At 45.5% G+C, this 72,089-nt stretch overlaps 1 protein-coding gene across 1 annotated transcript; it reads left to right on the forward strand.

Moving 5' to 3' along the window:
* The first annotated feature begins 27,503 nt into the window (after positions 1-27,503).
* Positions 27,504-28,935, forward strand: LOC123431215. The gene has a single exon (XM_045115042.1). It carries the CDS (start codon positions 27,642-27,644, stop codon positions 28,617-28,619), a length of 978 nt encoding a protein of 325 aa, XP_044970977.1. The 5' UTR covers positions 27,504-27,641; the 3' UTR covers positions 28,620-28,935.
* Positions 28,936-72,089: the final 43,154 nt, after the last annotated feature.

Genomic DNA, 72,089 nt, shown 5'->3' on the forward strand with positions numbered 1-72,089 from the left:
TTTAACTATGTTCATGATAATGAGTTTAATTAATCATATTACTTAAGAACTCTCACTCAAATTGACATCCCTCTAGTCATTCGAGTGTCGCATGATCCAAATTCACTAACTCAAGTCCGATCATCACGTGAGTTGAGTTTAGCTTCAGTGGTGAACATCTCCATGTTGATCATATCAACTATATGATTCATGCTCGACCTTTTGGTCTCCTGTGTTCCAAGGCCATGTTTGTACATGCTAGGCTCGTCAAGTTTAACCCGAGTGTTCCGCGTGTGCAACTATTTTGCACCCGTTGTATGTGAATGTTGAGTCTATCACATACGGTCATCATGTGGTGTCTCGAAACGACAAACTGTCGCAACGGTGCACAGTCGGGGAGAACACAATTTTATCTTGAAATTTTAGCGAGGGATCACCTTATAATGCTACCGTCATCCTAAGCAAAACAAGGTGCATAAAAGGATTAACATCATATGCAAATCATAATTGACATGATATGGCCATGAACTTGTGATTCTTGATCTCCATCATCAAAGCACCGGCATGATCTACATCGTCACCGGCGCGACACCATGATCTCATCATTGTGCTGCCATCGAGGTTTTCACGCTAACTATGTTGTTACTACCAAAGCTACTAACTAGCGGTAAAGCAAACAATCTCCAAGCGCAAAATAATTAAAGACAACCTTATGGCTCCTGTCGGTTGCCGTAGCATCGACGTGCAAGTTGATATTTAACTATTACCACATGATCATCTCATACATCCAATATATCATATCATGTCTTTGGTCATATCATATCACAAGCATACCCTACAAAAACAAGTTAGACGTCCTGTAATTTGTTGTTGCAAATTTTACGTGGCTGCTATGGGTATCTAGTATGATCGCATCTTACTTACGCAAAGCCACAAAGGTTATATGAAAATTGCTATTTAACCTTCTCCAAGGACCGCCTCGGTCAAATCCGATTCAACTAAAGTTGAAGAAATAGACACCCGCCAGTCATCTTTATGCAACAAGTTGCATGTTAGTCGATGAAACCGGTCTCTCGTAAGCGTACGAGTAAAGTTAGTCTGGGTCTCTTCAATCCAAGAATATCGCCGAATCAAGAAAAGACTAAGGAGGGTAGCAAATTGAACATCAACGCCTACAAACTCTTTCGTGTTCTACTCAAGATATCATGTACGCATGAACCTAGCTCGTGATGCCACTGTTGGAGAACATCGCATGGGAAACAAAAAAATTCCTATGCACACGCAATACCTATCCATGGTGATGATCATCTATGAGAGGGGAGAGTGAATCTACATACCCTTGTAGATCGCAAAGCGGAAGCGTATATAATGCGGTTGATGTAGTGGAACATCTTCGCGATCCAAATCACAGCCCGTCCCGCGATCTCATCACGATACGTCCTGCGATCCCATCACGATCCATCCCGATCTAGTGCCGAACGGACGATGCCTCCGTGTTCAGCACACCTACAGCTCGATGACGATCTCCATCTTCTTGATCCAGCAAGAGGGGCGGAGAGGTAGATGAGTTCTCCAGCACGGCGGCGTGGTGGTAGTGGCGACCTAATCTAGCAGGGCTTCGCCTAAGCACCGCCGAACTAGACTAGAGGGGAAACAGATCTTGAGAGAAGTAGAGGGAGCACGTGGCCATTAGGGTTAGCTCTCCCTCTAAATCCTCTAGTATATATAGGAGGGAGGGAGGGTAGGAGTGATACGTCTCCATCGTATCTACTTTTCCAAACTCTTTTGCCCTTGTTTTGGACTCTAATTTGCATGATTTGAATGGAACTAACCTGGACTGACGCTGTTTTCAGCAGAATTGCCTTGGTGTTATTTTTGTGCTGAAATCAAAGTTCTCCAAACGTCCTGAAAATTTACGGGGAGCAGTTTTCAAAAATATCAAAAAATATATGTGCCAAGTTCCACCTCAGGGGGTGGGCCAGTGGGCCACAATCCCCTGCTCCGCCACCACCCCCCCTGGTGGCGGTGGGCAGGCTTGTGGTGCCCACAGGCACCTACCGCCCCCAACTCCAGCTCTATAAGTTGCCTTTCGTCCCAGAAAATATAAAAAGAGAAGTTTTCGTCGCGTTTTCGATACGGAGGCGCCGCCACCACCTGTTCTTCATCTGGAGGGCAGATCTGGAGTCCGTCTTGGGCTCCGGAGAGGGGAAATCGTTGCCATTGTCATCATCAACCTTCTTCCCTCTCCAATTCCATGAAGCTCTTCGTCGTTCGTGAGTAATCTATTCGTAGGCTCGCTGGGCGGTGATGAGTAGGATGAGATCTATCATGTAATCAAGTTTGTTTTGATGGGGATTGATCCCTAGTATCCACTATGTTCTGAGATTGATGTTGCTACTACTTTGCCATGCTTAATGCTTGTCACTAGGGCCCGAGTGCCATGATTTCAGATCTGAAATTATTATGTTGTCACCAATATATGTGTGTTTTAGATCCGATCTTGCAAGTTGTAGTTACCTACTATGTGTTATGATCCGGCAACCCCGGAGTGACAATAACTGGAACCACTCCCGGTGATGACCATAGTTTGAGGAGTTCATGTGTTCACCAAGTGCTAATGCGTTGGTCCGGTTCTTTATTAAAAGGAGAACCTTAATATCCCGTAGTTTCCTTTTGGACCCCGCTGCCACGGGAGGGATGGACAATAGATGTCATGCAAGTTCTTTTCCCTAAGCACGTATGACGACACACGGAATGCATGGATACATCACATTGACGAACGGCAACTAGCCACATATCTCTCCGTATTATAGATGTTGCATGATGAATATCATCCAAACAAATCACCGACCCATTGCCTACGAGTTTGTCCTACTGCGGTTACTTGTCTTGCTCTGTTGCTGCTACTACTGTTGCTACTGATGTTACCTGTCTTGCTCTGCTGCTGCTACTACTGTTGCTACGGCTGTTACTTGTTTTGCTCTGGTGCTACTTTTGCTACTACTGTCGCTTGCTACTATTGCTACTTGCTACTGCTGTCCTACTGCTGTTCCTTGCCACTGCTATTGCTCGTTACACTGCTGCTACCTGCTACACTGTTGGTTCGCTGGACGTTGACGGGAACTGACAACTTCCGTCAACGCGGCAACGGAGGCGCCATTGATACAATCGTTAGGAATAGTCTGCCGTCAACAGATCGTTTCTGACACCGTTGTTATCATATTACTTTGATGTTACTACTGTGCTTGCAGATACTAATCCTTCAGGTGTGGTTGAATCTGACAAATTCAGCTGCTAATACTCGAGAGTATTCTCTCACCTCCTGACTGGCTTATCAATAAATTGGGTCGAATACTCTACCCTCGAAAACTGCTGTGAACCCACGCGCTGGTGGGCCGTCAACAACATTCTTCTAGTTTCATTGCTGGGGAGTGCTAGCAGCATTCTTCTGGTGCCGTTGCAGGAGAAGGTTTGTTGTCATCAGCATTCGTCTAGCAAACGCCAGAGATTGCAGATCAGCATTTTTCTGGTAGCGTTGTCGGGGAGGTATTGCTATATTCTCTGAGTTACTTGGGATTTATATCTGCTGATCACTATGAAGAATCTGAAGGATCCGAAGACCAAAGTCTTGCCCTCAACTACGAGGGGAAGTAAGGAATTGCCATCTAGCTCTGCACTTGATTCACCTTACGTTATGAGTAAGTTTGCGACATCACCTCCTGCTAGAAATCTTGATATGTCGCCTGTGCTTGATGATGCTTGTGATACTACTGCTAGAGATGCTATGCTTGATACTATGCCTGATGATACTATGCCTGATACTGCTAGAGATGCTATGCTTGATACTACGCCTGATGATACTATGCTTGATACTACTAGAGATGCTATGCCTGATATTGCTTTACCTGATGATGCTAGAGATGCTATTTTGCCTGCTGATGCTATGCTTGATACTGCTAGAGATACTCCTTTGCCTGATGTTCCACTAGGAGTGTTCCTTGATGCTCATATTGCTAGAGTTACTGCCAATGCTCGTGATGCTTCTGAAACTGCCGATGCTATTGAGATAGAACCTGCTTTTGCTCCTGCTAGATCTAGCTCTCCTAGATATGAATTGCCTGATATACCTGAGGGTTATGTTATGGAGGGAGAGGTAGCTGAGGATTTTCTTGCGTGTAAGGATGCCTATGATGCTGAGAAATTACTTTTCAAGTGAAAGGAAAAATCTCGGGAAGCTAGGATGAAAAATGACCCGAAGTTTGCCACTTCGCCTATCTTTGTCACCGATAAGGATTATGAATTCTCTGTCGACCCTGAGTTAATCTCTCTAGTCAAATCTGGTCCTTTTCATGGTTATGAGTCTGAGACGGTCATAGCCCATCTTGCCAAACTATCCGAAATAGTCAACCTTTTCACTAATGAGGAGAAGATCCGCCACTACTATATCCTTAAGTTCTTTCCTTTCTCTCTAAAGGATGACGCTAAAGTCTAGTTCACCTATCTTGCTCCTGGATGTATGCGTAGTCCCCAGGAGATGGTATATTACTTCTGTGAGAAATATTTCCCTGCCCATAAGAAGCAAGCTGCCTTGCAGGAAATATACAACTTTGCTCAACTCCAAGAAGAGAGTCTTCCACAAGCTTGGGGGAGGCTCGTGCAACTACAGAATGCTTTCCCTGATCACCCTCTTAAGAAGAACGAGATACTTGATGTCCTATATAACGGACTTACCGATGCCTCTAGAGACCACCTAGATAGTTGTGTCGGTTGTGTTTTTAGGGAACGAATTGTAGAACAAGCTGAGACCCTACTGAATAATCTCTTGATCAACGATAATGCTTGGGCTATTCCCGAACCACCTCCTAAGCCAACTCCTAAGAAAAGAGGTATTCTATTCCTCAGTCCCGAAGATATGCAAGAAGCCAAGAAATCTATCCAAGAGAAAGGCATTAGAGCTGAAGATGTCAAAAATCTACCACCTATCAAAGAGATCCACGGTCTCGATAACCCGATACAGGTAGTAGAAGTGAATTCTCTGCGTAGGTTTGAGGAGAGTGATATTCCTTTTGATAAACCTGCTAGCCTATGCTTTGATGAATTTGACAACTTTGTTGCCAAACAACAGAGTTTCAATGATTATGTTAGCACACATTTGGAACAAAGTACTCGTATGCTTAGCCATTTAAGTGCTTGTGTAGACAGAAATGTCAATGCTCTGAAGCTTCTGAGTAAACATGCCTCTATGATTACTACTCAGGTAGAACAAGTACTTAAAGCTCGGAATGACCTGCTCAATGAATTAAATGACAACTCTGTCAGAGTCATTACTAGAGGAGGCAAAATGACTCAGGAAACTTTGTATCCTGAAGGTCATCCTAAGAGAATTGATCAAGATTCTCAAGGAATCAATGCTAATACACCTAGTCATCCTAAGGAGAAGAAGAAGGATGATAGAAACCTGCACGCTAGTTCACCAAATACTGTCACGCCTGAAGAACCTAATGATATTTCTGCGTCTGATGCAGAAACACAATCAGGTGATGAACATGAACCTGGTGACAACATGGCCAGTGATGTTCATAATGATGCTCAACCTAGCCATGATGAGGATATGGAGATTGAACCTATGTTTAATCCTGATAATCCACATCCTAAGAAATACGACAAGAATGACTTCACTGCTAGGAAGCATGGTAAAGAAAGGGAGCCATGGGTTCAGAGACCTATGCCCTTTCCTCCTAAGCCATCCAAGAAAAAGGATGATGAGGATTTTGAGTGCTTCGTTGAGATGATATGACCCATCTTTCTGCAGATGCGGTTAACTGATATGCTCAAGATGTCTCTGTATGCCAAGTACATGAAAGATATCGTGACTAATAAACGGAAGATACCAGATCTTGAGATCTCCACCATGCTTGCCAACTACACTTTCAAAGGTGGAACTCCTAAGAAACTTGGTGATCCGAGAGTGCCCACTATACCTTGCTCCATTAAAGGAAACTACGTAAGAACTGCCTTATGAGACCTTGGAGCCGGTGTTAGTGTTATGCCGCTCTCTCTTTATCATAGACTTGAGTTGGATAAGTTGACACCCACTAAAATTTCTCTGCAAATGGCCGACAAATCAACTGCTTTCCCTATCGGCATTTGCGAGGATGTGCCTGTTGTGGTTGCTAATACCACTATCTTAACGGACTTTGTTATCTTGGATATTCCCGAGGACGATGCCATGGCGATCATCCTCAGAAGACCCTTTTTAAACACTGCAGGGGCTGTAATAAATTGCAACAAAGACAATGTCACTTTCCACGTCAACGGTAATAAGCACACAGTGCACTTTTCGAAGAAACGATATCCAGTACATTGCATCAATGCTATCGAAAAGACTTCATCAATTCTCATTGGGAGATTTGAATGCCCTATTCCTCGTGTCAAGATGAAGTATGATTTGCTTGTTGGGGAGATTCATATCCCCATTGAGGTGACTTAGTGGCTATTTGAAAATTCTTCGTTCTCTCTTGAGATTTGAGAAGGTTTTGTCATAAGGACTTGATCAATCCCATTGACGGATTTCTTTCGATGACCATGAAACGGATGAATCAGAGAGTCACATACCTCTGTTTTGAGTTTTCCTTTTCTGTTGCATAGAAGAAAAATGATGGAATTAGTTTAGCTTTTCCTGTTTTCTGTTTTAGCGTCCCGGAGAAAAATACCTCGAAAATAAAAGTTCTCCGATGGTCCTGACAATTTAGTATGATTTTTTCTGGAATTTTTGAAAATTTATGGGCCTCAAAGCTGGCCTGGGGCCCTGACCAGTGGGCCACAAGCCCCTGCTCTGCCACCACCACGCTGGTGGCGGTGGGCAAGCTTGTGGGTCCCACAGGCACCCCCTCCACTCATTCCAGCTTCCAGCCTCTTCTTCCACCTCCAGAAAAAATTGTTTCGCAGCTCAAACCCGTGTTCTTGCTCATTTGGCTGTGATTTTCGATCTCCTTGCTCAAAGCACCATTCTCCGAACTGTTTTGGAGAAATTACACCTTGGTAAGTGACTCCTCCATTGGTCCAATTAGTTTTTGCTCTAGTGCTTTATCCTTTCGCGTATTCTTGCTACCTTGGTGACCCTGTTCTTGAGCTAGAAAAGTTGATTTTAGCTGGTCCCAAGTAGTTTTAGCGCGTGATACGGTCTCTAGGCACTATTAGGAGTAGTTGCTACAAGTTGGGTTGATCCTTGTTCACTTTTCTTTCGAAGTCTCTAAAAATATCAGAATTTTTTAGAGCTAGAAAAAGGAAAAGATGAGGAGGTTCTTGAGAGGCTCTTCAAGCTGTAACCACAAGGAGGATGAGAAGAATCACCCCAAGTACGCAGTCCCTCGAATCACAGAAGTTCGAGCGTGCGAGTGGCCAAGTGATGAATTTTTGCGCGCCACCGGACTTTATGAAGACTTTTATTACTTGGTGGAGAACGCAGGTCTTACTGCGTTCGTTGAAGATAAGTGCCCACAATATCTCCTCCTCACCAATATTTTCGTTCAAAGCTTCAACTTTTATCCGAGGAAGAATCCTCCCATGGTTGAGTTCATGATATACGATGTCCCCCAGTGCATGACACTGCAGGACTTTTGCAATGTATGCAAATTACCTTATGTTGGGGATATTCGTGACCCTCGTCCACGGGACTTGGAGGATTTCATTGGTTCTATTGTTGTTGGAGAGGAGAGAGGAGTGTCTTGTGCTAGAATTGCCAGCATACATTTTTTTGTCTTCGGTACTTCTCACTATTTGTGGGAAAATGTTTGATTGGCCGTGGGGAGGCTGGATCACTTAGTTCTCCAGACCTTGCGGTTCTGCGCGAAGGCCTTTATAACGATAAGACTTATAGCTTGGGCGCTATAGTAGCTCAACGGTTGAACCTGAACCGTTCTAAAGGTGTTGTCTATGGAGGTACCTATGCTACCCGTCTTGCCAGACACTTTGAGATACCCATTAGACTGGGAGAGGAAGGAGAGATGCTTCTCCCTGAGAGATATCTGGATTATGACAGCATGGTTCGCCATGATTTTCTGGATAGAGATGCTAGTAGACGGATGGTTTATAACCTGGTGTTTAGTCAGGGTACTCGAGAGACTATTACTTTGCCTGCTCCTTCTTTGTTCGATCTTCATGTAGGCAGGTACACTATTATGCCCGCAAACATCTACGCATATTGGGGATTGGCCCAACCACAGCCGCCCGTGCCCGAGCCGCCAGTCGAGTACCAGACGCCAGTTTATCAGTGGGAGCTAGAAGAGCTTACACAGAGTGGCATCCACAGTCTGCTCCGGAGTATCCTGGAGCTGGTTATTTCCCACCATGGGAGTAGACCAAGCTAGGGCAAAAGCCTAAGCTTGGGGGAGTACGTGTTCTCACCGACTTTACATTCATGCTTATTCTTTCACTTTGTTAGCCGGTGTTTACACTTTGCCAGTGTATAATCCATGCTAGTTTCTTTTCGTTTTCTTGTTTTCTTGTTTTGTGTCCTTTTGAGAAAACCCAAAAAGATTTTTCTTTCTTCTTTTGCTTGTTGGGAGTTTTCCCGTGTAAATAGTTTTCTTTTTCTTTGGGTCAAGGTAGAAGATATTGGATACATTGTTTACTGGTTCTTACATGCTTATCTGTTTAGCTTTTAAAGAGCCATATTATTTTGTCTTCTCCTTTGTGTTTGCCTGCAGATTCAGCTTAGTCCAATGCGCTTATTATTGTTCACATCGTTCGATCGTGCAAATGAAAGGCAACAATGATGATATATGATGAAGTGACTGAGACTGAAAAGCTGGTACGAACTCTATCTATTTTGTTTTTGTAAATATGACTAGCTTGTTGACCCAGATTTAGCTCTGTTGTGAGAGAACCATGTTTGCAATGACAACATAGAGACCATAGTTTCTGATGTCATGCTTATTTAGCTGAGAGCTTATAATGGTTTGTCTTGAATGCCAACATAGATTTTGAGATGACTATGATGTAGTATGATAGGATGGTATTCTCCTTTGAATGTTTCAAGTGGCTTGACTTGGCGCATGTTCATGCATGTAGTTGAAACAAAATCATTATAGCCTCTATGATGTTCGTATTCATGGTGATTTATATCCTGTTCATGCTTGCATTCAATGTTAATCAAACTCATTGCATCTTGATGACTGTTGTCGCTCTCTAGTTGGTCGCTCCCCAGTCTTTTGCTAGCCTTCACTTGTACTAAGCGGGAATACTGCTTGTGCATCCACCTCCATAAACCCAAAAAAATTTCCATGAGAGTCCACCATACCTACCTATTTGCGGTATCTACCTGCCGTTCCAAGTAAATTTGCATGTGCCATTCTCTAAACCTTCAAGAAATAATCTGTTTTGCATGCCCGAACCGCTCATGTGGTGACAGAGGGCTATTGGTATCTTCCATGCTAGGAGTGTTATCCTCGACATGTGTTTATTCACATTTATTCATGAGAAAGGGGTCGGTATTTGGGATGCCCAGTTCCACGCTTAAATCGAAAACATAACTGTAAAACAAGACTCCCCCCGGATTGATGTTAGTATGGACGGTACCCGAGGGTTCGGCTAGCCGTGGAGTGTGATTGATTGGTGGTGGGGGAGTTAAAACTTTACTTTTCTGTTTGGGAACCACCTATAGCATGAGTAACATGGAAGATATTGAGAACTCCTAGTCATTGCGTTGACAATGAAAGCATGCCACCCAAAATTATTATCTCTATTTTCAAAAGCTTGAGCTCTGGCACCTCTGCAAATTAATGCTTCCCCTTGCGAAGGGCATGTCTATTTATTTTTCCTGTCGAGTCATCCTCCTCTTATTTAAGCACCAATTAGAGAGCACCTCTGTCATTTTTATGCTTTGCTTTTGATTGATATTGAGTATGACTATGACTGGATCTTCGTTGCTATGAATTACAATGTTTAGTCAGCCCTTGATCTTTGAAAGTGATCTGCATTTATGTTTTGCGGTCTCAGAAAGAGCTAGAGAGATAATACCTATTCATATGGCTTCATGCTTGTTTTGATTGAAGTGTTGGTATTTGAAACTCATTATTATTTGCTCGTTAGCTGATTATGCCATTGATATTAGTTTACCGTGAGACCTTTGTGTCATTTGCTTATGTGGTTAACTTGTGATCTTGCTGAAATTCTGGTTATGAGTTAGACATAGTTGCAACAACAAGATCAAACAGAGTTTGTCAAAGTTTTTCTTTCTCTCTGAGTTTGTCAACTGAGTTGCTTGAGGACAAGCAAGGTTTTAAGCTTGGGTATCGAAAACGCGACGAAAACTTCTCTTTTTATTTTTTCTAGGACGAAAGGCAACTTATAGAGCTGGAGTTGGGGGCGGCAGGTGCCTGTGGGCCCCACAAGCCTGCCCACCGCCACCAAGGAGGCAGCCAAAAAACCCTCAAAGGATTCGGCTCAAGGAGGGGAGGTGGAAGAGTCCACCTCCAATGATACTCCTAGTAGGATTCCTCCCTTCCCCACTTGGGTTTCTTTCCTTCCCACCTCCAATCCGCCTTGGGCTTTATTGGAGGCTTCGGCCATCCCACTAAGGGCTGGTCCACATCCTCCCACAGCCTATGAGACCCTTTGGGGTGGGTGGGCGCACCTGGTGGACCCCCAGAACTCATTCGTCACTCCCGGTACGCTACCGGAAATGTCTGAAACTTTTATGGAGTTCAAAAACCACTTTCCTATATATCAATCTTTACCTCCGGACCATTTCGGAGCTCCTCGTGATGTCCGGGATCTCATCCGGGACTCTGAACAACTTTAGGTTACCAAACACACATAACTCAATAATACCGAAACGTCAGCGAACCTTAAGTATGCAGACCCTGCGGGTTCGAGAACTATGGAGACATGACCTGAGACACTCCCCGGTCAATAACCAATAGCGGGACCTACATGTCCATATTGGCTCCTACAGATTCTACGCAGATCTCTATCGGTTGAACCTCTATGTCAAGGATTCAGTTAATCATGTATGTTGTTTCCTTTGTCCATCGGTATGTTACTTGCCTGAGATTCGATCGTCTGTATCTCCATACCTAGTTCAATCTCGTTACTGGCAAGTCTCTTTACTCGTTCTGTAATACAAAATCCCGCTACTAACTCTTTAGTCACATTGCTTGCAAGGCTTACTGTGATTTTGTATTACCGAGTGGGCCCCGAGATACCTCTCCGTCACACGGAGTGAAAAATCCTAGTCTTGATCCATGCAACCCAACAGACACCTTTGGAGATACCTGTAGAGCACCTTTATAGACACCTGCAGATTTTTTACAGAACAGAAGATACGCAGGGAACTTGAGAACCAAGGCAAAGGGCACCAGGGGAGGCCACAAGCCCCCTAGCCGCGGCCTGGGGGCGCGCCTAGCAGGCTTGTGGGCCCCCCGTGGCTCCTTCGCCCTACTTCTTCCGCCTATAAATCCACGAAAAATCTGAAACCACGGGAGAGAGCCACGAAAATACTTTTCCGCAGCCGCAAGCTTCTGTCTCCGCAAGATCCCATCTGGGGCACGTTCTGCTGCTCTATCGGAGGGGGGATTCGGACACGGAGGGCTTCTTCATCAACACCATTGCCTCTCCGATGATGCGTGAGTAGTTCAGCACAGACCTTCGGGTCCATAGCTAGTAGCTAGATGGCTTCTTCTCTCTCTTGGATCTTCAATACAAAGTTCTCCATGATCTTCATGGAGATCTATTCGATGTAATCTTCTTTTGCAGTGTGTTTGTCGAGATCCGATGAATTGTGGATTTATGATCAGATTATCTATGAATCTTATTTGAGTTTCTTCTGATCTCTTATATGGATGATTTCGTATCCTTGTAATTCTCTTCGAGTTGTGGGTTTCGTTTGGCCAACTTGATCTATAATTCTTGCAATGGGAGAAGTGCTTGGTTTTGGGTTCATACCGTGCGATGACCTCACCCAGTGACAGAAGGGGTAGCGAGGCACGCATCGTGTTGTTGCCGTCAAGGGTAAAAAGATGGGGTTTATATCTATTGCATGAATTTATCCCTCTACATCATGTCATCTTGCTTAAGGCGTTACTCTGTTCTTTGTGAACTCAATACACTAGATGCATGCTGGATAGCGGTCGATGTGTGGAGTAATAGTAGTAGATGCAGAAAGTATCGGTCTACTTGTCTCGGACGTGATGCCTATATGTATGATCATTGCCTTAGATATCGTCATGACTTTGCACGGTTCTATCAATTGCTCGACAGTAATTCGTTCACCCACCGTAATATTTGCTATCATGAGAGAAGCCTCTAGTGAACACTATGGCCCCTGGTTCTAATTCACATCATATTTTCAGCTCTACACTTTTACTTTGTTGCACTTTTCATCTCCAGATCTCACCTTGCAATCAATCGTGAAGGGATTGACAACCCCTTTGTAGCTTTGGGTGCAAGTTTGTTGTTTTTGCGCAGGTACTTTGGAGACTTGGCTTGATACTCCTACTAGATTGATACCTTGGTTTTCAAACTGAGGGAAATACTTACTGCTACTGTGCTGCATCACCATTTCCTCTTCAAGGGAAAAACCAACGCAAGCTCAAGAGGCAGCAGCGGGTACCTAGAAGAGAGGCAGCAGGAGAGGTCGGCGTCTACTTGGTAGCAGGGCAAGCAAGGTATATCCATGCGTCCATGGTTTCCCACGTTTGCTGCTATTGTGTATATCCATGCCTCCATGGTTTCATATATATATTTGTTGTTGTGAACTTGACATATGACTCTTGTGCACTTTGGCTGCTTTTGGAGATTTCGTATGTAAACTTGACATATGTGACTGTCAACTAGTGGTGAACTTGACATGTATGACTATTGCACTTTGTTGCTTTTGGGAATTATGTTATATGTGTTGTCATTTATGTGTTATAAGCTTGTCAATATATATTGTTATGTTGTCTTTCTTCAAATTACAAACGAAATGCTGCCAAAATTTTGAATTATATGTGTTTCATTTTTCATTGTGTGCTTCCAATCAAACACCGAAACGGAACCGACCCGTTTTACTCTTTTACTCCTACCAAACACAGGAATGGAACGGACCCGTTCCTGTGAAATGGAACCATTTCATTCCATGACAGTTGGTCGTCCAACCAAACACACACCTACAGGACGAGCAGGTTGTGATGGGACTTTCCCATGGGCTGAATGACAACAATGGGTGATTAGGTCATCAAGAAACAATATCGAGAGGCGGGTGAGTCAATGTCCAAGAAAGTACTAAGATGGAGGAATAAAGGGGAGAGTGGGGTAGTTGTATAGTTGGTACCATGCTCACACTGTGGCCCCAATGCAAGTAAGTAAAGGAGATAAAAGATTGCATCGTTTATGAAATCATATATATTTACTTCGGTCATGATGACACGTTAGAAAAAAATTGGATGAAGAAAATAAGAAACTCGTTTAGATGGAAAAGAAAATAGTGTACATGAAAAAAAAGGCACAAGAGAAGCCTGGAGATGTGTTTTCAATAAGCAAACATCTTGCACGTTTGGACCCATGGTGCTACCGGTGTTCCCATCATCCCATGATGTGATCCATTTCCAATGGTTGCCAGCGGCCTCGCATACGGCGATGATTGCCGCTAGATCTATGATGAGTTTGGCGTGATGGACGACGGAAAGATGTGGGGGGACCGTGGGACTAATGCACACCATGTCTTGGGCTCACAAGCGGCGCGGCTAGATCACGAGGCTGGGGTGACGGGGTGGATCGGATGTTATTCCCATTGTGGGTGGTCTTATATCCATCATGGGGCTTATCGGATGGTGTGTCGATAAATGTGCCATGAATACAAGAGAGAGGAAGAGTGATGATTTGTGAAAAAATGCCTCTAATAACTAAAATTTGAGGAGAGGGGATACGTTTCGAGGTGTAAATCCTCAAGTATTTTAATTTTTTAGGGAAGGGATCTTTATGGTCCAACTCCCTAAAGCAGAAATAACTTTTATGGGAAGAGCTAGAGATGGTCTTAGGCTAGCCATAGTGAGGGTAACATAGGTAGTATCATAATCTTGGGACTATCAAACATGATGATGTGGCACATAATTAAAGAAGAGAGAGGGTTAAAGTAACATACTCCCCATGTTAAATGATATGATATTATGTATCTTGCATGTAAATAAATGAGATCATCTATGATACTAGTTTATGATATTATGCACTATAAAGGTAGTATCATATCATAGGCCCTCTTTGGATACTCCAACTCGGTTAGAGTTAGAGTTAGATTCTAACCCCTCAACTAACCCTAAACTAACTCTAACCAAAAAGGTGTTTGGATGAGAGGGTAAGATTGACAATAAATGCTTTTCTCAATCATTTGGCTACTTTGGACCCTATTTCCTGCCGGATTTGGTGTGGCCAGTCGTGGCCTCCTCATTGACCACATAAACATACAAAACAAGCATACAAAGTGCCAAGGGTGCTGATGGGTTCGTCCATCTGTCACCTGGTCCGGCACGCGGTGGCCGATATGGAGGGAGCCCGGAGGCCCTGCCTCATCCAAGGAGGAGATCGTCGTCGCTCTGGAGGAAAGCTCCGTACAGCCCAAGTCGTGGCAACCCCTCCGACGCCGAAACTTGAGAGTTGAGGTCGAGACCGGCATGGGTAGCTGGGTGATACGTCTCAAACGTATCTATAATTTTTGATGGTTTCATCCTGTTATCTTGTCAACTTTGGATGTTTTACATACCTATTATATCTTTTTTGGGACTAACTTATTAATTCAATGCCAAGTGCGAGTTCCTGTTTTTCTGTGTTTTGACTCTTCTCAGATCTGATTTTGGAACGGAGTCCAAACGGAATAAAATCCCCGAAAAGAGTTTTTCCAGAACGGAAGAAGATCGGGGGACTTGAGGGCCAAGGCAGGAGGCCCACAGGGAGCCCACAAGCCCTGTTGCCGCGGCCAGGGGGCACGCGGCAACCAGGCTTGTGGCCTCCCTGGCGCTCCCCTTCCCTAGCTCTTTGGCCTATAAATTCCCTAAAATCCCAGAAAAAATGAGGGCATCCACGAAAACACTTTTCCGCCGCCGCAAGCTTCCGTTTCCGCGAGATCTCATCTGGAGACCCTTCCCGGTGCCCTGCCGGAGCGGACTTTGGAGTTGGAGGGCTTCTACATCAACATCATCGCCTCTCCAATGACTCGTGAGTAGTCCACTTCAGACCTACGGGTCCGTAGTTAGTAGCTAGATGGCTTCTTCTCTCTCTTGGATCTTCAATACAAAGTTCTACATGATCTTCATGGAGATCTATCCGATGTAATCCTCTTTGGCGGTGTGTTTGTTAAGATCCGATGAATTGTGGATTTGTGATCAGATTATCTATGAATTATATTTGAGTCTTTGATGATTTATTATATGCATGATTTTATATCCTTATAAGTCTCTCCGAGTCTTGGGTTTTGTTTGGCCAACTAGATCTATGATTCTTGCAATGGGAGAAGTGCTTGGTTTTGGGTTCATACCGTGCGGTGACCTTTCCCAGTGACAGAAGGGGCAGCAAGGCACGCATCATGTTGTTGCCATCAAGGGTAACAAGATGGGCTTTCATCATAGATTTGAGATTGTCCATCTACATCATGTCATCTTGCTAAGGCGTTACTCTGTTCTTATGAACTTAATACACTAGATGCATGCTGGATAGCGGTCGACGTGTGGAGTAATAGTAGTAGATGCAGAAAGTATCGGTCTACTTGTTTTGGGCATGATGCCTACAGATATGATCATTGCCATAGATAACGTCATGACTTTGCGCGGTTCTATCAATTGCTCGACAGTAATTCGTTCACCCACCGTCTACTTGCTTTCATGAGAGAAGCCACTAGTGAACACTACGGCCCCTGGGTCTATTCAGAACTATTGTCTCCACTTTCACTTTTACTTTGCTTTGTTTACTTTTTGCTTTCAGTTCTCACTTTGTAAATAATCTATAAGGGATTGACAACCCCTTCATAGCGTTGGGTGCAAGCTCTTTGTGTTTGTGTAGATACTTGTGACTTGCCTCGATCCTCCTACTGGATTGATACCTTGGTTCTCAAACTGAGGGAAATACTTACCGCCGCTGTGCTACATCACCCTTTCCTCTTCAAGGAAACACCAACGCAAGGCTCCAAGGCCGAGGGAGAATCCTTTGCATATTTGCCAAGGAAGTCCCTATAGGCGTAGCCCGTAGCAGAAGGATTCCTGGCGCCGTTGCCAGGGAAGGTCTGTTGTCGCAGTAAGAGAAGGATTTCCCACGCCGTTGCCGGGGAGAGATCAAGTCAAGATCTATCCAAGTAGGTGTCACAAACTCATCTCTTGCATTTACTTTTTTTGCCAGTTGGCTCTCGTTTTCCTCTCCCGCACTTCACATTTGCCGTTTTCATTTTCCTTTTTGCCTTTCTCCTTTGCCGTTTTCTTTTCCCTTTTGCCGTTTTCCTTTGCCGGTTTTCTTGCTTGCTTGTGTTCTTGTTTGTTTGTTGAAGTCATCATGGCTGAAAACACCAAACTTTGCGACTTCTCGAGTACTAATAATAATGATTTTATCAGTATTCCAATTGCTCCCGCCACTAGTGCGGAATCTTATGAAATCAATGCTGCCTTGCTGAATCTTGTTATGAAAGAGCAATTCTCTTGCCTTCCTAGTGAAGGTGCCGCATCCCATCTCAATACCTTCATTGAGCTTTGCGATATGCAAAAAAAAGATGTGGATAATGACGTGATTAAATTGAAGCTTTTTCCTTTCTCGTTGCGAGATCGCGCAAAAACTTGGTTTTCTTCTTTGCCTAAAAATAGTATCGATTCTTGGGATAAGTGCAAAGATCCTTACATATCCAAGTATTTTTCGTCGGCTAAGATTATCTCTCTCCGTAACGATATCATGAATTTCAAGCAACTTGATCATGAACACGTTGCACAATCTTGGGAGAGGATGAAGCTAATGATTAGAAATTGTCCCGCTCATGGCTTGAGTTTGCGGATGATTATACAAATCTTTTACGCTGGTTTGAATTATTTTTTCTCGCAATATCTTGAACTCTGCCTCAGGTGGAACATTCATGGAAATCACGTTAGGAGACGCTACAAAACTCCTAGACAATATCATGACCAACTACTCTCAGTGGCACACTGAAAGGTCACCTGCTAGCAAAAAGGTACACGCCATAGAAGAAATTAACTCGCTTAGTGCTAAGATGGACGAGTTGATGAATTTGGTTGCTAGTAGAAATGCTCCTTTAGATCCTAATGACATGCCACTATCTTCCTTGATTGAGAGTAGCAACGCTAGTTTGGACGTTAATTTTGTTGGTAGGAACAATTTTGGCAACATCAATGCTTTTAGAGGAAACTATGTTCCTAGGCCTTTTCCTAGTAACTCCTCTAACAATTATGGCAATTCCTACAACAACACTTATGGAAATCATAACAAATTACCCTCTGATTTAGAGAGTAATATCAAAGAGTTCATCAACTCTCAAAAGATTTTCAATGCGTCCATAGAGGAAAAACTACTCAAAATAGACGATTTGGCAAAGAGCGTTGATAGGATGTCTTGTGATATTGATGCTTTGAAAGTTAGATGTGCTCCTACCAAGGTCAACTTGGATGAAACTTTAAAAGCTATGCGTGTCTCCATGAATGAGAGCAAAGAAAGAACCGCCCAAATTCATGCTAGGCATGAATGGTTTAAAAGGGTGCGTTCTAGTGATGCAAATCACGAAGATCTTAAAGTGCTTGGTGTGACTCCTCTTGAATCTTTGTTTTCGCGTGTCAAACCTATTGATGAAGGGGCTGGATATGAATCCACTTTGGTTGAAAAACGCCCCAATGATTTGGAGTCCACCTATCTTGATGATAAAGGTGTGGAGAGTGGAGTAAAAGAAATCAAAATATTGGGTAGTAATGAAACTCCCACTTTGGATTTCAAGGAATTCAATTATGATAGTTTCTCCTTGTTTGAATGCATTTCCTTGATGCAATCCATTGCAATTCTCCACATGCTTATAGCCAAAGCAAAGTCTTTACCGCTCATATCGTAGATGCTATGATGAAATCTCTTGAAGAGAAACTCGAATTAGAAGTCTCTATACCTAGAAAACTTCATGATGAGTGGGAACCTACTATCAAAATCAAGATCAAAAACTATGAATGCAATGCTTTGTGTGATTTGGGTGCTAGTGTTTCCGCGATTCCAAAGTCTTTATGTGATATTCTTGGTTTTCATGAGATTGAAGAGTGTTCTCTTAATTTGCATCTTGCGGATTCTACTGTCAAGAAACCCATGGGAAGGATCAATGATGTTCTTATTGTTGCAAATAAGAACTAAGTACCCGTGGATTTCATTGTACTTGACATAGATTGCAATCCTTCATGTCCCATTATTCTTGGTAGACCTTTCCTAAGGACTATTGGTGCTATCATCGATATGAAGGAAGGGAATATTAGATTTCAATTTCCTCTAAAGAAGGGCATGGATCATTTTCCTAGAAAGAAAATAAGATTGCCTTATGAATCTATGATGAGGGCTACTTATGGTTTGAGCACCAAAGATGACTATACGTGATTCCATGACCTTATGCCTAGCTAAGGGCGTTAAACAATAGAGCTTGTTGGGAGGCAACCCAATGAATCTATCTTTTTTCTTTCTGTTTTGTGTTTTCCACACTTTCATAATTCTGTTATGATTGTGTTTTTTGTGTTTCTTTTGTGTTTGTTCCAAGTAAAACCGTTATGATTAGTCTTGGGGATGATCGTTTGGTCATGCTGGAAAAGACAGAAACTTTCTGCTCACGAAAAGAATTTTCGTTTTTTTCTGTAAGAGCTTTTGAGCTGATTCTTTTTGCGGCTGATTGCTACGCAAATTTTTCAGACTGTCGTAATTGTTCAGAATTTTTGAAGTACCAGAAGTATACGATGTATACAGATTTCTACAGACTGGTCTGCTGTTAACAGATTCTGTTTTTGTTGAGTTGGTTGCTTATTTTGATGAAACTATGGATAGTATCGGGGAGTATTAGCCATGGAATATTGAAAATACAGTAACCCATTATCAAGATAAGTAGAATTTAAGTTTTCTACAATACCTAAGGAAGTGGTGGTTTGCTTTCTTATACTAATGTTATCACGAGTTTCTGTTTAAGTTTCGTGTTGTGAAGTTTTCAAGTTTTGGGTGAAGTTCTTATGGACAAAGAGATAAAGAGTGGCAAGAGCTTAAGCTTGGGGATTCCCAAGGCACCCCAAGTTGATTCAAGGATGCCGTAAAAGCCTAAGCTTGGGGATGCCCCGGGAAGGCATCCCCTCTTTCGTCTTCAATCCATCGGTAACGTTACTTGGGGCTATATTTTTATTCACCACATGTTATGTGTTTTGCTTGGAGCGTCTTGTATCGTAGGAGTCTTTTATTTTTGTTGTGTCACAATCTTCCTTGCTGCACACCTAGAGAGAGAGTCATGCACTCACCGTGATTTTGTCGAGCTTCACTTATATCTTTTGGTTAGACAATTCAGCTCACATGTGCTTCACTTATATCTTTTGAGCTAGTTGATTTTGCTCTGTGTGTTTCACTTCTATCTTTTAGAGCACGGAAGCGCGTGGCTTGGTAGTTGATCTATGCTATGAAATTAGTCTCAAAAGAGGTAGTTGTCCAAATGGATATGAAAACTTCCACCTTCATGTGCATTGAATAGTTAGAGAAGTTTGATTCATCTCAATTAGTTTTGAGTTGTGGTTGTGGTAATATTGAAGTTATACTAGTAAGGTGTTGTGGATCTAGAAATACTTGTGTTGAAGTTAGTGATTCCCGTAGCATGCACGTATGGTGAACCGCTATGTGATGAAGTATGAGCATGATTAGTCTATTGATTGTCATCCTTTGTGTGGCGGTTGGGATCGCGCGATGGTTTACACCTACCAACCCTTCCCCTGGGAGTATGCGTTGAATGCTTTGTTTCGATTACTACTAAAACTTTTGCAACAAGTATATGAGTTCTTCATGACTAATGTTGAGTCCATGGTGTAGATGCACTTTCACCTTCCACCATCACTATCTTCTTTAGTGTCGTGCAACTTTCACCGGTGCACAAAACCCACCATATAGCCTCCCTCAAAACAGTCACCATACCTACCTACTATGGCTTTTTCAAAGCCATTCCGAGATATATTGCCATGCAACTACCACCATGACATGTGCCACCACTTCTACATTGCCATTGCATGATCATAAGATAGCTAGCATGATGTTTCCATTGATGTCTATGCCATGCTAGATCATTGTCACGGTACACTACCGAAGGCATTCCATATAGAGTCATCATTGCTCTAAGTTTTGAGTTGTAAGTGTGATGATCATCATTGATGAAGCATTGTCCCATGTGAGGAAATAAAAGAGGCCAGTGAAGCCCATTTACAAAAAGAGGCCAAAGATGCCCACCAAAATAAATAAATAAATTAAAAAAAGGCCAAAGAGCCCACCAAAAAAATGAGAGAAAAAGAAAGAAGGGACAATGCTAGTATCTTTCCACGCTTGTGCTTATTAAGCACCATGATCTTCAAGATTGAGAGTCTCTCGTTTTGTCACCACCATATAGCTAGTGGGAAATTTTCATTATATAACTTGGCTTGTATGTTCCAATGATAGGCTTCCTCAAAATTGCCTTAGGTCTTCTTGAGCAAGCAAGTTGGATGCACACCCACTAGTTTTCTTTAAGAGCTTTCACATACTCTTAGCTCTAGTGCATCATTTGTATGGTAATCCCTACTCATTCATGTTGATATCTATTCATGAGCATCTACATAGCTCGTTGATATGCCTAGTCAATGTGACCATCTTCTTCTTGTTTGCCTTGCAACCTCCACCACACTCCATTCCACTTATAGTGCTAAAACCATGACTCACGCTCATGTATTGCGTGAGAGTTGAAAAAGTTTGGGAAAGTAAAGGTGTGAAAACAATTACTTGGCCAGTACCGAGGTTGTGCATGATTTAAATTTGTTGTGCAAGGATGATAGAGCATAGCCAGACTATATGATTTTGTAGGGATAACTTTCTTTTTGGCCTTGTTATTTTGAAAGTACATGATTACCTTGCTAGTTTGCTTGAAGTATTATTGCCTCCATGTCAATAGCAAACTATTGTTTTGAATCTAATGGATCTGAACATTCACGTCACATAAGAGGAGTTACAAAGGACATCTATGCTAGGTAGCATGAAAGCATCAAAAATTCATTCTTTATCACTTCCCTACTCGAGGACGAGCAAGAGGTAAGCTTGGGGGTGCTTGATACGTCTCAAACGTATCTATAATTTTTTATGGTTTCATACTTTTATCTTGTCAACTTTGGATGTTTTATATACCTTTTATATATTTTTTGGGACTAACTTATTAATTCAGTGCCAAGTGCCAGTTCCTGTTTTTTCTGTGTTTTTGACTCTTTTCAGATCTGATTTTGGAACGGAGTCCAAACGGAATAAAATCCCCAAAAAGAATTTTTCCAGAACGGAAGAAGATCAGGGGACTTGAGGGCCAAGTCAGGAGGCCCACAGGGAGCCCACAAGCCCTGTTGCCGCGGCCAAGGGGGGGCCGCGGCAACCAGGCTTGTGGCCTCCCTCGCGCTCCCCTGCCCTAGCTCTTTGGCCTATAAATTCACTAAAATCCCAGAAAAAATCTGGGCAGCCACGAAAACACTTTTCCGCCGCTGCAAGCTTCCGTTTCCGCGAGATCTCATCTGGAGACCCTTCCTAGTGCCCTACCGGAGGGGACTTTGGAGTTGGAGGGCTTCTACATCAACATCATCGCCCCTCCAATGACTCCTGAGTAGTCCACTTCAGACCTACGGGTCTGTAGTTAGTAGCTAGATGGCTTCTTCTCTCTCTTGAATCTTCAATACAAAGTTCTCCATGATCTTCATGGAGATCTATCCGATGTAATCCTCTTTGGCGGTGTGTTTGTCGAGATCCGATGAATTGTGGATTTGTGATCAGATTATCTATGAATTATATTTGAGACTTTCCTGATTTCTTATATGCATGATTTGATATCCTTGTAAGTCTCTCCGAGTCTTGGGTTTTGTTTGGCCAACTAGATCTATGATTCTTGCAATGGGAGAAGTGCTTGGTTTTGGGTTCATACCGTGCGGTGACCTTTCCCAGTGACAGAAGGGGCAGCAAGGCACGCATCGTGTTCTTGCCATCAAGGGTAACAAGATGGGCTTTCATCATAGATTTGAGATTGTCCATCTACATCATGTCATCTTGCTTAAGGTGTTACTTTGTTCTTATGAACTTAATACACTAGATGAATGTTGGATAGCGGTCGACGTGTGGAGTAATAGTAGTAGATGCAGAAAGTATCGGTCTACTTGTTTTGGACGTGATGCCTGTAGATATGATCATTGCCATAGATAACGTCATGACTTTGCGCGGTTCTATCAATTACTCGACAGTAATTCGTTCACCCACTGTCTACTTGCTTTCATGAGAGAAGCCACTAGTGAACATTACGGCCCCCGGGTCTATTCACAACTATTGTCTCCACTTTCACTTTTACTTTGCTTTGTTTACTTTTTGCTTTCAGTTCTCACTTTGCAAACAATCTATAAGGGATTGACAACCCCTTCATAGCGTTGGGTGCAAGCTCTTTGTGTTTGTGCAGGTACTTGTGACTTGGATCGGTCCTCCTACTAGATTGATACCTTGGTTCTCAAACTGAGGAAAATACTTACCGCCGCTGTGCTACATCACCCTTTCCTCTTCAAGGGAACACCAACGCAAGGCTCCAAGGCCGAGGGGGAATCCTTTGCATATTTGCCAAGGAAGTCCCTATAGGCGTAGCCCGTAGCAGAAGGATTCCTGGCGCCATTGCCAGGGAAGGTCTGTTGTCGCAGTAGCACTGGGTCGCTTGCCGACGGCTGTGAATCCCACACCTCGAAGCCCTCTCCGTCCATTGCAGCTGGGTAACACGCACACTTTCAGACACGAACATTTTCAAACGAACACACGAAAACAGACACACACGCACACATACATGGTGGCGGCAGGATGAGGTGGCCGGCTGGGGCCACAGGACCGGCGGCTGGGGACGGATCGGGGCGGCGCGGGACGGGGTGGGGCGGGACGGCGCGGTCGACGGCTGGTGACGGGATGGGGCGGTGCGGCGCGGCCGGCGGCTGGTGACAGGGCGGGACGGGGTGGCCGGCGGCGGCGGCGGATGGTGATGGGGCGGGACGGGGTGGCCGCCGGCGGCGGCGGATGGTGATGGGGCGGGACGGGGTGGCCGGCGGCGGCGGCGGATGGTGTGGGCGAGAGCGACGGGAGCGGGGTGGGTGGGGATCGACGGGAGCAGGTCTGGGGAGCGACGAGATCTGGTGCGGCTGGGGCTGGGTTTTTTTTTCTTTCCCTGGACCCCACCTTACTCTAACCCAAAAGAGCACCGTTTGGGTGGTTTAGATGCATCTAACCAACTCTGATCCACCTGTTTGCATTTTTAAGGGTTAGATGGCTCCAATCTAACCAACTCTAACTCTAACACTAGAATCCAAACAGGACCATAGTATCATATGCATTATACTATTATATGATACTCTCCATTATGAATAACCTTACTTTTCCTAGTGTTTTTGAAACGCCAAGACCCATTTTATTTTCTCTCTTCCCGGAGGCGACAAAATGCTGGACTTGGTAAAAAAAAAACTTGTCTGCTTGATGCGGTTCAACCAGCATGCCATACTTTGAAAAGTTTTCACATGTAAACGTCAAACGGAATTGCTGGAATGGTCCGCATCAACGAACACCCCCGTTTCAGGCTTATAATGATCCCGTTGCTGATTCCCTTTGGTTATCCGACCATATGTTGTGTGCAGCTTAAGCTATATATATATCATCCATCACAGTTAGACGAGCTAGAGCCCAAGGCAGGAAAGGAAGGCTCCGATGGATTCCCAACCGAAGTGATCGCCCGTCCCCGTGTTCCGGCACGGACACACGAGCACGGATCGAGCAGCAGCAAACCCGGCGGGAAGGAACACGTGTGACGCTCCACCAGACCAGACCAGACCAGACGTCAGACGAGACGGTTAGTTGGGGGTTGCCCTCAGGGGAAAACGTCTCTCTGCCTACCCGGCAAAGCAAGTGACGTGCACTTCCCTACGGTGCGCACCCTGCTCCCTCCCTTCCCTCGCCCGGGTTGGCGTTCACGGTAAGCAGCAGCAAAGGGGCGTTCTGAGGTGACAAATCACTAGAGTATGGCGAAATGCATGCATGTTTACCACGCCGCTGTCGACGTGGTCTACCTCTACCAAAACCTGGCTGCGCTAGCCACTAGCCATGCCCATAGCAGGCCCCTAGATCGTGCCAACACCGCGTGGTGTGGATCAATTTTTTTCTTTTGTGAGCTGGCTGTATAGGATGATCATTTTAAAAACCGTGATTAATTAGTGCATCGGAACAAGAATTAACCCCGCGATCTCTCAAGAAGAAAAGCTTGAAACTGTGGCAGCCCATACCGGCCGGCCATGTACTTGGCACCTGACAGTAACTCGTCCGTCCTTTCACAACTGTGAACTGTGGTTGAGTGCAAGCTTTGCGCTGCATGCGCAGGGTTATTATTACATGTGTGTACGATGATCTGATCCGTGGAGAAGCGCGGCCACAAGCTTGTGTTGTGTGCGTGGAGGTCAATCAAGCGTCGTATCAGTGGGTGACAACTACTAATCACGGGTCCTAATCTAGTTTAGTTAATAGCGCCATAAATATCTCCGTATGCCTCATTTTCAAGGAGAGAGAAAAGATCTATGAAACGTACTTCACACGAGCAAGTCAAGCATTCCAGTATGTTCTGCTCACTCGCCACTCTTTCATGTCTATCGACTCGGTGTATGAATCTCAATGGATACTATTCTCCGGATGTGCGTGCCAATCTGTCTATCTTGTACTCCCTCCGTTCCTAAATATAAGTCTTTGTAGATATTTCACTAATGGACTACATACGGATGTATATAGACATATTTTACAGTATAGATTCAATCATTTTACTTCATATGTAGATCCTTAATGAAATTGCTTAAAAGACTTACATTTAGAAACAGAGGGAGTATTAGTTGTGGGAAAAGGAAGAAAAAGCTTGATCAATAAAACAATACGAAATGTGGGACACGGATTATTGGCTCGGCGAGCATATGCGTCCTAATAAACAGTAAAATCAAGATAAGTAGCAAAATAGATTTTAGAAATTCTGATTTTTTTTTTGTTGATGTTCATATTCGTGTAGCAACTAGCAAGTGTGATTGACAATTTTCATGCCATGTGAAATAGCAGTGCTTCGTCGGTAAATAAACAATTGCATTTGACTTGTTTCCTTGCATATGTCAAAATACATAAGTTTTCCCCTTCAAAATTTGCATGTATCATTTGTGTGTGACAATGAACACACCTTTTTTACAGAAAAAATTACATTTGTAAAATCCATTTTTTACACGCAGGAGCATGTACTCCTTGGGACCAAATGAATTTCCGACAAAATGTGTCCATATAATTAGTTTCACAAGTTAGTTATCCGTGTTATCGCACTGTTTCACTCTCCTTTCCTCAAGACCACTTGTTTTCACCATTGATGAGCGTGTGACATCATAAATATCTCTAGACCACTCTTTCCCGAAAGGAAAAACTCCAGATCACGGTTTACACGAGCTAGTATGTTACAAAATGGCTTGCCCGCTCATCATCCATGTCTATCAACTATGTGTATGAATCAATTGGTTGTTAGTGTTTATCGGATTTGCATGACAGACTGTCTATATTGTGTTGTTGTGCAAAAAGAACGAATAGTGAGATCGTGAAGGAATGTTGATTCAGTTGCTCAAGAAAGAGAAAGAAAAAGTATCCAAAAGGTTAAAGCGAGGATTATCTGTTATACTAACGCACAAGTTTAGGTCCACAAGTTAATCATTATGTGTTATCGCCCTGTGCCACAACTCTTTCTTCAAGACAACAATTGCTCCCTACTCCCTCCAATCTGATGAACTCCTCCTCCCCCCCCCCCCTCCGCCGCCAATACCCCCTCTCTCGGTGTGCTAGTATCAGCATACCCGCTTGCTATCACGTGTCATCCGCCTCTTCTGCTACTTGCGCTCGAGATGGTGCTTCCATCACTTTCTTGTTCTTCCTCACACCAATTTACCTTGCCCGAACCGAACAATTTAAGACATGCTTGACATTCCCCTCTTTCAACCACACCATCAAAGACCACTACTCCTACTTAGTATACATTTATCGGCACTTGGTTGGATATCTTTCAACGACCCTCCCTATACAACCATAGTCTCTTTAGACCCCCTATATAACCCACTTAGTAAACATTTGGCTTCACTCGATTGGATCTCTTTCGGCCCTCCCCATATAACCCACGGTCTCCGTAGACCCACTTTTAAACCACAGTCTGCGCAGACCCCCAATATAAACCACTTAGTAAACGTTTATATTCACGTGGTTGGATCTCGTTCCGCCCTTCCTATACAATCCAGGGTCTCGATGGACCCCCTTGTCGCCTTCTACCTATATCCGAAATAAACCCCATATTACATTTATGTTCATGCCGCTTGAGTGGAAGCCAAAGGCGAAGAAGCAACATACGCGTGTACGCGGGCAGGGATGACGACACATGTTGTTGAACACGCAACTAGAGCCTAGCAAGAGCCCACTCCCTCACCGTCGCTCACCGGAAAAATGGCATATACGTATAAAAATAGGAAAGCGACAAATGACGGCAAGAGTACGCTAGAGGGGGGATCTTTCGCCTATCGACGACCCTTCCAACCGCTCACTCGTGCCGGACAAAAACTACAGCCTCGACGACACTCTTGAACCTCCCACATGCTCTCTTCTCACGGGAGGACGAGAGCGACTAAGGCTACAATTCAATAAAGTCAACTTTTAAGTGATTCATAAAGACCTTCAGCTTTCGAAGTAAGAGCAGCAAACGGCAACTATAATGCATGTTTCGAGAACAACATATGTCCAAATGCAATGGCGCAATGGCTTCGACACGTGTGTTCGATAGCTAGAGGGGAACCAAGACGGCGGGGGGGGGGGGGGGGGGGCGATGAGGGTTGTAGTAGGGTTGCTATTTTTTGTGTGGATGTAAGTCGAAGTTTCCATCTAGAGTTGGTAGTACATGCTAGTAGGCACGGAAGCAAAAGAGACCCCGAAGTACGTACTTCCATTTTTGTTCCTTCAAGTCCATGGCACATTGGCACGCTTGAGATGACGAGACGAAAAGAAAAGGGAAAAAGAGAAGCGTGTAGGAGCAAAAAGGCGCCCGGAGAGAAAAGGAGAGAGGTGTTTCCGATACGCGTCTTGCGCGTCGGGCCCACGTCGCCTTCCCGGAGACGCGTCCGTTGTTGCCCCGCCGCCTCGCGTCCACGTCGCTCGCTCACGCTCACGCTCAAGCCGTCCGGGCCACCACCACCTTGCCCCGTTTCACACCTCAACCGGCCCCGTTAAATCCACCCCCTCCCACGCCCGCCTCCAACTCCCTCTGCATTCCTTTCCTTGGCAAAGTCGCACGCCCACCCAACGCCGACGCGAGCTCTCCTCGCCTCACCTCACCTCACCCCAGCCCACACACCACCAGCGAGCCAGCTCAGATGTTTCTCACCGACAAGTACCACGCCCTGCTCCCCATCCACTCCGCCTCCGCCACCCGGGCGTCCCGCAAGGCGGCGCTGCCGGCCGTGACATCCAGGTTCGACGCCGCCCTCGCCGCGCGCCTCGGGGGCCTGCTGCCGCTGCCGGCATCCCCGCTCGCGGCGCTCGCGCGCCTCGCCGACCTCCTCGCGGCCACCCTCGCGGACGCCGTGCCAGCCCTTGCCGCTGGGCCCGGGGACGGGAAGAAGGACGCCCTCGCCGTCGCCGCGCACCTCGACGCCGGCGTCGCGCTACTCGACGCCTGCAACGCCATCGCCGCCCGCGTCGACCGCCTCCGCCGCCGCCGCCTCCTCTCCCGCCTCGCGCTCCACCTTGTATCGTCCTCGCCCCCGTCCCCCTCGTCCCTCAGCCGCGCGCGCGCCGCGCTCGCCGACCGCGACGGCCGTGCCCTGCCGGCGCTCCCTTCCATCCCTTTCGTCGACCCGCCCCGCGGCGCCCGCGGCCACCAGCTCACCGCCGCCGCGCGCGTCGTCCTCGCCGTCAACGCCGTGTCCTCCCTCGCCGCGACAGCCGCGGCCACCATCCTCGGCGCCACCAGCACCATCAACTCCACCTTCCCCCAGGTCTCCGGCGACGTCCCGTGGGCCGAATCCTTCAACGCAGTGTCCACTCAGCTCTCCGTCCTCGCCAAATCCGCCACCAGCAACGAGATCGACGCCGCGGACGAGGCCGTCGGCAAGCTCGCCGCGGTCCTCGACACCGGCGGCGAAAACACCACCCCGGACGAGGCGGCGCTGCGCGCGGCGACGCAGGAGGTGGAGAAGCGGACGGAGGAGCTGGCGGCGCGGCTGGAGCGGGTGTCGGACGCCGTCAACGGCGTGTTCCGCGCGGCGCTGCGGCTCCGCAACGCCGAGCTGGGCAGCTTCATCGCGGCGGGGCTCGCCGGGAACGGCAAGGCGCCGCGCAGTGGGAAGTAGCCGTTCGCCGTTCACCAACCGCCGTTACTAGTAGTACTAGCAGTAAGTACAGCGTTCGTGTCCAACTGTATACAGAGTCAGGTGCAGTACAGTACAGTACAGGGCTAGATACATACGTACGTACATACAGCCATACAGATACAGGGTCTGGATGAGCTGTGGTGTACAGGTACAGTGTACAGTGCTGCTGCGTGTGTGCGTCGTCAAAGATGGATGGAGCCCCCATGTGAGGATACTTTGCATTTTGCACCCTTTTGGAAATGTGGAATCCGGTTCAAGTAAATGAAAGGAAAACCGTGAGAAAATTGCTGCAAAATGTTGGCCTCGTGTCGTATCTCTTTGATCAAATGCAAGGGATTGCACATACATTTGTGGCCGTGCCACAGCAGACAGAGCACGCACGCGCAGTCTCTCTCCCACGTCGTCCGTCCGTCCGTCGAGTCCTACGCGGCGCTTGGGCATGCCGTTCTAGACTGGCGACGTGCGGACCATGCCGCCACGGCGATTGACCGGCGAGATTGACCGACGGGACGCTCTGCAAGTTGCACCAGCTTGCCGGCGGACGCACGCAAGCGAGCCGGCAGCGCGTTGAAAATGTCAGCGGCGCACGCACGGGGCCATGGCATGGCAGGATGTCACGGTGATGGAGATGGCGCGGGAGGTTGCCGAAGCCGGTAAGGCGAGGTGTGCCGGCGACGCCCACCCTTAACTCTGTCAACAACAACCAGCCCGGTCAAGTACCGATGCCGATGCCGATGCCATGTCCCCCGCCTCGCGCCGCGCCGGCGGTCGCCGCAGCCGTGACGCCACCGCGCACCGGCACTGGCTGGCGCTGGCCCGGACCGGGCGGGGGCGCACGGTTTTGCTGCCGTCGCGGCAAAGCGTATGCAGCCGGGCCACCCATCCGACACTGTCGATCGACGTCGACGGAAGCGGCTGTGCTGGTGAGCGGCGCTTGCCCGCACACTTGCGCTTGCTACTCCCGGTGGGGACGCCATGCCTCCCCACCCTCCGCTTGCCATCTCTCCCATCATACGTACGTACGCGCGTACTGGCGGGTACCGCCGCGTACGTTACAAATACAATACGACGCGCTGTAGCTTTTTTTTTAAAGGAAAGCTAAGCTTTATTGATCATAATCCACATGAGGTGGGATACAAATCGGATCATGGGAGTTTGCCAACCATACATGACGTCCCGGTCCGAAAGAGCAAGAGTACTTAGCTAAGTCATGTGGTTAACATTTCGGCTTTCAAAAATAAAACTACAATGAAAAATAGACGCTCGCCGTTTGATCTCTGTGGTGATTGCCCCATAACGGTCCTGATTTGCTTTAGCAATATCTTTCACAACTTGTTTGAAGTCCGATGAGATGATGAAGTGGTGTAGAAGCAGATCCTCTGCCCGGGCCAAAGCTTCTCCGCACGCTAAAGCTTTCAATGTAGCAGGATTGGTGACTCTCGCAACCACCAATGAAGAGTTGCCGAGGTAGTTTCCCAATCCATCCCTACAAACTGCAGCTGCCGATCCGTCCCTTGATCGTACTACATTCACAGAGACTAGGTGTCTTGTGTCGTGCCGTGCCGTTTCCTCCCGGCCCATCATCGTTCGGAATATGCTACGTACTAGATTTTTTATTTTTGTTTTCTTTGATTTGATCTGGATCCACCTTCAGATGCGCTCGGTCTCGGCGTGATGCTACACATTTGCAACCTTGGCTTCGCTATTTTGGTGCTGCTAGTATGAGTTCGAAATTTTTTATCACATCTCACGACTATGAGCAGCTGAATTTGGCTCGGAAATGACTAGCCAGTTCCTGAGTTGATTGAGCAATAGTCACTCCCATTCCCGCCCCTTGTAACTTAGCAAAAGGTTTCGTACCAAAGGCATCATGAAAGCATTCAGAGATCTAGAGGATGGGTGGGTATGTTTTTTGTTGTCGGATTTCGTTAACGAAACCAAAATGTCTTTGTAGCCATTACAAACACCTGACAAACTAGAAAGACACTTCCTCTGTTCGTAAATACTTTTCTAAAAAATGAATAAAAATAAATATATCTAGAGCTAATATACATCTAAATACGTTCATTCTTTCGTTAAATATTTTCGGATAGATGAAGTATAAAACAAGATATAAAAAAAGTACCGTTGGAGATGACGTCTTAATCATTCAAGCCGAAAGCAACCCCACTTAGCATAGTTTCTAAAACAGAGCCGGGCCGGTGGTTCGATAAAAAAAAATCGAGAACCGATGCCTTGCCTGTTATTGAAGTTGTGTCGGTATGTTAGTACAAAAGGACAAAATACTAAAAAAATTGATGCGTAAACTAGGTATCAAATAATTTTACCTTGAGCAAGCAGAAGCAATAGGGATCAAACTTTGTTATATTACAATACCCAAAGGTAATTCGGAGAAGTAGTACCAGGAGCCAAAGAAAACAGTAAGCATGACGAGCCTCTTCACAATCGCTCCTCATGATCTGGTCCTTCTTCGTCCTGCTGTTAGTAGATCCATGACGTCAAGCATATGTCAAGTGAACGATCTCACTTACTACAGGTTCGAATAACCTCACTCCCCGACTCAACGCCTCTTTGTTTTCCTTTTCCATGGACATTCATAGTCCATCTCGAAAGAAAACTTCATTCTTCCATAGAAGGGGAATATATGTGATCTATTTTACTAACTTGCACACGTGTGATAGTGTCAGCGTGCCACCGAAGCTATTGTCGGCTCCAGCTCCCTCCTGCATAGTTCCCTTTCTCTTAACTAGTTCCTCCTTGGATATAGGTCGATCATTTGCAATCATTGTACATTGTCGACTTCGGACACAATCTTCCTTGGGTCATGGCTGCCCAGCCCACTCTTCCTTTAAAACGGGTAATCTGGGTGAATCCCTTGCTAACCGACAAACTGTAACCCTAGCCATCTATCGATGCTTGCATGAGAAAAAGAACATGTGTGTGTACGTATGTGGGTGGGGTGGGGGAGAGAGACTATATCCTAAGAATGAACAAACATTAAAACCGTGTCAGCGGCAGAATGCGTTGTGAATATGCGTAAGATTCTGCTCTACTAGATAGTGCTTTATAATTTCAATGTGGGCTTTCCTTTTAACAATATGCTTTTTTTGCTTTAGGTGATGAAAAGGGATAGAACTCTTGTTACCTTCCAATAATGTGTTCAACAACTTATGCCACCTTCTATGAACATGAGAGATATTCCTCTTCTCTTGCTTTTCCTTAAGCAATCAACATAAGGACGGTATGGAATTTTTTATTGGGGGAAATAAAGGGGTCAACTAAAGCATAATGCATACCAATTATTTTTTGCCATGACTTCCTCGAATGTCCAAAATCCCAAAAAAAAATCACACACATCACGCATTCAAGCATATTGGATGCCAAAATATTCAAAAACAAATATATTTTTCTACTATTTTAAATTATTTTGTTGTTCACACCGAGGTGCATCTGCAAAGGGCATTGAACCACTGCTCCACTGAATCTACAACATTTTTATATTCATTGCTACTTCAACACCAAGTAGCAAAAGCGTGCGCACAAACATACACATTTGCATAAAGCAAGATGCCAATAAATTCAATAATAAACTCTTAATGACCACCTCACACACCCTTACGGTTTCCTATTTAGCTATACATAAATGTACACTAGAAATCACTAGATCATATCATTTAAAGACTTGTACCAAGATATCCAAGGATATGAAGTATGTGTTAGTGCACACACAATTATATATACAATTCACTCATGTGACTGCCACCAATTCACATGTGGTGTCATGCAACTTTTAATTTATCATTATTATGATATACTCCCTCTATCTCAAAATAAGTGACTCAAATTTTAATTTACCATTTATTTTGATACGAAGGGAGTATTAAATAAGTTGGTTTAAAGATCTTTTTAAGGCACATGTGTCTCGTGAATAACGTTTGTTATAGTGCACAATTTGAATCTAGCACAATTCAACTGTATGTTGTAGTGATCGATGTTAGAATGGTATAATAATGCAAATAATGGTAATATTAAACAAAGGTTGATTATTGTGCAAAGTAACCAAAAAAAAAATACTCCCTTTGTAAACAAATATAAGATATTTTAGAGTCTTTAAAACGTCTTATACTTGTTTACATCTGGAGTACTAGATAGTATTGTAGTGTGGTAAAGTAAGTTATAAATAAGTATTAAATTGTCATGCTCTATTTATTATAAGGTCCACATTGGGGATGTCATCAAAATTTCGAGTCAATTGTTGCTTTGGTCAAAATTTATCATCATATCCAAGAAAAAAATAGATGCGCGTGGGAAACAAAAAAATTAACGCGAGGTGGGTAATGCGAGGGATCATATGAATGGAAGAGGCCATAAATAAAATTAGTTGCACCCATGACATTAATGTTATAAGCCTGGTCTATAAGGAGAAATGATGATCCATTCATAGTATTAGGTATCCATCGCAACTAGACAACGATGACAAGTGGGTACGTTAGAAGCATGAAGATTACATGCATATTTATTAAGAAGGTCAAGCTCCAAAGTATAAGAAGGTCAAGCTCCAAAGTTTTTGTGCAATTTCAAGCACAAAACTTGGCATAATTATTCCTGGGAAGTTTCAGACCTAAAAGCTGAAGAGTTAAAGGGAAATATGATGGAAAAGAATGAAAGCCAAAATTCGTAGAACGTAACTTCAGAAAAAAGATCTAATACGGTGCCACTAAGAAAAATATTAGATAAAATAAGAACAAGTGCGGGTCCAACAATGTAATTGTAATGGTTTATTTATTATGCATGTCCACCTTCTTAATTCTTGGTCGATATGGTGTACCATTATGATGTAGTACTCTTGGATTTTATATCATACTTGTTATGTTGTTATGACAGCTAATGCCTTCTCATAGGGTAAGTTTAAAACACATAAAGACATATAACAACGGTGTGCCGAAGTATTTGTACAACATAATTATGTATATTATGTCACATTTTGACGGTTAAGAATATGTATATAGTTTCCAGCCAATTTTCGTAGAAATATCTGTTTGAAACACGACCCAGATTTACGCTTGCGGAAAGGATCCACGTGTGCGTGTCCTGCACCTGCAATTTTTTTTGGATGAATTTAAGAGCAACTCTAGCAGACACTCTAAACCGTGGAATTGAAACGTGGGTTTACAGTTCGCGCAGCAGGTGTATACGGGCTCAAAAGTTCCACGGCAAAACAGAATCTGTAAAATTTAAAAAACTAGTTTTGCACGAGAAATAAACGCAATAGTGAGAACGATCATCCGTACATGGCATATCATCTTTACATAAAAAGCTCGCCGGACACTACCCTACCCTAAAACTAAACAAAATCGAGCTCGCCAGAGCTCATCGGGTGTGGTAGCTGACCTAATCGAGCTCACCGGAGTCCAGCGGTGGCGCTCAATCCTCGTTGGAGGTGTGGCCGACGTAGATCTTCTCCTGCTTTTTCTTCTCGCGGCGCCACTCCTCCTCCTTCTCGCCGGACGCGATGGCCTTCGCAAGGCCCTGCTCGTAGAGCACGGCGTTGATTTCCTCCTCCCGCTGGCAGCGCTGCAGCTCCTCTTCCTCCTCCCATGAACTACGTGCGAGAATGGCGCCCTCGAAGGCGTCTGCATCCGCCGGCTGGAGCTCCACATCCCGCACATCGGTGGGCGCGGCGAGGGATTTTAGACACCAATGGTGAAAAATAGAGGTGAAAAATGAGGAATCGTGACGACGACGGGATAGGGTTTCGATCCACATCGACCTTTCGAAGCCGCATATATACCGTGCGGGAGGTGGGTTTGTGGACCACTGCAAAATAATTATGGAACGGCCCGACTATATGGGGTCTAATATGATTAAAAGAGCCCCAAACTCATATACTCGTTGGAAATTTACAGTTAGTGTACCTTTACAGTGTGTGCTAAGTTGCTCTAACCAGGCAATGATGAGTGTGTTGCACCCACACGATCGAGGTAGTAGTATATACTCCCTCCGTTCCTAAATATAAGTCTTTTAAGCGATTTCACTAGGGGACTACATACAGAGCAAAATGAGTGAATCTACACTCTAAAGTATGTCCATATATATCCGTACGTAGTCTTCTAGTAGAATCTCTAAAAAGACTTATATTATGGAAGGAAGGGAGTAGATATCAGTGGTAGCTTCTAGGCAGTAGATGGATCATGTGTCGACGCCGGCGTGGTAAACATGCATTTTCCCATACGCTCTAATCATTTCTCACCTCCAAACGTCCCTTTGCTGGTGCTTGCCGTGAACGCCATTCCACCCAGCCGGGGAGAGGCGTTCCTCCCCGCCCAACCCAACAACCTGGTCTGGTGGTGCGTCGTCCATGTCAGTTCCGACCGGGGTAGAGGATCTACACCCCAACCTTATAAATCCAATCCTTCAAACACTCACGAATGTGTCCGGACGCATTCGCGTTACATTCAGATATCTTAAATTATAAATATCAAATACATACAAAAACATGTAATATATAAAACATACATGCTCCTCCCGTCGCCCCCTCCCGTCACCCACGGGTAACCCTAGCCGCAGCCGCCGATCCTTCCTCGCTCCTCCTTCATCCTCGCCGCTGCCACCAGCGCCGTCGGACGAAGCCTGGCTGGCAGGGCGGCGGCGGGGATCATCTCCCCTTCACGCGACATGGCTGGCGCGGGACGGCCGTTCGTGACGAGGCGCCGGACTAGCGCGCGGTGTGGCGGCGCGACATGTAGATCCTAGCGGCGGCGTGCGGAGCGCATCGAGGGTTGGGGGTTCATTCTTGCGGCGCGGTGTGGCGGGTGCGGGAGGGGCAAGACATGGTGGTCGCGTGCGTCGTCGAGTTCGGGTCAGATCCGGCGCCCGGACGTCGTCGGCCAGCATAGGGTGGTGGTACTCGCCACTATTCAGATTAGATCTTCATTGATCCAGATACCCACGGTGTGCTTCTCTCCTGCGGTTTTCTGGCGTTGCCGGCATGGCCGCGGATGAAGCTGGTGGAGGAGATTCAGATAAGGGGAAACCCACTGGTCGGCCCTGGGAGGCCGCGCCGACGACGACGCTCAAGGGCGCGGTTGTTCTTCCTGGAGACGTCGGTCTACGTCTGTTACTACACTTCCTACCTCACTGCCTCTCGGATGAAAACCCTAACTCCAGTGGGCGGCGGCGTCCTTGACGTCGTGACCTTCCTGAAGGCGTCGCCTCGAGGGCTGAGTGGTGATGGGCACTATGTGGGTCCTGGACGGTTGCTGGTGGTGGGCACTGCTTCGGGGGAAACCCTGAGATCTGACTTTCCAGATCGAACGATGGCGGTACTGCGGTGCCGTTTCTCTCTTGGGAGCATCGTTTGTGGAGCAACGTTGGATGACAGAGGCAGGAGATGGAGCGGCTTCGTATGGCCCGAAGATATGGTGGAACTGTCAAGTCATGCCTGGCCGACAGGTACTATGCTGAGTCATGCCTGGCTGGTAGGTGCTACGCACGATAGTTTTTCCAGAATCTTCATGTCTGGACGAATGAGCGCTGGGCGGTGGCGCTATTTGGCGCCGTGGTGGCGTCGATCATCTTGCACGGAGCTTTCGGATGTCAAGTCATGCCTGGCCGACAGGTGCTACGTTGTGTCATGCCTGGTCGGCAGGTCCTACGCACGATAGATCTTTCAGAATCTTCGCATATGGACTGACGAGCTGTGGTGACGTCGACGGATGGACGGACTGGCAAGGATGATACAGATCTCTCTCCTGAAGATGGGTCAGTGGCCTGATGATGATGGCAGCGTCTAAAACGTGTGCATGTGGTGTACGCTTTAGGTGTGATGCGCCGGGTGTGGGTTCCGGTACGTTATGTGGATGGATCGGTGACGGCACCGGTTTTAGATATGGAGAGTGTGAGCACTCCACATTATAGAGTTTCGTAGGTGTGAGTAGTGGCTTCAGATGGTTTGATGTATGTTCTTGTTAGACCTATGTTGAATAATTAATAAAGATGGTCGTATGCATCGATTGATGCAGAGGCCGGGGGTTCGAACCTCCTTTTCCAAAAAAAATATAAAACATACGTACTACATATAACATATCTACTCTTCGTCATAGATGTCCATGATTTGCATGTACTCTAGCGGATAAATTGCAGCCTGCCACAGCTCCGCCCCCTCCGGCGCCTCCAGCTGCTCTCATACGGCCTCCTCTGCCTCGATCTCCAGCTCTAGCTCATTGAAGAGGGCGTCGGCCTCCGTCTGCCTCTATCGGATGAGTCGGCTGTTGGACTCCACCTCGGCCTCATTCCGAATGGAATCCAGGATGGTGCGCTGCTCCGCCATCTCCTTCGATTGGGCGATGGCGAACTCCGTCTCCGCCTCCACCATGCTCAAGCCGAGAGCCTTCTCCTCCGGGTCGCCCTCCTCCATGGCCTCCGACTGCTCCTCATCCTGCTGCTGCTCATCCTCGTCCTCCTCCTCCTCCCTCTCCTCATCCTTCTCCGTCTCCGACGAGTCCGGAGGGAGACCCACAATGACGCGGGCGGCGCGGCGAGCCTGGATCTTCGCCTCGATTTGCATGCGCCGCTCTGGAGTGAGCTGCGTGTAGGTGGTGATGAGCCACCGGACCATCCCGACGGAGAGGGAAATGCGAGATGAGAAGCAGCTTGGGTGGCGGCGGAGAGAGGGAGGAGGCGGATGAGCTAGGGCTGGGGACGCCGGCCGGCTTAAATAGTCGGCCCCGACCTCGTGTGGGGAGCTGGAGCGGTGCCACACGGCGTTCACACCGCGTCGACAGCCGAGGCACCCGTCAGACCATCGGGTTTCCCACGAGTCTGCGTGGGGCCAAGCCATCAGGCCGATGTGGCGGCCGCGCCCGGACGCGACCGGATTCCCCCAATATACGCCCCATATTTGGGCTGGAAATGGGGGGGTGCGGGTCAGCCCGGGCGTTTGAGGTCGGTTTGAGAGGTCCGTCTGGGTCGCATTTTCATGACCGGGCGGCCTGCCCGGCGTTTGAGGATGGTTTGAGGGGTCCGACTGTAGATGCTCTTAGTTGCTCGTTTTGTCACATATGCGATGCTTGCAGTTGAATGGTTCTGTAAACTGGTACACGCGAAGCCATAAAAGTTGTGTTGGTTACTTGTATCGTTTTTTTTTCATTTGTATGGTTGTCTCATTTTGGTCTGGTTGAACATATGCAAACAAAATCGAATATATACATGTTGATGGATTGCCTGCATCCTCTCTTTCTGCATCGTAGCAACTCCTCTATGTACTATATTTTATTGCTTGCATTGATTGTGCTCATATTAGTGCATGTTGTTTGGTTGGCTACATAAAATATGATTAAGAATTAATAACTACTCATAACACATAGAACAGTGCCATGGTGATTGCGTTGAATGGTGGTGGCGCTGAAGCGGTTCGGCGGCATTGGGTTCGCGCTTGGTTGCGGTTGCAAGGACCCCAAGACCGTGGCGATCCCGATGGCCTCCTTGTCGCCGCGCTCCGGCACGAAGGCGTTAGCAGCGACCACGACCATGTTAGGAACACAAATCCCATTCTCCTTTACCTGACCTTAAGGCTTTGATCGAATCAAGTTGATCCAGGAAATAGGTTGAACACCAAGCTTTGTTCTGTTGCCCGCCAGGACTGCATGGAGGAAGACCAGAGTCAGGGGCTCGGGCTCACTGGAAGACGTTGAGGCAGCTGGTCTCAAACACGGCAATGGTGTCAACAACAGCCCCGAGGACTTAGGGAGCACCATCCCTCCCGCCTCATGGTCTACCTGGTTGCGGCCAGCACGACGGCAGTCCCCACCTCAACCTCAAGGAGTCGTTTGTCCTTCTCGTCCCTCCCTTGAACGTGTGTGTGGACTCCGATAACCGCCACAACAACTCCAGCCTTGATGTATGTGGCCAGCCTATGGTTGGTGTCGCCGAAGAAGGCCGCAAGCTTGCCGAGTACGTAGAAGAGGTGATGCACGCGCGGCAGGTTGCATGCCTCGATGGTGACGACGCCCTTCGACGGATTTGAGAACATTGTCCAAAATAGATACAAACAGGAACATGAAATTGAACATTTACGATCAACGAAACTACGAACTAATCACTGAAATGGAACCAAACATCGATGTGCATATTTTTTGTGTAAAGCTTATCTCGAATCGAAGCATCGTTGTATAGATTAGAAGGGATGGAAGAAACGGGATTAGAGAAGAAGGTTATTAGAGATGGAAGAAGAAGCAACGTAGGTGTAAACTATTCACATCCCCTGGTGCAACCAGGCTCACTCATGTGCGCTCGAGTTGGCTCGTCCAAGCCTGAGTTGCTAGAAACTACCAATTCGACCGTTTATCGGTACATGTTGGTTGCTTTGAAATACAAAACGGAGAAAATCCTTTTTCGATAAACTGTCAATTCGACCGTTTCTAGTGGACCTGACTAGGAATGCTTTAAGTTTCGTGCAGACCAACATTTGTATATGACCCAGTCAATTAATCGGGCCAATTTTTTTCAGCGCATGTCTAGTCAAGGTGTATGCAGTATGCACACAACCAAACGGCTTTAAAACAGACACAGAGTGATGGATCATGGATGATAGCTGCTAGCCTCAACCACCAGCAGCCAGAATGCCAGATGCAGCCCCAGCCGACGCGCGGGCGGGCAACCATTAGCTACAGATCCCCATCACACGACCGAGCGAGCTTCGCTTCGGCGCCACGCATCGCCGGAAACGTGGGGCGCCGGTCGCCGGAGCCTTCCCCCCTGCCTCTCCACCCGCTCGCCCGTCGACTTTGACCAGACCAGAGTGGATGCATACTGGAGGATAGCTTGAGCTGCAAACAACATATGGATAATGAGCGTCAAGTAGGAACGAGACATTGATGATAAGCCTGAAACCGGGGTGACCGGCACAATTTCGTCTGATGTTTACAGCAAGGAATCAGGGAAACGTGCGTGCGTGTGGAGGCCTCAAGTGTGTACCCTTGGTTGAACTACACCAGAACCAGGCTGACAAGTTACCTAACAATTTCAAAATCGAGGTCAGCATCCCGTCGCTTCGGAAAAGAGGTCAGCGTTTTAGAAAACTACAAAAAAGATTAACAAATGTTTTTTTAATGAAGGGGGTCTCCCCTGCTCCACTTTTATTAATGAAGCAACGAACAGACAAGGTTCAGCATACCAACACCAAAGCAAGCATCTAACAAACTGCCCCTAACCGTAAAAACAAGGAAAAAGTCTGAAACGCCACAATAAATTCTATTACAACAACCATCAGAAGCTAGAGGTAAAGCTACGGAAATCATCCCAAACTTCAGTTGACACGGCCATCACTTCAAGCGTCGCGGAGTAGTTCCCCTCGGCGTCGGTCCAGCAAAAGGATAAACTGTCGAAGAAGCCCCACCTGTGCATCGTCGCAGAGAAGCACCTATTACAGGAGAAAACCACGCAGTTTCACAAGAACACAATTCAAAATTTTCCAAATTCGTTCCTTAGTCGCCACCAAATTAAGATCTGATGAGACGAGGCCATGGCCAGTTGATCACCTGCACGCCAATGGACAATGCCTTGCTAAATGAACTGTAACAGACGGGTGGCGTCGATGTGATTGATTCGGCGTCGTCTAGAGAGAGCGGGCATTGCTGAAGTCTCATCGCAGACGCGTTGCAGTGATCGGACCAAAGAACCACTAGGGAGCAGGATACTGTATTTACCTGATCAAAGTGGACAGGGGACACAAACTCACGCAACCTAAGGTTTCTGCATCCATATACTGCACTGCACACATGAAGAAATTCTGGTAAACATCACAATCGGCACGCCCAAGCTTCCCTGTTTTGTGCTACGAATGTTCTTATCACCTTGCATGTGCTAAACAATCAGATATCTTCTCTCTGTCCCAAAGACCATACTTTTTCGTTTAGGTAAGCTGGTTTGGAATGCCAGCAAGGTGGCAACTTGATGTCGGATATTGGCCCAGTCAGCTCCGACAAAGAAAACCGTGGGTGCATGGAATCTGGACAGAAAAATGAAGACCTTTTTTTAAAAAAAAAGGAGGATGCACTCCGGGGCCTGACGATGTCATTTTATTTATTATTCATCAAGATCTTTACAAGTAATACCTCAGTACGCGTGAAGCCACCATGTTGACAACACATGTCGCTACACCTATCCCATTGATGAAGGGGTGCCGAATGTCCGGACCATATACCAAACAGACATCGCACCAAACCCTAACATCTAAAGCCGGATGCCCCATCCCAGCCACACTGTTGGGATTGGATGACACGCCGGTCCGACGCACCCCCAGTAGGCATCAACGTACACGCTGTAAGGACCGTCACCTCCGTCTTCCATTGATCTATCCTCAAAGCAGTAACTGACGGATCTACCTTGCCAGGCCTCTCTGCCATCGATGTCACCACGACGCCAGACAGCGTCTTCTTCCTGCGCGAGTCCATCGCCACACATCGGACGCCGAGCCTCCACTACTCCACGCCGCCAAGACCCACCGCCACGAATAGGGACAAAGATGTCGTCCACTTGTCCCTCGAGCCCGCGTACACCTCCAAGAAATACGCCCCCACGGGGGGGGGGGGGGGGGGGGGGGGACGACACAAGAGTGCCGCCGTCATCCGATCTGCTGATCTAGGGTTTCCCCCGAAGGTATTGGATGGAGTTGGGAGCTTCACCTCGATGATGCCTTCATGAAGGAAACAGCGATAAGGGCATCACCGGCTCCGGCCACTGGCCGGAGACAAGGTTTTCACCCGGATCCGTCCCAAAAAAATGCATTCGAAAACCTATGCATCGTCTCGACCACCTTCAAAGCCCCAGATTTAGTCGCATAAATCCGGCGACCATCCACGACAGCAATGCCACCGTAGGAGCCCTGGCACACGGCCACTGCCTGAGTGTGCCACCACTGGAGCCTGGAAGAAGGGCTCCCACCGACCTCGCCAAACTGCGAGAGCCGCAGAGATGGATCCCATGCGCTCGTCACCGTTTCTGATCCGAACGAATCTGTAGTAAAAGACCACAAGATTGCCGGTGCAGATCCGCCTTGGACGGGAACTGCACCACGCCATGCCGCCGCGGACAACCCGAGCTCCACCTGCCGCCACCGTCCAAGGCCGCCGCCCAGGGATCCAGGCCGAACGTAGCCGCCGCCGCCGGCCACGTTCCACCGCTACCGAGCCGCCGACCACAGCCACCATGGCCGCCGTGACCTCGCGGATGTGCCTAGCAGCCTGCACCACCCGATCTTCCACGTCACCTTGCAGCTTCGTCGCCTCTGCTCACCACGTCGCCGCCGCCTTGAGCCATCGCGGGAGGCGAGCCGCTGCACCACAGATCAGGGCGAGGCGCCCCGACGCTGATGGGAGGCGAGCTCATCAAATCCGGACGCAGGAGGAAAGTGATCCTCCTCCGCCGCCATTGGCCGGCCAGGGCTTCGCCCAACGGCTTCATCCAGCGGCGACGGAGGGGAGGACGGGGTGGATCTCCGCCTGACTCGCCCTAGCAGGAGGTGACCCAGGCGTCGGGCTTGTGAGATGTAGCGCTTAGAAAAATGAAGACGTGACTTTACTCAAAGAGTAACAAAACAGGGGAGAAAATGGATGGAATTTCATTCGTGGCTGGCAGTGGGAGATAATAATAATAATTGAACAAAACTAAGTTCCTAAAATCCAAAAAAGTGGTCGTGCATTTTTGGCGACACCGAGCGGCCAGCTGGGAACCAGCTCCACGCGTTCTCCTGGTTCGATCCACGCTGCTCGCGTCGCTCTACCCTGCCTGGTTGCTTCACACCGCGCTACCGACAAAGCACCAAGTCGGGGCGGATGCGCGTGTCCACCACTTCGGTCGCGTCCGGCGACCGCCGGAGCGGGCCGTCGTCCCCCGTGCCATGCTTCTCCCACATTCATCTTCTAGCTAGCTACTACCTCCTGCGGCTCCCTTCATGCGCGCACACAAACGCAGTCTCACACCACCACGCCATGGCCGTGGCCACGAGCCAGGCATGCCACCGCTGTTCGGCTTGGCCGTCCACCACCCAACGTTTGTCGCTCCTCTCACCGGACATCTTGCTTCGCACCTCTTCTTCAATGTCGATTAATGGAGGAAGAGGGAGAATGCATCTTGGGTGCTCTCCGTTGTATGTATACTCACTAGTGGTTGGGGCGCCACCCTGTGGCGCCTCCTGAGGCGGGATTGTACGCACCAATCTAGTTGTCATATTTGTTAACGTGTCTATGTAATAATAGATTTAGCATAGTGAGAAGACATGTAAACAGATGATACATCAACAAAAACCCGATACAGACGCACATGCAAAAAATAGAAGCACTGACATGAGCAACTTGGTGCTGGGAAGAATCACATAACCAAGAAATCCATCGACATAAGAAGTGTCAAGACATGAGATACACAGATCACATGTGACTTGCCAAACTGAGAATCACATTACCAGGAAATTTATCGACATAAGAAGTGTCAGATATCGTTTTAGAGATGGAAGAGAGTCTGACTCCATCTCATTTCCACCTGCAAAGAATATTAAGAGTGTGAGTATAAAGTGTAAATCATGTAACTTCTTTAGAAGATTTTTATCATACACTTCAAATAGAAGAATTAAATGTCTCAGCGCTCAGCAATATTTGAAATGAAGGACTGCAATGTTTCTTTCATTGTTTGAAGGTATAATTCATGTGCAAAAACATAAAATGCGTGAGTGTGGCACTATGCATGAACACAAATGTTACCTCCAAAGCTTAAATAAAGGTCTATTTAACCAGTAAAAGAGCGATATATTAGGTATATCTTCTGCACATCCTAGTCTTATCCTTTTTCACATAGTAAATTATGAGACTATTCATCCCTTACCCTGTCCTTTTCAACAATATCTGCAACTAACTGATTACAAAGATCTGGTCCACCATCAAGCAGATCATATGAATGGTTCCAAAATAATGTAGGAGTTAGATCACGTGCCCAACTCTCTTCATCATCTCCTGCACGAAGAATATAGTGCCAGCTGAATTCTCATGACATCCTTTGTGTAGCTATAGTATCAGATGCAGATGCTGAAACTAATATGACGGAATTGAAGTCCCATAACTCATGCTTTGTACTTTATTAAACCATATACTTGTATTTTGTGATATCCAAACAAGAAAGAGATCAAAGTATACCTTTAATCGAATTCTCTCTTGAGGTGTAATTGTGCGTACTAATCAAGTTGATGTAGCTTTTAACATGCTGAGAGTACAGATAAACGACATTCTTCATGCTTTTCTCAAATCTTCTCTTCAAGTATTGAAGAGGAACACACACCTTACGAACCCAGGCTGAGTCGTGGGTGTTCATCTTATTCCATTGAACCAAATTAGAAAATGCAAGGAGCACAATCTATATATTTTCATCATATGCGTGGATCTATTAGATATTATAAAAGAAAACAAATAAAGCATTGTGTATATAAGTTGGGGTGGTTCAAGGCCGGGGTGAAGCAGAGTTAACACGAGCAGCAACAAAAGCGGACAACGAATCCATGATGTCTCCTTTGGCACATCGTTGTTGTTGTCCTGGGCACCCGTGCTCCTCCTGTCAGACCCAAAGAGGAAGAGCTTTCATTAGTGAAAGCTAGCTCAGATTCTTCCAATCATCAGAAACATGTTCTAACTGAGGTCAATAGCATTAATTTCCTTTTATTTTACATTTTGATTTCTAAATTCAGTATACGAGGGACAAGTATGATCTTGACATCCCGGTATGCAGCAGTTTTTAAAATGACCATTTGTTCACTTATAGTTACTCCACAATTCCGAGTGGTTTATAGACAGTGAGTAAGAAACCCAAAAATAGTATATACTGGGCGTACAAAAGAATTCCATTCGACAATAGTATGTACATGGAAAGACAATTCGTTATCTGATTGATATCTTCTGAATCTATTTTCTCCAAAATAAACACCGAGAATCCTTATCAGGGTGCATATAATTCAGAAATGCAAGCAAAGCTCATTATGGTAGTACCAAGTGACAGGCAGAATGGAGTCAAATCTTTCCGCTTTCAAATCTCCTCTCAGTGATGCTATGGAGCAATCCACATCAAATATATCTTGGAACTCACTACACATGAAGCAACTAAAAGGATAAAACAATGTCAAACCTTCATTGAATTATGAGAAATTGTGGTGCAGACCCAACTTAAGTTTTCTAACTGACTAACAAATCTAAAAAAATGGCAAGCTGTACAAAACCTGGCAAGCAAATGATTTCCTTACGTTTGAGGAATCGTGGTGCAGACCTAAACTGAAGTTTTCTAACTGAAGTAACAAATCTCATCAAAATTGCAAGCTGCACTAAACCGAAGAAACATTAAATGTATATGATATAAGCAGGAAAGCAACAGTTCACTTGAATGATGTTCAATCCTTGCTCAGGAAGCGAATACAGAGAAGCGCACAGATGAATATCTAATGCCTTGTTTTATTATCAAACCATGAGCTGCTCGTGGAAGCTTCAGACTCGGCCTAATTAGATAAATTGCTGCACATTATTTGTTCTGCTGGAGTTTGAAATGAAAGATTTACGTATGGGAGCAACCCATTTCATACTCCACATTCATATCCAAAGGACACCAGCAATTGAGCTGGCAAGGCTTAACACCTCAAATGGAGGTTGTTGGCCCATGGCTTTCATCGTCTGAGGGCACAAATTCGTGATCCAGAAGTACGCAAGTTGGTCCACTCAACAAAATAAACTGTCAAAACTCAAGTTGTGGCCATAATAATCAGTGCAGCAGAGCAGCACAATCAAAAGGAGGAGACTGTGTATAGCCTAGATATCATGTTTGCAACAGGCTTTAACACAAACCGAACAATTTAGTTAAGCAACATTACCTCATTGCTAATAGTCTCATGCTTTGTGGATGCGATCAGTTCAGAAAGGGATATTGCTGCTAATTAATTTATACTCTTGAGATATGCAACAACGTAACCCATGATCACCTTGGCTAATCATGGATGGCATAATCGAAATTTGTGGATGTACACCTTGGCTTATCGTGGATGGCATAATCGAAATTTGCAAGGAAAACAAAGAATCGTGAGAGAAGTTGGCCTAATTATCGGACACTTAGACTTAGTGGAGCACCAAAAATGAGCAGAGAAAGATAATCAGGGCACTCGGTGGATCCCCTCCCAAATCAACAAGCAGAGCATCATAGATTCACAACCACAGGAAATAAATCAATAACCCACCCATCAATCCATCAGTTTATACAGCACGACTCAGATTTCGAACTACATCAACAGATACGACCTCTTGGAATTGGATACTAAAACAACAGCTTGAAAGAAACGTACTCTCTGCAGCGGAGCGAGCCAAGGATACGGAGCAATATCTCAATCAACCATCCGGGACGGGCGCAGATGGGAGGAGGAGGCTTATCAGCCGCGGCAGCGCGCGATGGCGGAGCATCCACGACAGCGCGTCATGGCGGAGCAGCCGTGGTTGTAGGGGTTGGCCTGGCCGCCAGGGCAGCAGTTGTAGTAGGAGGTGCCATGCACGAAGCAGAGGCACGTTGTCCCTCCGCAATGCGCCGTAGCTGATGTAATCGTTGTTCTACAGCACACCGCGTCGTTGCCGCCGCCGGCGGCGACGCCGGAAGCCCGCCACGTCCTCCAGGTCCAACTCCCAGCTCGGCGGCACCTCCTGCTTCCCACCTTCTCCAGCAACCCTCCCTACAGTCCTACACCCGTCGTCTCTCCATCTTGCTCATCCCCCACACCGCGCTGCCAGCCGATCCGGCGGAGTCATGCCTCTCCCGTTGGAGGCGGCGGTGGCAGGTCTCGCGGGAGATGAAACGAGAGAGAGGAGGCGTGGAAAGTGGAGAACGCGTGAGGAAGAGGAGAACCTAGCGTTGCTCCGGCCAATGCGTGTTCTATCTTATCTGGGGGAGGAGTTATCTGATCTAGCGAAGCTTACCTTTTCCCTTGCACAGTAAAAAGAACACGTGGACATCACCAGCGCTCGCCCTTTCAGCGTAGGTTAATATGTTTGATGTATATATAGCAGGTTAACAACAGGGCGCGGAGTGCCGGGGAGGTAGCGACGTGCATGCATCGTGGGATCGTGCATGCATGGTGTGAACACGTAGGGAGAGAGGGTAGCGTACAAGTGTAAGATTGTGATTGGTAATTGATGTGTAAGATTGTGATTGGTAATTGGTAATTGGTAATTGAACACGTAGGGAGAGAGAGTAGGCTTACGTACACGTAGGGAGAGAGAAATGTTACACCTACAAAGGCTTACGTAAAGATTTTACGTACAAACTGATGTGTAAGATTGTGATTGGTAACTGAGGGATGAGGGGCCCCACCCCCACTGAAAATCAGGGGGGAGAGAAGAGTTAGTTTGGAAGGTTAAGTAAACCTTTATAAGTTTTTGTATGTCTAGCATTATTGGTAGACTAGTTAGCTGTTTACACCCCGCCGTAGTTTGAACGTCGGGTGGATGGATGCACAAGCTGGACCGGAATTCCTCAAACATCGGCGTTGGAAGTCCCTTGGTGAGCACATCAGCGAATTGTTGACTTGTGGGCAGCTCACTGAGAGCAACCTTCTTCCTGGCGAACTGGATGTTCAACTCGATGTGTTTGGTTTGTCGATGATGTACGGGATTGGCAGCCTTGTAGACAGAGGAGATGTTTTCGCAGAACACCTTGCTGGCCTTGCGGAGCGGTGTCACGAGCTCGATGAGGAGTTGTCGAATCCAATAGCTTTCAGCGACGGTGTTGGCGACGGCTCGATATTCCGCTTCTACGCTTGAGCGGGACACAGTTGCCTGGCGTTTGGAGGACCAGGAAACCAGGGCTTCACCGAGGTACACCACGTACGTATCCGGATATAGATCATCGTGTATCCAGATAGCATGTCCAGTCAGCGTCGGAGTAGGCAACGAGATCAAGCGAGGCAACACGACACATGTGCAGTCCATGGGTGGTGGTGCCGCGCAGATATCAGAGCATCCTCTTTGTCAGTGTGAGATACGGAGTGCGAGGATCATGCATGACGAGGCAGCATTGCTGCACCGCGTAGGCAATGTCTGGCCATGTCATTGTCATGTACTGGAGAGCTCCGACGATGCTCCGGTACTCGGATGCGTCATGAACGGACGCCCCATCGTTGGCAGACAGTTTGGGGCGTGTGTCCATCGGAGTCGAGGCAGGTCTGCATGTTGGCGCGCTCGAGAAGGTCTTCGACGTACAAGCGCTGGAAGAAGAAGAAGTCATCAGGCGTGCACGTCACAACAATGCCGAGGAAGTAGTGCAGCGGTTTGAGGTCTTTCATGAAGAACTCGATGGACAGTCGGCGTTAGAGTTGATGCAGGAGAGTCGTCGATGATGCAGCAAGAATAATGTCATCGACGTAGAGCAGCAAACAGGCGACGCCGGCTAGTTAGATTATGTAGTTGCACAAGAACGGCAGGAAAGCTGGCTACGTGCATAAAAGCATGCTCATGCACTCTCGGGTGTTTTTTGCGCACACCCATATGCTCAATTAGCTTGCAATGTAGTCCAGTTACACACACATTGATATTTAGTTGGCAGGACGACTAGTTGCACACACACATATGCTCAGTTGGTCTATAATGTAGTCTAGTTGCACACACATTGATGTTTAGTTGCACATGCATATGTTCAGATGCAATATAATCTAGTTGCACACACAATGATGTTTAGTTCGCAGGACTAGTTGTCACATGCATATGTTGAGTTGGCCTGCAATGTAGTCCACTTGCATACACGGTGATCCTTAGTTAGCAGGACGAGTTGCACATACATTAATGTTTAGTTTGCAGGACTAGTTGCACATGCATATATTGAGTTAGCATGCAATACAGTCTAGTTACACACATGTTGATGCTTAGTTGGCAAGACTAGTTGTACACACATATGCTCAATTGGCACGACAATGTAGTCTAGTTGCACACACATTGATACTTAGTTGGCAGGACTAGTTGCACATACATATGCTCAATTCGCCTGCAATGTAGTTTAGTTGCACACACATTGATGTTTAGTTGGAAGGACTAGCCGCACACACATATGCTCAGTTGGCGTGACAATGTAGTCTAGTTGCAAACACACATTGATGTTTAGTTGATAGGACTAGTTGGACATGCATATGCTAGATGGCCTGCAATTAAGTCTAGTTGCACATGTGTTGATGTCTAGTCTAGTTGCACACACATATGCTTTGTTGGCGCGACATGAGCATGCAAAGTTCTTGCACAACCATGGAGTTGCACATATCGTGGGCATAGGAGTTGCACATTCTTGTCTGCATAGTCGTACACGTGTGACCATGGATTTAAATACTTTCGTCGGCATAGTCGCACACGCATGACCATGGAGTTACATAATCTCGTCGTCTAGTAGTTCACACATGATTGCGGAGTTGCACACGTACGTGACATAGTCGCACATGCACCACCATGGTGATGCATAATCTCGTCGACACGGTAAATTATGTGTTATGCCCTAGAGACAATGATAAAATAATTATTATTATATTTCATGTTTCAAGATAATCGTTTATTATCCATGCTATAATTGTATTAAATGAAAACATAGATACATGTGGATACATAGACAAAACAATGTCCCTAGCAAGCCTCTAGTTGGCTAGCCAGTTGATCAAGGATAGTCAAGGTTTTCTGACTATATGCAAGTGTTGTCACTTGATAACTGGATCGCATCATTTGGAGAATCATATGATGGACTAGACCCAAACTATGAACGTAGCATGTGATCGTGTCATTTTGTCATTATTGTTTTCTGCGTGTCAAGTATTTATTTCTATGACCATGAGATCATATAACTCACTGGCACCGGAGGAATACCTTGTGTGTATCAAACATCGCAACGTAACTGGGTGACTATAAAGGTGCTCTACAGGTATCTCCGAAGGTGTCCGTTGAGTTAGTATGGATCAAGACTGGGATTTGTCACTCCGTGTGACGGAGAGGTATCTCGGGGCCCACTCGGTAATGCAACATCACAAACAAGCCTTGCAAGCAATGTGACTAAGTGTAAGCCACGGGATCTTGTATTACGGAATGAGTAAAGAGACTTGCCGGTAATGAGTTGAAATAGGTATGCGGATACCGACGATCGAATCTCGGGCAAGTAACATACCGAAGGACAAAGGGAATGACATACGGGGTTATATGAATCCTTGGCACTGAGCTTCAACCGATAAGATCTTCGAAGAATATGTAGGATCCAATATGGGCATCCAGGTCCCGCTATTTGATATTGACCGAGGAGTGTCTCGGGTCATGTCTACATAGTTCTCGAACCCGCAGGGTCTGCACACTTAAGGTTAGATGATGTTTTAGTATAGTTGAGTTATATGTGTGGTTACCGAATGTTTTTGGAGTCCCGGATGAGATCACGGATGTCACGAGGGTTTCCGGAATGGTCCGGAAACGAAGATTGATATATAGGATGGTTTCATTTGGTCACCGGAAAGTTTCGGGCATTTCTGGCAGTGTACCGAGAGTGACGAATGGGTTCCGGATATTCATCGGGAGGGTCCCACCCACCCGAGAGTGAGCCCAGTGACCCTAGGGTGGCGCACCAGCCCTTAGTGGGCTGGTGACGCCAGCCCAATAGGGCCATGGCGCCACAAGGGAAAAACACCAAAGGAAAGAAGAAGAAAAGAGGAAGATGGGAAGGAAGAGGAGGACTCCATCTTCCCCAAACCGAATTGGAGTAGGAGTCCTCCTCTCCCTTCGGCCGGCGCACCAAGGGGATCCTTGAGCCCCAAGGCTAGCCCCTCCCCTCCTCCTATATATACTGGTGGTTTAGGGTTTTTTGAGACACAACTTTGCCACGTGCAACTCAAACCTATACCACGTAGTTTTACCTCTAGATCGGATTTCTGCGGAGCTCGGGCGGAGCCCTGCAGGAGTAGATCATCACCACCACCGGAGCATCGTCACTCTGCCGGAGAACTCATCTACTTCACCGTCACTCTTGCTAGATCAAGAAGACCGAGATCGTCATTGAGTTGTACGTGTGGTGAACGCGGAGGTGCCATCCGTTCGACGCTAGATCGGAACGGATCGTGGGACGACGGTGATTTGAATCATGAAGTTGTACCACTACATCAACCGTGTTTCTTAACGCTTCCCGCTTAGAGATCTACAAGGGTACGTAGATCTAATCTCCTCTTGTAGATGGACATCACCATGATAGGTCTTCGTGTGCGTAGGAAAATTTTTGTTTCCCATGCAACGTTCCCCAACATTATGCACGATCACGGAGTTTCACATTATCGTTGACATAGTGGCACACATTTGGCCGTGGAGTTGCATGCTCTTCTCGACATAGTCACACATGCATGACCGTAGAGTTGCACGTGCTCGTCCGCCTAGTCGCACATGCATGACCGTGGAGTTGCACATTATTATTGGCATAGTCGCACATGTGTGATCGTGGAGTTGCACACTCTTATCGATATAGTTGTGCAAGCATGACCATAAAGTTGTACACTCTCGTCCGCATAGTCGCATAGGCATGGCCGCGGAGTTGCACACTATCGTTGGTATAGTCGCATACATGTGGTCATGGAGCTGCACACTCGTGTCGGCATAGTCACGCATGCATCATCGTCCGCATAGTCACATATGCATGATCACGGAGTTGCACACTCTCATCCACGTAGTCGCACACGTACGTCTATAGGGGGTGCACACGTGCATGGGCATATATAGTCGCACACGCGCAACCACGGAGATGCACACTCTCGTTGGCGTAGTAGCTCACGCATGACTGCTAGAATTGCACACCCGTGAAGGCTAAGTTGCACACACATGACCACAGAGTTGCACACTTTTGTCGGAGTAGCAGCTCACGCACGGCCGTAGAGTTGCACACACGCAGAGGCTAAGTTGCACACACATGACCATGGAGTTGCACACTTTTATCGAAGTGCAGCTCATGCACGGTCGCAATGTTGCACACTCTCGTCGGCATAGTCGCACATGAGTGCGGCCGCGGAGTTGCGCACTTCCATCTGCATAGTCGCAAGTGCGCACCACTGAGGTGCACGTGCATGTCTCCACAGTCGCACACGTGACCATAAATATGTACATTTTCGTCGGCATAGTAGCTCAAGCATGACTACAAAAGGTGCACACGCACGGCGGTATAGTCGCACCAACAGAAACAGAGTGTTGCACAGTCTCGTTGGCATAATACCTCACGCACGACTGTATAGTTGCAAACTCTCCTTGGCATAGGTGCACATAAGTGACCACGGAGTTACACACACTCGTTAGGCAGTTGCATGGACAAAAGGTTTATCGAAACATCATATGGGATCTATTTCTGAAAACACGGATATCAATTTCGATGTCGGATTTGGAAGTTATGACCTTTTTAATTTTTGAAAAGCAAAAAATAAACGACAATCCTAGGAAAAACCACGTGATAATGTAGATGAATGATTTTTCCCTAACAAATAAAGAGTACATCATTGTAGATGCACATGCATACACGTGGGGGACTGCAGGGACCAAAGCAAACAACGTGCTATGGGGTTTCCTAATCAGCAAGAGGGGGGCGGGAAACTTCCTAAAAAAGTAGGCTCCCCGAGAAAAGCTAGCGGGCAGCTATCCGCCCACTAGATGCGTCCAACTAAGTTTAGTCAGCTTCATCTACAAAAAAAAGGGGATGGAAATTTTGGTGCTGACCACTGTTTGGGAAAAGCTTCAATGATAAATTTTGCTAAATGCTCCATGTCGATAAGTAGGCACCATATTCTATTTGTACTTGGCCTATTTCAATATATTTTTAATAAGTAGATATAAACATCTTTCATTACACTCGTACTAAATGCCTCCATAAGTTTGAAATTCAGCAAACTTTTCACAGTGGATGGGCAAAAATTTCTTAACTAACCCGCCAGATAATCTTCTTTGACACATCATGAAAGGGCAACTGGTTACCATTACCACTTAACGAAAATTCCTTCAAGTAATAACGTGGAAACCAAGTAGACATGCTTGTATCTTCGAATAAGGAAAGACAATTCCCCCCATGAGCTCCACTAAAAGAGAACGGATAAAACAATATACCACTACCAACAGGAAAACTATAAGTGACAATAATGCAACTAGTAATGTTTATGGCGAGTTGGTCATGCGCTGTGACCTGTGAGATGTGTTTTCGATGAAAGTTCCGCATGCAACTAACGAGAAAGCATGAACTAAGACATACCCTTGCCTGACGCACAATGTCTTCTCGCCATTGTCAAACCAGGCGCTCGCCGGTACCTGGTTGTTGGTGTATGCGACGAAGTTGTAGGGAAAATCCCAGCATAGATTGTTGTCGTCACTGCCGGCGCGCTGGTCGTGTGGCGGCAGTGACATAACCCATAACTGGAGGGTCGAAGAGTCGAAGCGGTACTAGCATTTCCAACAAATGTGTGGTAAAAAAATTAAACGCCAAAATTGCGTTTTAGAACGCGTGGACATGTGTTGGCTTTTGCAGCGCTTCAGCACGTGCGGTAAAATACACATCACGCGCCCAACTGCCATTTGGTACATATGAAACATCACATGTCAATTTGTGACAAATGATGAGTTGAGCAACATAGAATAGTTAAAATTCATGGCATAGTTCAAAATCATCCACCACAAGCAAGTTCATCACAAATAAGTTCACATAAACGAATGAAACATCAAGAATCATGCTCCATCTTCTTGCTCCTCTTCTTTCTTTTCTTTTTCCTCCTCCTCAAGCACATGTGTGTCATTATAACCTCGGACATTGTTCGCATTATCTCCAAAGGCATGTGAGGCATCATGTGTAGGCATGTGAGGCATCATGTGACGTGCTCCCATGCCTCTCATGAGAGACCAAAAACTCATGCCTTCCATGGTTGCTCCCAAGCCACCATGCCTCTCGTAGGTGCTCCCATGCCTCCCATGTCGCCCAAGCCTCCCGTAGGTGCTCCCATGCCTCTCATATTGGTGCACTCAATTCCGCTCTTTTTTTTCATCAAAGTACTCCTTCATCCTAAGCCAATATGTATCTCTAGTTTGGTCACCCGCAATGGTGGCATCCAGAGACACATTCAACCATGTCTTGCATAGAAAGATGTCTTCGTCCACGGTGTAGTTGCTAGCCCTTCCTCTTGGTGCATCAACCATACCCTCACCCTCCTCATCCAATTTGAAAGGACGTGGATGTCGCCTAGAGGGGGTGAATAGACGCTTTAAAATAATTACGGTTTAGGCATGAACAAATAAGGAATAAAACTAATGTTTAATTAGTCAAGCACAAAACCTAAAGTAACTAGTCTCACCTATGTGCATCAACAACTTATGCTAAGCAAGATAAACAACTAAGTAATAGCAAGATATATAACATGAAACAATATGACTATCACAAAGTAAAGTGCATAAGTAAAGGGCTTGGGTAAGAGATAACCGAGGCACGCAGAGACGATGATGTATCCCGAAGTTCACACTCTTGCGGATGCTAATCTCCAATTGGAGCGGTATGGAGACACAATGCTCCCCAAGAAGCAACTAGGGCCACCGTAATCTCCTCATGCCTTTGCAAAATGCAAGATGCCATGATTCCACTAAGGGACCCTTGAGGATTGTCACCGAACCTGTACAAACAAGGTTGGAGCAATCTCCACAACTTATTTGGAGGCTCCCAACAACATCACGAAGCTTCACCACAATGGATTGTGGCTCCGGGGTGACCTCAATTGCTCATGGCAATCTCCACAACCTAATTGGAGACTCCGACGCTTTCCCGAAACTTTACACCACAATGATTAAGCTCCGAGACACCACCAACCGTCTAGGGCGTCAAACCACCCAAGAGGCACAAGTTATAGGGTTCCCAAACACCCAAGAGTAATAAGCTTCTCAAACTTCACTTCCACGTATCACCATACAGAACTCAAACCGATGCAATTAATGTAATTTCAAGAACACATGAAGTGGTCAAGTCCCTCACACTCAAATCCCTCCACAAGAACAAAAGCTACGGAAGAATATGAGAGGAAGAACAAGGAGCTCACAAAGAACTCCAAGATCTAGATCCAAGGGGTTCCCCTCACATAGAGGAGAAAGTGATTGGTGAAAACGTAGATCTAGACCTTCTCTCTCTTTTCCCTCAAGAAATAGCAATAATCATTGAAGGGATTGAGAGTTAGCAAGCTCTAAGAGGGTCAACAATCGGGGGAAACACAAACTCAAAAGATAAGAACCATTGGGGAATAAGACCCCCTTAACTAGGTTGCCCCATCTAACCGTTATGCACTCAACCCGTTGATACGTCTCAAACGTATCTATAATTTTTGATGGTTTCATGCTGTTATCTTGTCAACTTTGGATGTTTTATATACCTTTTATATCTTTTTTGGGACTAACTTATTAATTCAGTGCCAAGTGCCAGTTCCTGTTTTTTCTGTGTTGTTGACTCTTTTCAGATCTGATTTTGGAACGGAGTCCAAATGGAATAAAATGCCCGAAATAATTTTTTCCAGAACAGAAGAAGATCAGGGGACTTGAGGGCCAAGGCAGGAGGCCCACAGGGAGCCCACAAGCCCTGACGCTGCGGCCAAGGGGGGCCGCGGCGACCAGGCTTGTGGCCTCCCTAGCGCTCCCCTGCCCTAGCTCTTTGGCCTATAAATTCCCTAAAATCCCAGAAAAAATCAGGGCATCCACGAAAACACTTTTCCACCGCCGCAAGCTTCCGTTTCCGCGAGATCTCATCTGGAGACCCTTCCCAATGCCCTGCCGGAGGGGACTTTGGAGTTGGAGGGCTTCTACATCAACATCATCGCCTCTCCAATGACTCGTGAGTAGTCCACTTCAGACCTACGGGTCCGTAGTTAGTATCTTGATGGCGTCTTCTCTCTCTTGGATCTTCAATACAAAGTTCTCCATGATCTTCATGGAGATCTATCCGATGTAATCCTCTTTGGCGGTGTGTTTGTCGAGATCAGATGTGGATTTGTGATCAGATTATCTATGAATTATATTTGAGTCTTTGCTGATTTCTTATATGCATGATTTGATATCCTTGTAAGTCTCTCCGAGTCTTGGGTTTTGTTTGGCCAACTAGATCTATGATTCTTGCAATGGGAGAAGTGCTTGGTTTTGGGTTCATACTATGCGGTGACCTTTCCCAGTGACAGAAGGGGCAGCAAGGCACGCATCGTGTTGTTCCCATCAAGGGTAACAAGATGGGCTTTCATCATAGATTTGAGATTGTCCATCTACATCATGTAATTTTGCTTAAGGCGTTACTCTGTTCTTATGAACTCAATACACTAGATGCATGCTAGATAGCGGTCGACGTGTGGAGTAATAGTAGTAGATGCAGAAAGTATCGGTCTACTTCTTTTGGACGTGATGCCTATAGATATGATCATTGCCATAGATAACATCATGACTTTGCGCGGTTCTATCAATTGCTCGACAGTAATTCGTTCACCCACCGTCTACTTTCTTTCATGAGAGAAGCCACTAGTGAACACTACGGCCCCGGGGTCTATTCACAACTATCGTCTCCACTTTTACTTTTACTTTGCTTTGTTACTTTTTGCTTTCAGTTCTCACTTTGCAAACAATCTATAAAGGATTGAAAACCCCTTCATAGCGTTGGGAGCAAGCTCTTTGTGTTTGTGCAGGTACTTGTGACTTGACGCGATCCTCCTACTGGATTGATACCTTGGTTCTCAAACTGAGGGAAATACTTACCGCCGCTGTGCTACATCACCCTTTACGCTTCAAGGAAACACCAACGCAAGGCTCCAAGGCCGCGGGGGAATCCTTTGCATATTTGCCAAGGAAGTCCCTATAGGCGTAGCCCGTAGCAGAAGGATTCCTGGCGCAATTGCCAGGGAAGGTCTTTTGTTGCCGTAGCAGAAGTATTTCTGGTGTCGTTGCGGGGGAGGATCGCTTGCCGAGGAGTATCAAGACAAGAATAATCTCCCGTCAACACGCCTATTTTTGGCGCCGTTGCCGGGGAGAGATCAAGTCAAGATCTATCCAAGTAGGTGTCACAAACTCATCTCTTGCAGTTACTTTTTTTGCCAGTTGCCTCTCGTTTTCCTCTCCCCCACTTCACATTTGCCGTTTTCATTTGCCTTTCTCCTTTGCCGTTTTCATTTGCCTTTCTCCTTTGTCGTTTTCTTTTGCCTTTCGCCGTTTTCCTTTGCCAGTTTTCTTGCTTGCCTGTGTTCTTGTTTGTTTGTTGAAGCCATCATGGCTGAAAACACCAAACTTTGCGACTTCTCGAATACTAATAATAATGATTTTATTAATACTCCGATTTCTCCTGCCACTAGTGCGGAATCATATGAAATCAATGCCGCTTTGCTGAATCTTGTTATGAAAGAGCAATTCTCTGGCCTTCCTAGTGAAGATGCCGCATCCCATCTCAATACTTTCATTGAACTTTGCGATATGCAAAAGAAGAAAGATGTGGATAATGATGTTGTTAAGTTGAAGCTTTTTCCGTTCTCTTTGCGTGATCGTGCAAAAACTTGGTTTTCTTCTTTGCCTAAAAATAGTATCGATTCTTGGAATAAGTGCAAAGATGCTTACATATCAAAGTATTTTCCGTCGGCTAAGATTATCTCTCTACGTAACGATATCATGAATTTCAAGTAACTTGATCATGAACACGTTGCACAATCTTGGGAGAGGATGAAGTTAATGATTAGAAATTGTCCTGCTCATGGCTTGAGTTTGTGGATGATTATACAAATCTTTTACGCTGGTTTGAATTTTGCTTCTCGCAATATCTTGGACTCCGCCTGAGGTGGAATGTTCATGGAAATCACGTTAGAAGAAGCTACAAAACTCCTAGACAATATCATGACCAACTACTCTCACTGGCACACTGAAAGGTCACCTGCTAGCAAAAAGGTACACGCTATAGAAGAAATTAACTCGCTTAGTGCTAAGATGAACGAGTTGATGAATTTGGTTGCTAGTAGAAATGCTCCTTTAGATCCTAATGACATGCCACTATCTTCTTTGATTGAGAGTAGCAACGCTAGTTTGGACGTTAATTTTGTTGGTAGGAACAATTTTGGCAACAACAATGCTTTTAGAGGAAACTATGTTCCTAGGCCTTTTCCTAGTAACTCCTCTAACAATTATGGCAATTCCTACAACAACACTTACGAAAATCATAACAAATTACCCTCTGATTTAAAGAGTAATATCAAAGAGTTCATCAACTCTCAAAAGATTTTCAATGCGTCCATAGAGGAAAAACTACTCAAAATAGACGATTTGGCTAAGAGCGTTGATAGGATGTCTTGTGATATTGATGCTTTGAAAGTTAGATGTGCTCATCCCAAGGTCAACTTGGATGAAACTTTAAAAGCTATGCGTGTCTCCATGAATGAGAGCAAAGAAAGAACCGCCCAAATTCGCGCTAGGCATGAATGGTTTAAAAGGGTGCGTTCTAGTGATGCAAATCACGAAGATCTTAAAATGCTTGGTGTGACTCCTCTTGAATCTTTGTTTTCGCGTGTCAAACCTATTGATGAAGGGGCTGGATATGAATCCACTTTGGTTGAAAAACGCCCCAATGATTGGGAGTCCACCTATTTCGATGATAAAGGTGTGGAGAGTGGAGTAGAAGAAATCAAATATTGGGTAGTAATGAAACTCCCACTTTGGATTTCAACGAATTCAATTATGATAGTTGCTCCTTGTTTGAATGCATTTTCTTGATGCAATCCATTGCAAACTCTCCACATGCTTATAGCCAAAGCAAAGCCTTTACCGCACATATCGTAGATGCTATGATGAAATCTCTTGAAGAGAAACTCGAATTAGAAGTCTCTATACCTAGAAAACTTCATGATGAGTGGGAACCTACTATCAGAATCAAAATCAAAAACTATGAATGCAATGCTTTGTGTGATTTGGGTGCTAGTGTTTCCGTGATTCCAAAGTCTTTATGTGATATTCTTGGTTTTCATGAGATTGAAGAGTGTTCTCTTAATTTGCATCTTGCGGATTCTACTGTCAAGAAACCCATGGGAAGGATAGATGATGTTCTTATTGTTGCAAATAAGAACTATGTACCCGTGGATTTCATTGTACTTGACATAGATTGCAATCCTTCATGTCCCATTATTCTTGGTAGACCTTTCCTAAGGACTATTGGTGCTATCATCGAGATGAAGGAAGGGAATATTAGATTTCAATTTCCTATAAAGAAGGGCATGGAGCATTTTCCTAGAAAGAAAATAAGATTGCCTTATGAATCTATGATGAGGGCTACTTATGGTTTGAGCACCAAAGATGGCTATACGTGATTCCATCACCTTATGCCTAGCTAAGGGCGTTAAACAATAGCGCTTGTTGGGAGGCAACCCAACGAATCTATAATTTTTCTTTCTGTTTTGTGTTTTCCACACTTTCATAATTCTGTTATGATTGTGTTTTTTGTGTTTATTTTGCGTTTGTGCCAAGTGAAACCGTTATGATTAGTCTTGGGGATGATCGTTTGGTCATGCTGGAAAAGACAGAAACTTTCTGCTCACGAAAAGAATTTTAATTTTTTTCTGTAAGAGATTTTGAGTTGATTATTTTTTCCTTCTGATTGCTACGCAAATTATTCAGACTGTCGTAAGTTTTCAGAATGTTTGAAGTACCAGAAGTATACGAAGTATACAGATTTCTACAGACTGGTCTGCTGTTAACAGATTCTGTTTTTGTTGAGTTGGTTGCTTATTTTGATGAAACTATGGATAGTATCGGGGGGTATTAGCCATGGAAGATTGTAAATACAGTAACCCAACATCAACATAAGTAGAATTTAAGTTTTCTACAGTACCTAAGGAAGTGGTGGTTTGCTTTCTTATACTAATGTTATCACGAGTTTCTGTTTAAGTTTCATGTTGTGAAGTTTTCAAGTTTTGTGTGAAGTTCTTATGGACAAAGATATAAAGAGTGGAAAGAGCTCAAGCTTGGGGATGCCCAAGGAACCCCAAGTTGATTCAACGATGCCGAAAAATCCTAAGCTTGGGGATGCCCCGGGAAGGCATCCCCTCTTTCGTCTTCAATCCATCGGTAACGTTACTTGGGGCTATATTTTTATTCACCACATGTTATGTATTTTGCTTGGAGCGTCTTGTATCGTAGGAGTCTTTTATTTTTGTTGTTTCACAATCTTCCTTGCTGCACACCTAGAGAGAGAGACATGCACTCACCGTGATTTTGTCGAGCTTCACTTATATCCTTTGGTTAGACAATTCAGCTCACATGTGTTTCACTTATATCTTTTGAGCTAGTTGATTTTGCTCTTTGTGTTTCACTTCTATCTTTTAGAGCACGGAAGCACGCGGCGTGGTCGTTGGCATATGCTATGAAAGTAGTCTCAAAAGGGGTAGTTATCCAAAGGGATATGAAAACTTCCACCTTCATGTGCATTGAGTAGTTAGAGAAGTTTGATTCATCTCAATTAGTTTTGAGTTGTGGTTGTGGTAATATTGAAGTTATATTAGTAAGGTGTTGTGTATCTAGAAATACTTGTGTTGAAGTTAGTGATTCCCGTAGCATGCACGTATGGTGAACCGCTATGTGATGAAGTCTGAGCATCATTAGTCTATTGATTGTCATCCTTTGTGTGGTGGTCGGGATCGCGCGATGGTTTATACCTACCAACCCTTCTCCTAGGAGTATGTGTTGAATGCTTTGTTTCGATTACTACTAAAACTTTTGCAACAAGTATATGAGTTCTTCATGACTAATCTTGAGTCCATGGTTTAGATGCATTTTCACCTTCCACCATCACTATCTTCTTTAGTGCCGTGCAACTTTCGCCGGTGCATAAAACCCACCATTAGCCTCCCTCAAAACAGCCACCATACCTACCTACTATGGCTTTTTCAAAGCCATTCCGAGATATATTGCCATGCAACTACCACCATGACATGTGCCACCACTTCTACATTGCCATTGCATGATCGTAAGATAGCTAGCATGATGTTTCCATTGATGTTTATGCCATGCTAGATCATTGTCACGGTACACTGTCGAAGGCATTCCATATAGAGTCATCATTGCTCTAAGTTTTGAGTTGTAAGTGTGATGATCATCATTCATGGAGCATTGTCCCATGTGAGGAAATAAAAGAGGCCAAAGATGCCCACCAAAATTTTAAAAAAAAGAGGCCAAAGAGCCCACCAAAAAAATGAGAGAAAAAGAGAGAAGGGACAATGCTACTATCTCCTTTCCACACTTGTGCTTCATATTAAGCACCATGATTTTCATGATTGAGAGTCTCTCGTTTTTTCACCACCATATAGCTAGTGGGAAATTTTTATTATATAACTTGGTTTGTATATTCCAATGATAGGCTTCTCAAAATTGCCTTAGGTCTTCGTGAGCAAGCAAGTTGGATGCACACCCACTAGTTTTCTTTAAGAGCTTTCACATACTCTTAGCTCTAGTGCATCATTTGTACGGCAATCCCTACTCATTCACGTTGATATCTATTGATGAGCATATCCATAGCTCGTTGATATGCCTAGTCAATGTGACCGTCTTCTCCTTGTTTGCCTTGCAACCTCCACCACACTCCATTCCACTTATAGTGCTAAAACCATGGCTCACGCTCATGTATTGCGTGAGAGTTGAAAAAGTTTGAGAAAGTAAAGGTGTGAAAACAATTACTTGGCCAATACCGAGGTTGTGCATGATTTAAATTCGTTGTGCAAGGATGATAGAGCATAGCCAGACTATATGATTTTGTAGGGATAACTTTCTTTTGGCCTTGTTATTTTGAAAGTTCATGATTACCTTGCTAGTTTGCTTGAAGTATTATTGTCTCCACGTCAATAGCAAACTATTGTTTCGAATCTAATGATCTGAACATTCACGTCACATAAGAGGAGTTACAAAGGACATCTATGCTAGGTAGCATGAAAGCATCAAAAATTTATTCTTTATCACTGCCCTACTCGAGGACGAGCAGGAGTTAAGCTTGGGGATGCTTGATACGTCTCAAACGTATCTATAATTTTTGATGGTTTCATGTTGTTATCTTGTCAACTTTGGATGTTTTATATACCTTTTATATCTTTTTTGGGACTAGCTTATTAATTCAGTGCCAAGTGCCAGTTCGTGTTTTTTCCGTGTTTTTGACTCTTTTCAGATCAGATTTTGGAACGCAGTCCAAACGGAATAAAATCCCCGAAATAAAATTTTCCACAACAGAAGAAGATCGGGGGACTTGAGGGCCAAGGCAGGAGGCCCACAGGGAGCCCACAAGTCCTGACGTGGCGGCCAGGGGGCCCGTGGCGACCAGGCTTGTGGCCTCCCTGGCGCTCCCCAGCCCTAGGTCTTTGGCCTATAAATTCCCTAAAATCCCAGAAAAAATCAGGGCATCCACGAAAACACTTTTCCGCCGCCGCAAGCTTCCGTTTCCGCGAGATCTCATCTGGAGACCCTTCCCAAGGCCCTGCCGGAGGGGACTTTGGAGTTGGAGGGCTTCTACATCAACATCATCGCCTCTCCAATGACTCGTGAGTAGTCCACTTCAGACCTACGGGTCCGTAGTTAGTAGCTAGATGGCGTCTTCTCTCTCTTGGATCTTCAATACAAAGTTCTCCATGATCTTCATGGAGATCTATCCGATGTAATCCTCTTTGGCGGTGTGTTTGTCGAGATCAGATGAATTGTGGATTTGTGATCAGATTATCTATGAATTATATTTGAGTCTTTGTTGATTTCTTATATGCATGATTTGATATCCTTGTAAGTCTCTCCGAGTCTTGGGTTTTGTTTGGCCAACTAGATCTATGATTCTTGCAATGGGAGAAGTGCTTGGTTTTGGGTTCATACCGTGCGGTGACCTTTCCCAGTGACAGAAGGGGCAGCAAGGCACGCATCGTGTTGTTGCCATCAAGGGTAACAAGATGGGCTTTCATCATACATTTGAGATTGTCCATCTACATCATATCATCTTGCTTAAGGCGTTACTCTGTTCTTATGAACTCAATACACTAGATGCATGCTAGATAGCGGTCGACGTGTGGAGTAATAGTAGTAGATGCAGAAAGTATCGGTCTACTTGTATTGGACGTGATGCCTATAGATATGATCATTGCCATAGATAACGTCATGACTTTGCACGGTTCTATCAATTGCTCGACAGTAATTCGTTCACCCACCGTCTACTTGCTTTCATGAGAGAAGCCACTAGTGAACACTACGCCCCCCGGGTCTATTCACAACTATCTGTTGGGGAACGTCGCATGGAAACAAAAAAATTCCTACGCGCACGAAGTCCTATCATGGTGATGTCCATCTACGAGAGGGGATTTCTGATCTACGTACCCTTGTAGATCGCACAGCAGAAGCGTTAAGAAACATGGTTGATGTAGTGGAACGTACTCACGTCCCTCGATCCGCCCCGCGAACCGTCCCACGAACCGTCCCGCGATCCGTCCCACGATCCGCTTCGATCTAGTGCCGAACGGACGGCACCTCCGCGTTCAGCACACGTACAGCTCGACGATGATCTCGGCCTTCTTGATCCATCAAGAGAGACGGAGAGGTAGATGAGTTCTCCGGCAGCGTGACGGCGCTCCGGAGGTTGGTGGTGATCTAATCTCAGCACGGCTCCGCCCGAGCTCCGCAGAAACGCGATCTAGAGGAAAAACCGTGGAGGTATGTGGTCGGGCTGCCGTGGCAAAAGTTGTCTCAAATCAGCCCTAATAGCTCCATATATATAGGAGGAGGGGAGGGGAGGCTTGCCTTGAGGCTCAAGCAGCCCCAAGGGCTGTGCCACCAAGGGGAGGAGGAGTCCTCCTCCAATCCTAGTTGAAGGTGGAGTCCTTCTCTTCCTTCTCCTTTTTTTCTTTTCTCTTTGATTTTCTATCTATGGCGCATAGGGCCTTCTTGGGCTGTCCCACCAGCCCACCAAGGGCTGGTTCGCCACCCCCAAGGCCTATGGGCTTCCACGGGGTGGGCTGCTCCACCCGGTGAACATCCAGAACCCATTCGTCATTCCCGGTACATTCCCGGTAACTCCGAAAACCTTCCGGTAATCAAATGAGGTCATCCTATATATCAATCTTCATTTCCGGACCATTCCGGAAACCCTCGTGACGTCAGTGATCTCATCCGGGACTCGGAACAACATTCGGTAACCAACCATATAACTCAAATACGCATAAAACAACGTCGAACCTTAAGTGTGCAGACCCTGCGGGTTCGAGAACTATGTAGACATGACCCGAGTGACTCCTCGGTCAATATCCAATAGCGGGACCTGGATGCCCATATTGGATCCTACATATTCTACGAAGATCTTATCGTTTGAACCTCAGTGCCAAGGATTCATATAATCCCGTATGTCATTCCCTTTTTCCTTCGGTATGTTAGTTGCCCGAGATTCGATCGTTAGTATCCGCATACCTATTTCAACCTCGTTTACCGGCAAGTCTCTTTACTCGTTCCATAATACAAGATCCTGCAACTTACACTAAGTCACATTGCTTGCAAGGCTTGTGTGTGATGTTGTATTACCGAGTGGGCCCTGAGATACCTCTCCGTCACACGGAGTGACAAAACCCAGTCTCGATCCATACTAACTCAACGAACACCTTCGGAGATACCTGTAGAGCATCTTTATAGTCACCCAGTTACGTTGCGACGTTTGATACACACAAAGCATTCCTCCGGTGTCAGTGAGTTATATGATCTCATGGTCATAGGAACAAATACTTGACACGCAGAAAACAGTAGCAACAAAATGACACGATCAACATGCTACGTCTATTAGTTTGGGTCTAGTCCATCACATGATTCTCCTAATGATGTGATCCCGTTATCAAGTGACAACACTTGCCTATGGTCAGGAAACCTTGACCATCTTTGATCAAAGAGCTAGTCAACTAGAGGCTTACTAGGGACAGTGTTTTGTCTATGTATCCACACATGCACTGTGTTTCCAATCAATACAATTATAGCATGGATAATAAACGATTATCATTAACAAAGAAATATAATAATAACTAATTTATTATTGCCTCTAGGGCATATTTCCAACAGCCTCCCACTTGCACTAGAGTCAATAATCTAGTTCACATCACCATGTGATTCCAACGAATCCAACACCCATATAGTTACGGGGTCTGATCACGTCTTGCTCGTGAGAGAGGTTTTAGTCAATGGTTCTGAAACTTTCAGATCTGTGTGTTCTTTACAAATCTTTATGTCATCTTATAGATGCTTCTACTATGTGCTATTCGGAAATACTCCAAATATCTACTCTACTATATGAATCTGTTTCACTACTCATAGTTATTCGGATTAGTGTCAAAGCTTGCATCGACGTAACCCTTTATGACGAACTCTTTAACCACCTCCATAATCGAGAAAAATTCCTTAGTCCATCAGTTAATAAGGATAAATTTTGACCGCTGCTAGTGATTCAATCATGGATCACTCTCTGTACCTCTCAACAGACTTTGAGTCAAGGCACACATCAGGTGCGGTACCCAGCATGGCATACTTCAGATTCTACGGCCAAGGCATAGAAGACGACCTTCGTCTATTCTCTTTATTCTGCCAGGGTCGGGTTTTGAGTCTTACTCAAATTCACACCTTACAACGCAACCAAGAACTCCTTCTTTGCTGATCTATTTTGAACTCCTTCAAAAACTTGTCAAGGCATGCATCTTGTTGAAACTTCTATTAAGCGCTTTCGATCTATCTCCATAGATCTTTGATGCTCAACGTTCAAGTAGCGCAATCCAGGTGCTCCTTTGAAAACTCCTTTCAAACAACCTTGTATGCTTTACAAAAATTCTACATTACTTCTGATCCACAATATGTCAACCACATATACTTATCAGAAATTCTATAGTGCTCCCACTCACTTCTTTGGAAATACAAGTTTCTCATAAGCCTTGTACAAACCCAAAATCTTTGATCATCTCATCAAAGTGTATATCCAACTCCGAGATGCTTGCACCAGTCCATTGAAGGATCGCTGGAGCTTGCATACTTGCTAGTATCTTTAGGATCGACAAAACCTCCTGGTTGTATCACATACAATGTTTGCTCAAGGAAACCGTCGAGGAAACAATGTTTTGACATCCTATGTGCAATATTTCATAAATAATGCAGCAACTACTAACATAATTCTAACAGACTTTCAGCATCGCTACGAGTGAGAAAGTCTCATCATAGTCAACTGTTTGATCTTGTCGGAAACATCTTTGCGACAAGTCGAGCTTTTCTTAATAGTGACTTATTACCATCATTGTCTGTCTTCCTTTTAAAGACCCATCTTTACTCAATAGTCCTATGACCATCAAGTAGTTCTTCCAAAGTCTACACTTTGTTTTCATACATGGATCCTCTCTCGGATTTCTTGGCCTCCACCATTGTCGGAATCCGGGCCCACCATTGCTTTCTCCATAACTCGTAGGTTCATTGTTGCTCAACAACATGACCTCCAAGACAGGGTTACCGTACTACTCTGCAGTAGTACGCGACCTTGTCAACCTACGAGATTTGTAGTAACTTGATTCGATGCTCGATGATCACCATCATAAGCTTTTACTTCAATTGGTGTAGGTGCCACAGGAACAACTCCCTGCGCCCTGCTACACACTGGTTGAAGTGATGGTTCAATAACCTTATCAAGTTCTACCACCCTCCCACTCAATTCTTTCGAGAGAAACCTTTCCTCGAGAAAGGATCCGTTTCTAGAAACAAACACTTTGCTTTCGGATCTGAGATGGGAGATGTACCCAACTGTTTTGGATATCCTATGAAGATGCATTTATCCGCTTTGGGTTCGAGCTTATCAGAGTGAAACTTTTTCACATAAGTGTCGAAGCCCCAAACTTTCAAGAAACGACTGTTTAGATTTCTCTAAACCTCAGTCTATACTGTGTCATCTCAACGGAAATACGCGGTGCCCTATTTAAAGTGAATGCGGTTGTCTCTAATGCATAACCCATAAACGATAGTGGTAATTCGATAAGAGACATCATAGCATGCACCATACCAAATAGTGCGTGGCTATGACATTCAGACACATCATCACACTATGATGTTCCAGGTGGCATGAACTGCGAAACAATTTCCACATTGTCTTAACTGCGTACCAAAACTCGTAACTCAGATATTCATTTCTATGATCATATCATAGACAGTTTATCCTCTTGTTACGACGAACTTCACTCCGAAACAGAATTGAACTTTTCAATATTTCAGACTTGTGATTCATTAAGTAAATACTCTTGTATCCACTCAAATCGTCATTGAAGTAAGAACATAATGATATCCACTGCGTGCCTTAGCACCCATTGGACTGCATACATCAAAATGTATCACTTCCAACAAGTTACTATCTTGTTTCATCTCAATGAAAACAAGGCCTTGCTCATGTGGTATGATTTGCATGTCACTAGTGATTCAAAATCAAGTGAGTATAAAGATCCATCATCATGGAGCCTCTTCATGCAATTTATACCAACATGACTCAAGCGGCAGTGCCACAAGTAAGTGGTACTATCATCATTACCTCGTATCTTTTGGCACCAATATCATGAACATGTGTAACACTACGATCGAGATACAATAAACCATTGAAGGTGATTATTCAAGCAAATAGAGTAACCATTATTCTCTTTAAATGAATAATCTTATTGCAATAAACACGATCCAATCATGTTCATGCTTAACGCAAGCACCAAATAACAATTATTTAGGTTTAACACCAATCCCGATGGTAGAGGGAGCGTGCGACGTTTGATCATATCAACCTTGGAAACACTTCCAACACGTATCATCACCTCGCCTTTAGCTAGTCTCCGTTTATGCCGTAGCTTTCATTTCGTGTTACTAATCACTTAGCAACCGAACCGGTATTCAATACCCCCGTGCTACTAGGAGTACTAGTAAAGTACACATCAACATCATGTATATCAAATATACTTCTTTCGACTTTTGCCAGCCTTCTTATCTACCAAGTATCTAGAGTTGCTCCGCCTCAGTGACCGTTCCCCTCATAACAGAAGCACTTAGTCCCGGGCTTGGGTTTAATCTGGGGTCTCTTCATTAGTGCAGCAACTGCTTTGCCGTTTCACGAAGTATCCCTTCTAGCCCTTGCCTTTCTCGAAACTTAGTGGTTTTACTAACCATCAACTATTGATGCTCCTTCTTGATTTCTACTTTCGCGGTGTCAAACATCGCGAATCGCTCAAGGATCATTGTATCTATCCTTGATATGTTATAGTTCATCACAAAGCTCTCACAGCTTGGAGGCAGTGACTTTTGGAGAACCATCACTATCTTATCTGGAAGATCAACTCCCACTTGATTCAAGCAATTGTCGTACTCAGATAATCTGAGCACACGCTCAACGATTGAGCTTTTCTCCTTTACTTCGTGGACAAAGAATCTTGTCGGAGGTCTCATACCTCTTAACAAGGGCAGAAGCATGAAATCACAATTTCATCTCTTTAGAACATCTCTTATGTTCCGTGACGTTTCAAAACGTCTTCGGCGCCTTGCTTCTAAGCCATTAAGTATTTTGTACTGAACTATCGTGTAGTCATCAGAAACGTGTCGGATGTTCACAACATCTACAGACGACGCTCGAGGTGTAGCACACCGAGTGGTGCATTAAGGACATAAGCCTTCTGCGCAGCAACGAGGACAATCCTCGGTTTTACAGACTTAGTCTGCAAAGTTTGCTACTATCAACTTTTAACTAAATTTTTCTCTAGGAACATATAAAAACAGTAGAGCTATAGCGCAAGCTACATTGTAATTCGCAAAGACCATTAGACTATGTTCATGACAATTAGTTCAATTAATCATATTACATAAGAACTCCCACTCAGAAAGTAAATCTCTCTAGTCATTTGAGTGGTACATGATCCAAATCCACTATCTCAAGTCCGATCATCACGTGAGTCGAGAATAGTTTCAGTGGTAAGCATCTCTATGCTAATCATATCAACTATACGATTCATGCTCGACCTTTCGGTCTCATGTGTTCCGAGGCCATGTCTGCACATGCTAGGCTCGTCAAGCTTAACCCGAGTGTTCCGCGTGTGCAACTGTTTTGCACCCGTTGTATGTGAACGTTGAGTCTATCACACCCGATCATCACGTGGTGTCTCGAAACAAAGAACTCTCGCAACGGTGCACTGTCGGGGAGAACACAATTTCGTCTTGAAATTTTAGTAAGAGATCACCTCATAATGCTACCGTCGTTCTATGCAAGATAAGGTGCATAAAGGATTAACATCACATGCAATTCATAAGTGACATGATATGGCCATCATCATGTGCTTCTTGATCTCCATCACATCATCATGTGCTTCTTGATCTCCATCACCAAAGCACCGGCATGATCTTCTTGTCACCGGCGTCACACCATGATCTCCATCATCATGATCTCCATCAACGTGTCGCCATCGGGGGTTGTCGTGCTACTCATGCTATTACTACTAAAGCTACGTCCTAGCAATATAGTAAACGCATCTGCAAGCACAAACGTTAGTTTAAAGACAACCCTATGGCTCCTGCCGGTTGCCGTACCATCGACGTGCAAGTCGATATTAACTATTACAACATGATCATCTCATACATCCAATATATCACATCACATCGTTGGCCATATCACATCACAAACATACCCTGCAAAAACAAGTTAGACGTCCTCTAATTGTTGTTGCATGTTTTACGTGGTGACCATGGGTATCTAGTAGGATCGCATCTTACTTACGCAAACACCACAATGGAGATATATGAATTGCTATTTAACCTCATCCAAGGACCTCCTCGGTCAAATCCGATTCAACTAAAGTTGGAGAAACCGGCACTCGCTGGTCATCTTTGAGCAACAGAGTTACTCGTAGCAATGAAACCAGTCTCTCGTAAGCGTACGAGTAATGTTGGTCTGAGCCGCTTCGGTCCAACAATACCGCGGAATCAAGAAAAGACTAAGGAGGGCAGCAAAACGCACATCACCGCCCACAAAAACTTTTGTGTTCTACTCGAGAAGACATCTACACATGTACCTAGCTCATGATGCCACTGTTGGGGAACATCGCATGGGAAACAAAAAATTTCCTACGCGCACGAAGTCCTATCATGGTGATGTCCATCTACGAGAGGGGATTTCTGATCTACGTACCTTGTAGATCGCACAGCAGAAGCGTTAAGAAACGCGGTTGATGTAGTGGAACGTCCTCACGTCCCTCGATCCGCCCCGCGAACCGTCCCACGAACCGTCCCGCGATCCATCCCGCGATCCGCTTCGATCTAGTGCCGAACGGACGGCACCTCCGCGTTCAGCACACGTACAGCTCGACGATGATCTAGGCCTTCTTGATCCAGCAAGAGAGACGGAGAGGTATATGAGTTCTCCGACAGCGTGATGGCGCTCCGGAGGTTGGTGGTGATCTAATCTCAGCAGGGCTCCGCCCGAGCTCCGCAGAAACGCGATCTAGAGGAAAAACCGTGGAGGTATGTGGTCGGGCTGCCGTGGAAAAAGTTATCTCAAATCAGCCCTAATAACTCCATATATATATGAGGAGGGGAGGGGAGGCTTGCCTTGAGGCTCAAGGAGCCCCAAGGGCTGCGCCACCAAGGGGAGGAGGAGTCCTCCTCCAATCCTAGTCCAACTAGGATTGGAAGGTGGAGTCCTTCTCTTCCTTCCCACCTCCTTTTTTTTTCTTTTCTCTTTGATTTTCTATCTATGGCACATAGGGCCTTCTTGGGCTGTCCCACCAGCCCACCAAGGGCTGGTGCGCCACCCCCAAGGCCTATGGGCTTCCCCGGGGTGGGCTGCTCCACCCGGTGAACATCCGGAACCCATTCGTCATTCCCGGTACATTCCCGGTAAGTCCGAAAACCTTCCGGTAATCAAATGAGGTCATCCTATATATCAATCTTCGTTTCCGGACCATTCCGGAAACCCTCGTGACGTCCATGATCTCATCCGGGACTCCGAACAACATTTGGTAACCAACCATATAACTCAAATACGCATAAAACAACGTCGAACCTTAAGTGTGCAGACCCTGCGGGTTCGAGAACTATGTAGACATGACCCGAGTGACTCCTCGGTCAATATCCAATAGCGGGACCTGGATACCCATATTGGATCCTACATATTCTACGAAGATCTTATCGTTTGAACCTCAGTGCCAAGGATTCATATAATCCCGTATGTCATTCCCTTTGTCCTTCGGTATGTTACTTGCCTGAGATTCGATCGTCAGTATCCGCATACCTATTTCAATCTCGTTTACCGGCAAGTATCTTTACTCGTTCCGTAATACAAGATCCCGCAACTTACACTAAGTCACATTGCTTGCAAGGCTTGTGTGTGATGTTGTATTACCGAGTGGGCCCTGAGATACCTCTCCGCACACGGAGTGACAAATCCCAGTCCCGATCCATACTAACTCAACGAACACCTTCCGAGATACCTGTAGAGCACCTTTATAGTCACCCAGTTACGTTGCGACGTTTGATACAAACAAAGCATTCCACCGGTGTCAGTGAGTTATATGATCTCATGGTCATAGGAACAAATACTTGACACGCAGAAAACAGTAGCAACAAAATGACACGATCAACATGCTACGTCTATTAGTTTGGGTCTAGTCCATCACATGATTCTCCTAATGATGTGATCCCGTTATCAAGTGACAACACTTGCCTATGGTCAGGAAACCTTGACCATCTTTGATCAAAGAGCTAGTCAACTAGAGGCTTACTAGGGACAGTGTTTTGTCTATGTATCCACACATGCACTGTGTTTCCAATCAATACAATTATAACATGGATAATAAACGATTATCATGAACAAAGAAATATAATAATAACTAATTTATTATTGCCTCTAGGGCATATTTCCAACACTATCATCTCCACTTTTAGTTTTACTTTGCTTTGTTTACTTTTTTCTTTCAGATCTCACTTTGCAAACAATCTATAAGGGATTGACAACCCCTTCATAGCGTTGGGTGCAAGCTCTTTGTGTTTGTACAGGTACTTGTGACTTGACGCGATCCTCCTACTAGATTGATACCTTGGTTCTCAAACTGAGGGAAATACTTACCGCCGTTGTGCTACATCACCCTTTACGCTTCAAGGGAACACCAATGCAAGGCTCCAAGGCCGCGGGGGAATCCTTTGCATATTTGCCAAGGAAGTCCCTATAGGCGTAGCCCGTAGCAGAAGGATTCCTGGCGCCGTTGCCAGGGAAGGTATTTTGTTGCCGTAGCACCCGTGCATAAGCAGTAGTACCGCTCAAGTGAGCAGTACTTCTGCTGGCACGGGAGTTTCAATCCACAGCGTGCAACAAAGAGACTCCAGGAGGCGGTAGTGCTGCCGGAGT

Source organism: Hordeum vulgare, chromosome 2H (assembly GCF_904849725.1).
Source record: "Hordeum vulgare subsp. vulgare chromosome 2H, MorexV3_pseudomolecules_assembly, whole genome shotgun sequence".
Classification (NCBI taxonomy): Eukaryota; Viridiplantae; Streptophyta; class Magnoliopsida; order Poales; family Poaceae; genus Hordeum; species Hordeum vulgare.

What these genes read in the sequence shown, in the direction of transcription:
- LOC123431215 (XM_045115042.1), top strand. Translation starts at nt 27,642, where the DNA reads ATGTTTCTCACCGACAAGTACCACGCCCTGCTCCCCATCCACTCCGCC.